Source organism: Hippocampus bargibanti, linkage group LG03 (genome assembly GCF_051943395.1).
Source record: "Hippocampus bargibanti isolate YZ-2025 linkage group LG03, ASM5194339v1, whole genome shotgun sequence".
Taxonomy (NCBI): Eukaryota; Metazoa; Chordata; class Actinopteri; order Syngnathiformes; family Syngnathidae; genus Hippocampus; species Hippocampus bargibanti.
The window spans coordinates 30,469,222-30,530,169 of NC_142736.1; the positions used below are offsets into that span (position 1 = coordinate 30,469,222).

Below are 60,948 nucleotides of genomic sequence, written 5' to 3' on the forward strand. Positions count from 1 at the left end.
AGCAATCACAAGATTTCAATTGTCCTGCATTTTGTGATTTTACTCGTATCCCCATGAGAAAATCATATGCGAAATGTACATTATTTTTGCAGATTAAAAAAGCAAATTTGATCATTTACACCTGATGTTTTAGTAGACAATATCTACAGTAGGTACAGTATGAGAGACCCCAAAAAAATTGTGGTTTCAGTCAATATCCCCAAAAAAACTTAAGTCTGCTTAGTCATCCAGCCAGTTCCTTTAGGCAGCACATTTTTCAAAAATAAAAAAGAGGGTGATGGGGCACACTTGAAAACCTGCGTCTTGAAAAATTAACTGTCAACATTTGACAATTACAGTAAAATGTCAGCGATGCATAAATTTGCACAGCCAGGTTTGTTATTGTCATCCAAAAATACAATGGACAATAAAGAAGATCAATACGACATGATTCAAAACAGGTAAATATGTAGCTTTCCTTAATTACATTTCTTTGGCATCAAGTACAAGCTGATTTCGGTGGAGTCCCCTGCCTTCCACATCGGATTACGTATAAAAAAAAAAAAAACATCATGTGGCATTGTTCACACAGAGCCCAATTTACTCTTTTACATATTATTGTCTTATATTTAGGCCCAAAAGCTGCTTGTGTTCAAATATTTACTGTAACAATGACTTCACAATTACATTAGCATTGGTTAATGATGCGATGGGGCACATTCTGACTTTTCATCTGTTTCAAAAACCCTGCTTTATGATATCAATCGAGAATGAGACACCGGCCGCCGTTCTCTTTGACCGTAAACTTCAACGTGTTGCTGCTTTCTTTCTTCACAGTAAAGAAACCGCAAATAAATCTTAGGAGTCAGGCCAAACCAAAATAACATTAAAAATAACAAATACTAGATAGTTTTCACCGCGGTATTGCCGTCATTTTTTGGCCAGGGACTCAAGGTAGCCGATGAATCGCCTCAAATTGACTCTGACGTTGGCGAGCACGCAGAGCTGTTGCGGGCTGTATTCGTCGTCTCTACTCGCCTTTCGGATCTGATGATCAAAAAAGAAGTAGCATATGTACCTACAACCACAGTGATACCTCGGTTTACGAACCACTTGGCTTACGAACCTTTTGGTTTACGAACGTTAAATTTATGATAATTTTACCTTGGCATACAAACTTTTTTCGGGATACATAAGGAGCAGCCTCAATGAGTGATGTGTCGTTCGCGAACGAGCCCGTTCTTCTAACAACAAAATGGCAGCCGGCTTGTTTTGATCCTCTATTGCCCGCCCCCAGTCTTCGGTTAAAGTCACATGATTGGTCAAGAATGCAGCAGTGAGGGGAGGTGGTGTAAACATTAAAGGACAACCGACGTCACTTTTTTGTTTTTTAACTGACACCAGAAAAACGTTTTATAGCATCCAAAATACCCAAAACACGCAGTATGATATTTTCAGTCAAATGCAAAACACCAATAAGAATGACTTAAAGTGTCCAAAATCTGCAAAAAAATTGAGCTGCGAATTGGGCATTTTCAGAAAGTCCCGCCCCCAGTTCGTGACGTCACGCCAAGACGTCTTGCATTGCTTGTGAATCAAAACAATGGCTTCAGATTCAGAGAATATGCTTTCTTGTTACATATCCAGTTATGAATATGATTCAAATAGTTCTGAAGAGGAAAGCATACATGTTTGCAATCGATTAAAGAATTTATTTGTGCCATTTTGAGGCAACATTGGGGGAAAATCTCTCACCCAAAAAAAGAGGCACAAAATGGCGACCTCCAGTGGCCACCTCCGTTTCCACAGGCTTATAAATTCCTTATATGGCGCTTGGACGACCTCTTCTGGCCTTCTGGCGGATTTTGGGTGCAACACGAGGTCTCCAGACCAAACAAATACAGCAAAATACATTGACGGGATGGGGCGGTCCTTTAGTGACGTCACGTACGGACTCGTCAACTCAAAAGACTTCCTGAATATTCAGCGCGAGTCTTAAAACGTAAAATATAGCTATATGCGGTGGAATCTTTGTAAAATATGCTCAGTAGAAGTCATTTGAAGCCATTTTCTAAATTATGGACACAACTTGTCCGGAAACGTTGGTTGTTCTTTAAAGAGACAGGCAGACGATTGTGAAAGAGTTATAACTTTGATAGTTATAAGGCAGAGTGTAGACTGCAAGGTTAAAATATCCCATCAATCACGCTCAACAAACAACCCGCACAAGCCTTCTGTACACTTGATGCAAAAAGCTATCAACCCAGCTAAACAGAACACAATTGATGAGGAACTAGATAAAATTATCACAGAGAAAGCACCGACAAGGGATCATTCCTCAAGATGGTGAAAGAACAAGGTTACGTTCCTCATCAAGTCTTTAATGCTGAGGAAACCGGCCACTCCATTCCATCAAGCCATCAACGACCATCACAAAGGTAAATAAACCGACTTTATTATAAAGTACAGTTAAATTATAATACCATAGCACATTTATTATACATAAAATAAGGTATATTTTGTGTAGTTTTAAGGCTTAGAAAATTATGTTTTATGGGGACCTGTGAACGGATTATTCTCATTTTAATGGTTTCCTATGGGAAATTTATTTTTGGGATACACACTTTTCGCCTTACACACTCTGTCTGGGAACCAATTAAGTTCGTAAGCCAAGGTATCACTGCACGTCTCATCCCAAATGCAGTGAAAGTATATGCAGAAACAAGAATTGCTACCTTGGCCTTAAAGACAGGCTGAAGAATCTTCAACGCAGGAAGTAACTGGATACTCTTGGCTGCTGTCTCGGCTTCCTTGCCATCGGCAAACACGTCGAAAAGGGCGTCTAAGGCCTCGCCGTTCACTACCAGGTCGGCATCATTGGTTGCGACTTGGAGCAAGCCGTTCCCAATCATCTAAGAAACAAATAGCTTTTAAAACAGAGACAAAAACACAAGCCTATAAAATAACTATAAAATGGGATTTATCATTTTTGTCCATAGATGGAAAACTGCATGCAACCGCTCATTCGGCATCGGTGAAGCTCACAAAACAACAATGAAAAGGACAGATTTTCACTGCGCTACTAAAACTAAAATTAATAACAACCAAAATTAAAAATACAGTGATACCTCGGCTTACGAACTTAGTTGCTCCCAGACAGTGTGTAAGGCGAAAAGTGTGTATCCCAAAAATTAATTTCCCATAGGAAACCATTAAAATGAGAATAATCCGTTCACAAGTCCCCATAAAACATAATTTTATACTTTCTAATTTTCTAAGCCTGAAAACTACACAAACTATACCTTATTTTATGTATAAATAATGTGATATGGTATTATAATTAAAGAAATAAACTGTACTATATAATAAAGTGGTTTTATTTACTTTTGTGATGGTCGATGGCTTGATGGAATGGAGTGGCCGGTTTCATCAGCATTAAACACTTGAGGAACGTCGCCTTCTTCTTTCACCATCTTGAGGAATAATCCCTTGTAGGTTCTCTCTGCGATAATTTTACCTTGTTCCTCATCAATTGTGTTCTGTTTAGCTGGGTTGATAGCTTTTTGCATCAAGTGTACCGATGGCATGTGCGGGTTCTTTGTGGAGCCTGATTGATGGGATATTTTAATCTTGCAGTCTACACTCTGCCTTTGAACTATCAAAGTTGAAACTCTCTCACTGTCGTCTGCCTCTCTCTATAATGTTTAAACCACCTCCCCTCACTGCTGCGTTCTTGACCAATCACATGGCTTTAACCGAAGACTGGGGGCGGGGAATAGATGACCAAAACAAGCCGGCTACCATTTTGTTGTGAGAAGAACGGGCTCGTCCGCGAACGACACATCACTCATTGAGGCAGCTCTGTGTGTATCCCGAAAAAAGTTTGTATGCCAAGGTAAAATTTGTCATAAATTTAATGTTCGTAAACCGAAAAGTTCGTAAGCTAAGGGGTTTGTAAACCGAGATATCACTGTATCCACAAATTATGACTTTTAGAGACGAGGTGGAAGAATGACCTGAAGGGTTTGCGCTGAGTCTTTCTCTTTGGCAAGCGTGCTGCCAGCGATGCCCAGGATGGCGACTGCGTTGACTCTCACGCTGACAATGTCACAGCGGGAAGCAGCTTCACTGAGACTCATTAGCTGCTGCAAGTTTATGGACTAATAGAAACCAAACACAAAATATTACAAAAATAATAATAAAATGTTTTTTCAACCGCCACCGACACCCTAAAAAATGATAATTGTGTTACCAGAGGGATGTTTTTTGAGGTCGTCATCTGCAAAAGAGACCGCATCGCAGTGATGACTGCCTCCAGGAATTCCTCATCTTGGGGAATCTCTATGACAGTAAAAAGACAAAAAAGAAAAAAATGATTTTAGGAAAAAGAAGATGCGAGTGTTTGCAATGCTGATAGTGAACTGGTCAATCTATAAAGATTGCACACAAAATAAGTAGTAATGTGATCAATAATAGACAGAATAGACTTTGATGTGAACAGAACCAGCCATTTAAACTGTCATCCTTGAGTAAGAGATCTAACCCAGGGCATAAGGGAGTATTTGGTACACTCCTGCACAAGAAGATTTATGCGTACCCATGAACATTTCTATTGTAGCTTTCATTAAAAAGCTATTTATTTCAAATTACAACCACACATTATTCAGTTTATGGAAGACCATTCACCAGAATTTCAGCTATTTCTGTCAATTTTTAGTCAATTTATGGCTTTCCCAAGATGTGTTCCAAATGTCCACCATTTCGTTGCAAGCAAACCTGTGATCGTCTGACAAAGTTGTCAATCACCTTTACACACTCCTCTTTTGGGAGGGTGACCCAAAAAGATGCGCCATACAGAGTCCCTCACTGCAGCAATGTTTTCTCCCCAAAAGATGAGTGTGTAAAAGTGATTGACAACTTTGTCAGACGAGTACAGGTTTGCGTGCAACAAAATGGTGGACATTTGGAACACATCTTGGGAAATGTCTGTGTAAGCTCTCAGTCATTTTTTTCGCTGAAGAAGCATCTTGGATAAGAAGCGAAACATCCGACACCTTCAAAAAAGTACAGATGACGACTGAAGAAACCTTTTCATCGACATCTTGGGAAAGGCATAAATTGATCAAAACTTGACAGAAATAGCTGAAACTCTGGTGAATGGTCTTCCATAAACTGAATAATGTGTGGTTGTAATTTGGAATAAATAGCTTTTTAATCAAAGCCACAATTGACATTTTCATGGGTACGCATCTTTTTGGGTCACCCTGTATGAACCAGATCACAAATAATAATAAATAATAATACATTTGATTTATAAGCGCCTTTCAAAACTCTCAAGGTCACTTTACAGTCACCGGATCAGTTTTTCCTGTGGGTTTAGCAGCGGTGGCCACACGTGGCAGCGTTCCCGCAACCCTGAAGTAACTCAAATAGATAGTAAGGTAGCTAGCTAGCAAATAGATAACTAAGAGATAGTTAGCTAGCTAGTTACATAGCTAATAGACAGCAAACAGATAGAAAATAGATAGCTCGGTAGGTAGCCAGCTAGAAAGCTAGTTAGGTAGCCAGTAGCCCGCGGAATTCGCCACTAGCGAACGTATCAGTTCATGCAAAAGACCACTCATTAAAATGTCTACATTCTATTCATTTATGGATATAGGTGCTTGTACCAGGGTACGACTTGGAGGGGGGTCCATGGGACGTCCAAGGGTGCGGTATTCAAATAAATAACAGGGTGTTTTACTAATGTATCACTTGAATTTGCTTGTACACAATCTTCCTGTGTTTAAGACTATGTTCAAGGAACATAGAATCAAACGAACATCTCTGACATAATATCTGGGCACTTTTGACCTACTGTACGTACGTGTCTCTAACCGTCCCAAGTAAATCAATCAATAATCCTGATTAATGGAACAATACCTGGTGCTCCAAAAACCAGCGCGGACAAGTGCTCTGCAGCTTTCTGCAGTGCTTCCGCCCCACCCAGAGACTCGGCGTCCATGCCGAATAGGATGCTGTGGAGGCACATGAGGGCGCGGGATTGGACTCGCTGCATTCTGTCCAAAGGAAAGAAGAACGTCGCTGTAATCCCAATGATTAAAAAAAAAACTCGCGAGGAGTGAGTTTACTTCTTTTGAAGGCCTCTCCAGTTGGAAGCCTGGCGGCAAACGTCCATGGCTTCTTGCTTGGGGAAGAGTGTCTTTTTGAGCACCTTCGATCAAGGCAACAAATATTAGCATAGTATAAATAGAACAAAAATAATACAGTGATACCTCGGTTTACGAACCCCTTGGCTTACAAACTTTTCGGTTTATGAACGTTAAATTGATGAATATTTTACCTTGGCATAGGAACTATTTTTCAGGATACACACGGAGATGCCATAATGAGTGATATGTCGTTCGCATACAAGCCCGTTCTCCTAACAAGAAAATGGCAGTCGACTGTTTTTGTCCTCTTTTCCCCACGCCCAGTCTTCGGTGAAAGCCACGTGATTGGTCAAGTAGTGAGGGGGAGTGGTATAAACATTAAAGAGACAGGCAGACGACAGTGAGAGAGTTTCAACTTTGATAGTTGAAAGGCAGGGTGTATTCTGCAAGGTTAAAATATCCCATCAATCAGGTTCCACAAACAACCCGCACAAGCCATCTGTACACTTGATGCAAAAAGCTATCAACCCAGCTAATCAGAACACAATTGATGAGGAACTAGATACAATTATCGCAGTGAAAGCACCTCCAAGGAATCATTCCTCAAGATGGTGAAAGAAGAAGGTTACGTTCCTCAGCAAGTGTTTAATGGTGATGAAACCGGCCACTCCATTCCATCAAGCCATCAACGACCATCACAAAGGTAAATAAAACCACTTTATTATAAAGTACAGTTTATTTCTTTAGTTATAATACCATAGCACATTTATTATACATAAAATAAGGTATATTTTGTGTAGTTTTAAGGCTTAGAAAATTATATTTTATGGGGACCTGGGAACTGATTATTCTCATTTTAATGGTTTCCTATGGGAAATTATTTTTTGGGATACATACTTTTCGCCTTACACTCTGTCTGGGAACCAATTAAGTTCGTAAGCCAAGGTATGTACATTTGATATGAATGGGCAGGCACGCACATGGTTGGACATTATAACTGTTTGGATTCACCTTCATGACCATATTTACCCTGTCCACTAAGACCGTTTGTTCTTTGCTGGTTGGCCTATATAAATTGTAAAAGTGCAAAAAAATACAAAATATGCAGTTGTTTTTTTTAATCTATGCTCACCCAACGTTTCACACTCACAGCGACTTTCTGATTCAGCCTTGGTAGTGGACTGTTCTCCTTGAACTCTTATTTACATGATATTAAAACATATCGATCCACCTCCTTTAGTGATTTTCCTAATTAGCACTGCAGAGGAGCTAAAGACTATCTTGGCTGACTTTGAGAAAGAGAAATGGGATCCAATCATAGAGACTGAGCCCTGCAGGAAACGTGCAGGTGGGCGTGTGGGCTAAAAAGTGTTTAGAACTGCTGATATTTTAACAACACACGCAAAATACTAATCCCAAAACATTTTGACTCATCACATTACATTAAATATGTGTATGTGGAACTGTCGCGGCTTGGAATTGAAGCCGATTTACGTGGGCTTTGGGTGTGGGCTCCTGTGTGTTTTGGGTATTTTAGATGCTATAAAACGTTTTTCTGATGTCAGTTAGGAAACAAAAAAAAATGGTGTCGGTTGTCCCTTAAAGGACAACCGACGTCACTTTTTTGTTTTTTAACTGACATCAGAAAAACGTTTTATGGCATCTAAAATACCCAAAACACGCAGTATGATATTTTTAGTCAAATGCAAAACACCAATAAAAATGACTTTGTGTCCAAAATCTGCAAAAAATTGAGCTGTGAATTGGGCATTTTCAGAAAGTCCCGCCCCCAGTTGGTGACATCAGCCCAAGACGTCTTGCATTACTTGTGAATCAAGACAATGGCTTCAGATTCGGAGAATCTGCTTTCTTGTTACACATCCAGTTATGAATATGATTCAAATAGTTCTGAAGAGGAAAGCATACATCTTTGCAATCGATTAAATAATTGTATGTGCCATTTTGAGGCAACATTGGGGGAAAATCTCTCACCCAAAAAAAGAGGCATAAAATGGCGACCTCCAGTGGCCACCTCCGCTTCCACAGGCTGATAAATTCCTTATATGGAGCTTGGATGCCCTCTTCTGGCGGCTTTTGGGTGCAATACGGTTCTCAGACCAAACATGTACAGCAAAATCCATTGACGTGATGGAAAGACTGCTACAATGTGTCTTTTTTCGGTCAGGGGGCGGTCCTTTCGTGACGTCACGTACGGACTCGTCACCAACTCAAAAACAAGACTTCCTGAATATTCAGAGCGAGTCTTAAAATGTAAAATATAGCTATATGCGGTGGAATCTTATTAAAATACGCTCAGTAGAAGTCATTTTACAAATTATGGACACAACTTGACCGGAGACGTCGGTTGTCCTTTAAGATTCATTAATTACTCCAACATGCATGATTATGAAATATGAATTTGTACGATATATTTATCAAATTTGCCTTTTCTGGAATGTTGTGGTTGATGAGGGCAGCGTGCACTTCCGCCGACAAACATAGCGGTGACATGAGGCTAGAATATCCATCGGCCATCTCTTCACTTTCATCGTTGCTCAACGATTCCTCCCACTCGTCGTCTGAGGCATCTGAATGGACACACATCACAAGACACTTCGAGAAGGTGTCGCCATTGCATCTTTCGCCAAACGGGATATATGCAGTTCAAAAATAACAACATGGCGGCCATGTCAGAGGGAATCACGTCAGTGTTAGCCTGACCGTCAGAACAGCACATGTTGACGAGAATCTCCAGGGACGTCTGCTGGGCTGTCAGCAAGGCCGCCGCCTCCCTCAATTCTTCCAGCTCCCTCTGGATGCAAACAAGCTGCCTTGTGAGTCAACACACTGGCCAAGATTTTTCAGCTGGTCAAATCACAACATCCGTGTGTGTGTGTGTTTGTATGACTAGTCTTGTGAGGACCACTAACATTTTATACCATACATAGTGAGGACATTTTGGCTGGTCCTCATAAGATTTTAATTGTAAAGGCTTCTAGAGGGTCTATATATGCATCTGTTAAAGTTTCAGAGAGGTCCTCACAAATTCACCCAAAATTATTTTTTGGTGTGCATTTTCATTTCACTTGGATATACACACTTTTTACTCACTGTGTGTGTTTATGTGTGCGTGGTTAATGAGAGTAAAAAGTTCATTCCACAAAAAGTAAAATGATATTTTAACCAAATTCACTACAGGGGTGAGGACTTTGAATGTACCCATTCAGAAACCTCACTCCTGCTGTTATTTCAGTTTCAAGTACACTTTTTATTTCTTTTTTTTAAAGAAGTTGAAGTGGGAAATGGGGTGACAGTTAGTGTTCAAATGTAACACTAGTTCTAAACTCTTCAGCAACGGTGGTCCTCACTTTTTCCCTTATGTCCTTATCTGGAGTTATCCGGACCTCACAAATCCGATGAAACAGAAATGTGTGTGCACGTGTGTGTGTGCGCGTGTTTGAGCCTGAATGGGTGATCTCAGATGGATGTTTGGAGTGGATGCTGCATACCAAACATCCACTTCAATCTCATCACTTTGGAGGTGGCTGAGGTTGACACATCTGTCTAGCCAAGGTCGCGGTACACACCTACTGGCTACCCCTAGACAATAAATACTGGCCCGAACCTGACAGTTGGGTCGTCTGTCAGCATGGTGCCAGTGTCTAACAGAGGCAAGACAAAATATGAACATCCGAGCATATCACATTGTTGAATGTGATACAATATTGATCTTCTTTTCTTTTCGGCTTTTCCCTTCAGGGGTCGCCACAGCGAATCAGTGACGGTATTAGCGGCAGAAAGAAGCACTACTCGGAAAAAAGGCGCGAAATACAACATCTAATTTATAGCATCTCTGTCCGAACATTTTTTGACATACCCGCAAAAATGTTCAAATGTACGCTTGTTCGTAACTTGAATGTTTGGAAGTAGAGGAGCGTCTGCAAAACTTACAGGCAAGAGATCCGAAAAGTCGTCAAGGGAATCTCCATTTTCCACTAGCTGTGCAGCTCCGTCCTCATCCATCTCCTCCGCGGCGAGCTCTCCGCTATCGTGAGCCTCCATCCCTGACGCGGCGGGAGCATCCTTGAAGCGTGCCTCCTCTGCTCTGTAAAATTGAGGGATGAGCTCACCGCCGTCCAAATCCAGACATTGGGACACTGTGGTGAGCACAGCTGTGAGGGTCTGAGCCTGGCGAGCAGCAGGGAGGCTTCCCATCATGTTCCAGAGTGACCCTGCGGCAAAATATGTCATTTAGACTATTACACGGAAATATTGTGCAATCTACCTGTATGCTGCATCCGAGTACAGTGATATCGGTTGGTCAGCTAGCTAGCTAGCTAGCTGGTTCGCTCAATCAGCTCGCTAGGTAGCTAGGTGGTTCGGTCGGTCAGCTAGCTAGGTAGCTAGCTGGTTCGGTCGGTCAGCTAGCTAGGTAGCTAGCTCGTTAATTACTCAGTCGGTCAGTTAGTTAGTTATTTTCATCAAGGAGAAGTATACCCCACCATCATCTTTACACCCGTCAGTGCTACATTTCCAATGTTTTGAATACATGTGACCATAACATTAGAATGTAATTAATCAGAATTATATTTAGTATCAAACAAAGGAATGAAGAAGTGATAAAGAGCACCTGCTGCCAGTATCCTGAGGAGAGTATGCGCCATGCCAGGGTGGTTTGACACGAGTATGCCCTCGAGAGCTCCATGCACATGGCCATTGATGCTACACAGCAGCTCGGGGTTGTCCTCCGACACCGTGTGCAAACAGTGCGCTGTTTACGGGGCAAAATAAAAACGGAAGCTGTAGCTTGAAGGTTTCAAGCAAATCTCTTCATTGAATGTTAATGTTACCAGAAGAGGTGGCTAACTCCACGTTGTGAGGGTGTCTCTCCAGACAATGGACGACCACGTCAAGAAGACCTGATTTGTTGAACAGGAACAGGGCCTGGTTGCTGCTTTCGCTGGAAGGGAACGTGACAAAGAAACATTATAAGCAGTGTTTGAAATAACGTCTGCCCGGAAGCCCGGGGCGTACAAGTTTTATGTCGGGCGTACAACTTTCAAAACGACTCGGCCCGGGTAGCCGACAACTACAGTAAAGTCTCGTTATATCGATATCGGATATATCGATAGTCCCGGTTATATCGATACTATTTCTATGCACGCACGGAGAAAATTACATGTAAACAGGGTCGGATATATCGATAGTCCCGGTTATATCGATATTTTTTCGGACTCCCTTGAATATCGATATAACGAGACTTTACTGTACTTCAAGAAAAAAAAGATGTTTTTTTCAAATCAAGCGTTTGTTTTATTCAATAAAGCAAAAGCTACAAGCAAATTGCTACAAGCCATGTGGACTCCTCTTTCTAAGCGCCTTTGAAAGCTCTCACATACACTTTACAATCACGGTATAGTTCGAAGCACAAAACAGGCTTCTGATTGGCTGCCGTGCCGAGTATGCAAATTTTCAAACAAACGTTCGTTAATTAAAGAAAAAAAAAAATTCCTTTTTTTTTTGCCATTAGATGTGTTATTGTGTTTCAAGTTGTGAAAAATGGGGCAGGCAACTTTATGGCCGGGCAGGCAACTTTATGGGGCAGGCAACTTTTCAGAGTTGTCTGCCCTGATGTCCGCTAACTTTTTGGAGGGTATCCCACATTCAGGATGAATTTAAACATTAGTAAATCCTAGAAAGAACACAAATAGTTCAAAGACAACCGACGTCTCCGGACAAGTTGTGTCCATAATTTGTAAAATGGCTTCAAATGACTTCTACTGAGCGTATTTTAATAAGATTCCACCGCATATAGCTATATTTTACGTTTTAAGACTTGTGCTGAAAATTCCAGAAGACTTGTTTTTGAGTTGGTGACGAGTCCGTACGTGACGTCACTGAAGGAACGCCCCTGACCGATAAAAAAGGACACATTGTAACAGTCCTTCCATCACGTCAATGTATTTTGCTGTATTGTTTGGTCTGAAAACCTTGTGTTGCACCCAAAAGCCGCCAGAAGAGGGTGTCCAAGCTCCATATAAGGAATTTATGAGCTTGTGGAAACGGAGATGGCCACAGGAGGTCACCATTTTGTGCCTCTTTTTTGGTGATAGTTTCTCCCCAATGTTGCCTCAAAATGGCATGGAATAAATTCTTTAATCGATTGCAAACATGTATGCTTTCCTCTTCAGAACTATTTGAATGATATTCATAACTGGAGGTGTCACAAGAAAGCATATTCTCTGAATCTGTCATTGTTTGATTCTCCACCAATGCAAGACGTCTTGGCGTGACGTCACGAACTGGGGGCGGGACTGTCTGAAAATGCCCAATTCGCAGCTCAATTTTTTTGGAGATTTTGGACACTTTAAGTCATTTTTATTGGTGTTTTGCATTTGACTAAAAATATCATACTGCGTGTTTTGGGTATTTTAGATGCTATAAAACGTTTTTCTGATGTCAGTTAGGAGACAAAAAAAAGTGACGTCGGTTGTCCTTTAAACATTTAATAGTGCTGACTACTCGCGTCTGGCACACCATCAGAGCTTTGAGGACATCTGAGGGTTTCCTTGTTAAAATAATCCACCGGATGACCACCGCAGCACAATAACAGCCACTTGTGGCGCCGCCCAAATATTGATGGTCTTGCAGTGCACCGCCGCCTCATCGCCTCCCGAAACACAAACCGCTGATGGATTTTAACGGTGCTCACCAGAGATTCCACAGGAGGTTTACTGCCTCGTTGAGAACGTTCTCAACTCGGTCTTTTGATTCTGCTGCTGCACTGTCAAAAGCTGCGCAACACTGGGAAGGAAACAGAAAGGACCAAATTGCGACGGATAGGTTCCACACAAAATAAATAAAAACAACAGCCAATGGGTGAATATACCAGTAAAAAAAATCACTCGGGATTCACTAGGTATAAGGATTGCACAACTGTCCATGTTTTTATGTACCTGTTGTGTTTATTATTTTGCTTTGTGTTGACTATTATGTGAAGTGCTTTGTTACATCTGCAGCTATTGTGAAAATTCCCCCCGTTATGGCGCCCCTTGTGCGGCTGCCTCTACAGCAGCTCCTAACTCTTTTTAAATCCCTTTCCGTTCTACTATTTTGTTTATTTATTTTATTTCTATTATGCATAGAATACTTTGTTTTTATCTTTTTGACTCCTCGCCCTTTTCAATTTTGCTGCGCTAGATTGTTATTTCGTTTTTTTTGTTTTGTTTTTTAATTCAAGATGGCGCCGCGACAGTGGCTGCTTTTACAGCAGCTCCTGTATTTTATTTTTCTACTTCTTTCTTTCCTTTCCTCTTCCCTTCCTAACTTTGCTGCTGTGAAATGTAAATTTCTCCACTGCGAGACGAATAATGGTACATCCCATCCTATCCAATCCAATCCAAATTTTCCCATTGTGGGACTATTAAGACTTTCTGATTCTGAAATCACTGCTTATGCTAATCCTGGAAATTCAAGGAAATTAGCTAATTCTATTTCTGCCTCCGTTTACTCCAATAAATAATAATAATAATAATAATAATAATACATCGTAATAACAATAATACATCGTAATAACAATAATACATTGTAATAATGATAATACATCGTAATAATAATAATAATAATAATAATAATAATAATAATAATAATAATAGTCTATTTGATTTCAGCAAACTGACTTTGGGGAACACAGAAATGTTATTTTGTCGAATGAACGGGATCAAGTGACTCTGCGCGACTCTCTTCAAATGTTGTTTTTTTTAATAGCTTCAAAATTTGGTGGCTCTCATTTGCATATCAATGTTAAAAATAACTTTAACATCACATTGGAGCAATCAAATTACAGCTCGATCCAAACAACAACAAAAAAATGATGATACCGACGCCTGCCGTCAGCCCGATGCTTTGACAGCTGCTGAGCAAAGAAAAAGAAGCGATGCAGCCAGTAGTGAAAAGTGCTCACGTTTTGGAGAAGTGCTGTCAGAGGAGTCATGATGTCACGCTTCACCATGTCTTCGCACACCTGCGGGCCACCGCACGCACTCAGATTTCTGTCAGTGGACGCACAAACATGCAACGGGTTTGTTTTGTTTGATGGTGAATTGCTGTTTGTGAATTTTCCATTTTAAGTGTTAGTTCTTATTCGTCTATGAAATTGAAAAAAAAATGTGTTATCACAAGACGCCCTCTGTAGGTTAAACCTGAGAAATACAAGCAAAAAAGGGGAGTGGCAACCTTCAAGACCGTGTGAAGTGAATCCTGTGATGTGTTTTTCAAGGCAAAATACATTTTTATTTTTTTTTTTATTCCTGAAATCGCACAAAGACTCAGAACTCAGTACTACTCAAATGTAGTGAAGGAGTGACAAACAAACATCACCATACAATATCACAACATGAACCTCATGATAAGATAATTATCACATTATTGTGACGAGATTGTCGTTAAAAAAAATCATGACATGGACAAAAACGTGCAACAGCACAAATGTAGCATCCAGTGAGCTAGCTAACCTTGCCGTGATAGCCCCTTAAAGGACAACCGACACCTCAGAACAAGTTGTGTCCATAATTTGTAAAATCACTTCAAATGACTTCGACTGAGCGTATTGTACAAAGATTCCACCGCATATAGCTATATTTTACGTTTTAAGACTCTCGCTGAAGATTCAGGAAGTCTTGTTTTCGAGTTGGTGACGTTTCCTGACGTCACGTCAGGAACGCCCCCGACCGAGAAAGCGACACACAATGCATTTTGAGTACTTTGTTTGGTCTGAAAACTTTGTGTCGATGGCGAAATTAGAAGGAAAATACTTAAATAATGTGATGGTGAATTGTTGTGTGTTGCACCAAGACTACTATTTGATACTAGTTGACACAAATTCCCAGCAGACAAATCAGCCCATTTCCAACAGAGCTTGTGCGCCATCTTGTGCATTTTCTGGGACGCTACATTGGAGTCCAGACGGCTTTAATTGATATGGAAGAACTTCTTTAATCAATTGAGAACATTTATGCTTTCTTCTTCAGAACTATTTGAATCATATTCATAACTGGATAGTAGCAAGAAAGCATCTTCTCCGAATCTGAAGCCATTGTTTTGATTCTAGAGCAAGACAAGACGTCCTGCCGTGACGTCACGAACAAGGGGGCGGGACCTTCTGAAACTCGTCATCGCCTAGGTCATTTTGAAGTCGTTTTGGGACACTTTAACTCATTTTTATTTGTGTTTTGCATTTGACTAAAAATATCAGCCTGCGTGTTTTCAGTATTTTAGATGCTACAAAACGTTTTTCTGATGTCAGTTCGGAAACAAAAACATGGTGTTGGTTGTCCTTTAAGGGTGCAAGGAAATAAAAAAATACTTTCACGATACCTCCACGAGGAGCATTCTAACTGTACCTGAGTGCTCCGGCGGCCGTCTCCCTGACGGCTAGGCTGCTGTCCAGCAACATGGGACCAAGCCGCCTCACTGCGTCCCTCTGCAGAAAGCTCGGGATGCTCTGACTCTGCTGGACTACCCGAGAGATGCCGGCACATGCACATTCCCTTACATCCGCGCTGGGGCTCTCCAACTAGGGATGGAAAATTTGAAGGTGGTAATCTCAGTGATTAATTGAGAAGATGTAATATGCTGTGTAGAAGTGCAACGATTAATCAAATGACTGACAACTAATCAACATTTTTTTTTCTATCGGAGATTATTCATTTAGATTTTGTAATTACAATTTTTCAAAATCGTCACATGTTCAGCCTCTCAACAGTAAATATTCCTCGATTTCTGTAGTTTTCCTTGAAAGTATACGTATTTAGTTCGATGATGGGACGTCATAGTCTTGAAACTGTGTTCATTTATCCAAAACAGCGATTGTGAGGTCACACTCAAAGATGACCACTGTTGGACTTTAATCGCATTGCGATTATGCACATTGATAGCTACAGTAGGAAGGCTGGCGAAATTAACGTTGTAGATTTCTCAAATCTTGCGTGAAATAGTCTACGCTTAGTCGTTTCACATAGGGTGGTGATGTCATAAAGTACTTTACATGCAAAAGTAGTTTTTAATATGAACATCGGTTGCTGCTTTTTCCTACTTTCTCTAGCAGTTCCACCGCCGGGCAGTCGTCGCCGTGGTCCGCGAGAACCTCTTCCTCTGGTGACGCTTCCTTCACGGCAGTCACTGGTAGTCCGACAGGATTGAATTGAGGACGTTTGAACTTTGTCGTTTTACTTTTACCCATTCTGAACCCTTTTTTAAGGTACAAGCGTGGATGATTAAAGACTAATTACGCGCAAGTGTCATGAAATAAACCTCAGAAACGACGATGTACGACGAGTAAGCGGCCATGTGCAGCCGTAAAATACGATTTTTTTGCTGTAGTACCGTAAAGCAAGAAAATGTGTCGCAATCATATAAAGAGAGCTGAGCATTGAGAGATCGATAATACGTACTATACAGTATTAATAGACACGTAAAAAGTATTAATGACCTTCATAGTAACCACTCATCGATAATAAAATCATGAATTTTTAATTTGATATAGCAGCTGTATTAGGTGTGCAGTTTTAAAAGTTTAAGTCTTGTTGAGTCAAATGAAAAACAAATTTGACAAGCCTGAAAAAAGTCACGATGAAAGAACAATTACAATAAAAAATAAACATGGTGGTATATACTCACGTTTTTTTTTTTATTACATTTTTCCAACCTATCCCTGTTTCCCTCAATCCTTTCATACCACCCTTTAATAATAATACATTTTATCTATACACGCAATTCAAAGCTCTCAAGGACACTTCATCATTACAAAAGAGAAACATAAATAAAACCTCAGATAAAATTATAAAAAGAACAAGAGATAAAACTATACAGAGAATGTGATTTTAAATAGGTGGGTTTTTAGATGGGATTTAAAGGTGGGAAGAGAATCAATATTACGGATGTTGGGAGCAAGATAGTTCCAGAGTTTGGGGGCAGAGCTGCTGAAAGCCCTGTCCCCCATTGTGCTGAGAGAAGCAGGGGGCACATAGAGGTGGATGGAGGATGAGGATCTGAGGGAACGAGAGGGGAAAATAAATATGAAATTTGACGGTCAGATAGGTATGGGGGGTTAGGTTATGGATGGCTTTAAATGTATAAAGAAGTATTTAAGTCAATTTTAAGTTTGACTTTCACTATCCTTCAAAAAAAAATCAAATTTCCTTGCTTCCTCCAATCACTTCCATCTTTCAATCTGTCCTTTTCTTTCAGATTTTTTTTTTCTTACAATCCATGATTTGCATCTTTTCAATTCATTAATCATGCCTCTTTCTACTTCTATTTCAATCCTCCTTTATGCCAACCTTTCATAGCATGCGTGCTTCCTTCCTCCTGTCTTTTTTTTCCATCTTCCCTTTCAAACTCTTCGATAGAGTCCTTCAGAGATGAATAAAAATAATACATTAATAAGTATTCCAAGACATTTTCATAATACGTATATTTATTGAGTGAACACTTTAAAAAAATAGAAACATTTGGATAAAATACAACATAAACACACAGACGTACTGTTAAGACAAATTGAGCAGCTTCAACATAAGAACAGCTACAAAATGGCTGTATTCATTCTCTTTTTTTGACAAATTGTCATCCCCAAAAGAGGTTCATGTCCCCTCAGATGTTTTCAGATTACCCACAATCGTACACTCACTGGATGTTCGGCCGTGGTTTGAGTATAAGCTTTCCAGTCTGGGAAGAGCCATAAATAATGAACATAATGAGACCCAGAACATGACCCAAAAAACACGTGCTAATAAATGCATATTAACTCACATCATCACAGGACATGTTGTATTCTGCTAAAACTGTCCGGCACCTTGCGGCTATACTGAGGGTGAAAAGGGTCAAAGAAAATGACAACCAAAGAACATGAAATTAGATGAAAGAGAAAAGTCCTGCCTGTTCAGTACTATTCTATTCAGTTCTATTAAATTGTTTTAAATCAATATATGATTGAAGAATAAAAATACAGTAAAAATCAGCATGAAAAAAAGAACAAGTTATAAATTCGTTGTACTAAGTTCATCCTGTCTACTTGATATCTAATTTAAAGCAGATTCTTTACTTAGAGTGTATTATAGGTGTTCAAATGCCTGACATGTTTCGGCATATACTTCGGATGTTGTTGTGACGCGCCATTTTCAGCTGGTGTTGCTATGAGGGTATTTTGAACACCTATAATACACTGTCTGTAACTAAAGAATCTGCTTTAAATAAGTTGTAAATTCTTTATGAACATTTTGTTAGCTGCTAAAACTCTACACTGTTGTATTTATCATTTTAATATTAATTTAAAGTACAACCGACGCCTCCGGACAAGTTGTGTCCATAATTTGTAAAATCACTTCAAATGACTTTTACTGAGCGTATTTTAAAAAGATTCCACAGCATATAGCTATATTTTACGTTTTAAGACTCGCGCTGAATATTCAGGAAGTCTTGTTTTCAAGTTGGTGACGATTCATGACGTGACATCACGTCGGGATCGCCGCTGACCGAGAAAGCAACACACAATGCATTTTGGGTACTTTGTTTGGTCTGAAAACTTTGTGTCGATGGCGAAATTAGAAGGAAAACACTTAACTAATGTGATGGTGAATTGTTGTGTGATGCACCAAGACTACTATTTGATACTAGTTGTACACAAATTCCCAGCAGACAAATCAACCCGTTTCCAACGGAGCTTGGGCGCCATTTTGTGCATTTTCTGGGACGCTACATTGGAGTCCTGATGGCTCGAATTGATAGGCAAATACTTCTTTAATCGATTGCAAACATTTATGCTTTACTCTTCAGGACTATTTGAATCATATTCATAACTGGATGAGTAACAAGAAAGCATATTCTCAGAATCTGAAGCCATTGTTTTGATTCTAGAGCAAGGCAAAGACGCCCTGACGTGATGTCACAGACAAGGGGGCGGGGCCTTCTGAAACTTGGCATCTCCCAGGTCATTTTGAAGTAGTTTTGGGACACTTTAACTCATTTTTATTGATGTTTTGCATTTGACTAAACATTTTGGGTATTTTAGATGTTATAAAACGTTTTCCTGATGTCAGTTAGGAAACAAAAAAATGGTGTCGGTTGTCCTTTAAAACTTTGGTCGGCTAACGGAATTTGTCTCGAGTAGTATCAAATACAGTAAAGTCTCGTTATATCGATATTCTCGGGAGTCGGAAAAAATATCGATATAACCGGACTATCGATATATCCAATCCTCCGGGCATGTTAATTTTCTCCTTGCGTTCATAGAAATAGTATCGTAATAAGCAGTACTATCGATATAACCGATATCGATATAACGAGACTTTACTGTAGTAGTTTTGGTGCAACACACAACAATTCTCCATCGCGTTATTTATGTGTTTTCCTTCTAATTTCGCCATCAAAACCGATCAACACGGAGTTTTCAGACCAAACAAACGTAAAATATAGCTATATGCGGTGGAATCTTTGTACAATACGCTCAGTAGAAGTCATTTGAAGCGATTTTACAAATTATGGACACAACTTGTCCGGAGGCGTCGGTTGTCCTTTAACACGATCTTCTATGGAGGAAAAAAATGCATTGGAAGGAAAATGTATTTCGGTAGTTCCACTGCATATACAAAAAGGATACATCGACGGCGCCACAACTCGTTTGTGTATCCCGGCAAAAAAGAGTGCGATGAGTGTGATGCAGCTGATGGTGAAAAAGGGATGATTCCAGAGTGATGAAAAGAAAGATACCTGCGGGACAAAAGATGCACAGTCTCAAGAGTTACAGACACCATTCTCATTATGCTAACACGGTGAGCTATTGAAATCTTGATCTATTTGATCACAAGCAAATAAAAAGTAATGTTTTTAGCTCTATATGCCCCCATTGAAAGAAGATTTTTAATATACCTTCTGTGTATCCGGGTCGATCAACCAGTTCCAAGCGCCGGTGGCTGTGCAGACTGACACCACAATCAAAATCACTGAGTACAACACCAAACAAACAAAATGTAAGGCCTCATAATAAAAAAATAATTCAGCATTCTATCTATCTTCTGCCTGACTTACTTCTCCACCTGCCTGTTGCTGGTTGTAAACAAGAGACATATTCGGTTAATCTTCTTTCAAAGGCTTTCAGGTCTGGTGGATAAATGAGTCATTGTGATTAATAATGTTGTGAATTCGGAGTCAATCGCATACTTATGTCACGCTGTGTAATACAGTACATTATGTGCACATCTGGATTTTTGGAGCTAACATGTCAGTCACAATGCTACATGCTAACGCCGAATGTAGACGATTCTTAAATTCCAACGCCACGTTCATTTTAATGTCTAACTTATATACTGACATTTAACAGTCGAATTGGTCGCTGAATGAAATCGGTGTATGTTGAATAATAGACCTTTTACAGCGTCTTACCTTCGGCCTGCTCCAATGAGTTCATGTCTAATAGTCCTGGTCACGTGGTGTGTTCCTCAGCAGCCGGCGGTGGGTTGTGCCGTTTGCTGGTCTTTGCGTGAAAGACGGGCCGGAAGAACCAATCAGCACATGAGGATTGATAAATTGCCACTCAATAGGAGGATGTCGATAATTAAGTCCCGCCTTTTTAACGCTCTGGCCCAATCATCAAGTTTGTTGTAGTCCCCGACCTTGAGACGAGATGTCACTGCTCGGAAAGGTTCAAATCAATAAAACAAGATTAAGACAAGAAAACCTTTATTAATCGTACAACGGAGCAAATATCAATTTGCAGCAGCTGGGTTATGAAATGAAGGAGTTAGAAAACCGAAATAAAAGAGCTGCAGTAAAGGCAGTCAATCTCGCGGTGAAATCTTGAAGTCCAAATAACTAAATGATAAGGCACAAGACAGACAGTTATTATTATTGTTTTGCCTTTGTTATGCCGTTCTAATTTTATAAATAATTTAGAACGGTATTGTAAAATGTATATCCATCAACTTAAACAAGAGTTTACAGAAATAAACTGGATTTAGGTTTGATTCATGCGAGAGTGAATCACGCTATCCTACACAGCGTGATGACGCATGCCTTTAAACGGCATGATGTAATGAGTGACGTCAAGAGTGCGGAATCACACACGTATGTGCGTGTGTATATGTGTGTGTATCGACCTTTAAGAAATTTTATGTCACATTTGTGATTTATTTTCCTTTACAGATCTAAACAACTGTCCAACGTCAGCCTTCAGTCATGATATAGACAATGCTAAAGCGAGTAGTGAACTCAGTCACTGCAGGTGAAAATTAATCCAGTTCGCAAGATTCGTTTTAAAGAAATATAATTTTTCTGTGGCTTGTTTTCTAAATTTGCTTCATACATTATAGGTTAACAATCACATTCAAAGGACAACCGACACCATTTTCTTGTTTCCTAACTGACATCAGAAAAATGTTTTATAGCATATAAAATACCCAAAACAGGCAGGCTAATATTTTTAGTCAAATGCTAAACACCAATAAAAATGACTTAAAGTGCCCCAAAACTACTTCAAAACTGCCTCGGAATTGTCGAGTTTCAGAAGGTCGCGGCCCCTTGTTCGTGACGTCTTTTTTTGTTTGACATTAAATACGTTTATTAATAAATGATAAATATGAAATTTAAAAGTGGACCAAAATATGGTTGTTTGCCAACTCATATATTGTGACTTTTTGAAATATAAATTATTCAATGGCATGAACCAAATACTGTATGCTAACTTTACTTCCTGTTGTGTTTTTCTTTTTTTCATTCTTATGTTTTATTCTTGTTTGCCCCAGCCCTTGTGTATTCTGCCAAATTATTGTTTAACATTAAATACGTTTTTGAAAATAAATTATTAATATGAAATATAAAACTGGACCAAACAGATTTGTTGTCTCCACGCCAAAGCGGAAGTCGTCGCGTCGCAAGTACACTTCAGAGAATCTATTTAGCATTCGGGGTAAGACTTTGACAAGACTGCTGCTTCCAAATTTAATATTTGGTCGTGTTGTGTTATTTTCCCCAAACGGTTTTGTAATACTTTAGTTTGGGAGCTACGACATTTTATTTGGTCACACGACGTACTGTAACTTCGACCACGCTGTTGCTAGCTTAAGACGTGCCTTAGCTATACTTGCAATTCTCAGGCGCCCCTACGTAAAATTGCATCACTGCTCATATTTTTTTCGCATATTTTTTACGCCTATTTTTTTGTATGCAATGTGTTTACAACGCCTTGTTAAACATTCTTAAAATAACCTTGCAGGCTTCTCGTGATGGACACTGTACGCGAGGAAACATGCTTGATAACAGGAGGATGTGGATACTTCGGCTATCGGTAACACGACTTTTAAACATGTTTTTGTTACTCGTACTCTTGTCACGAGATGGCAGCACCACATAATTTAAGGGATGAATTAGTTCAAACCAATTCAATGATTGTGCATGTGGATATTAAAGGTTTGAATCTCATGTAAAATTATTCGTGAATAAATTACATTTACATAATGTATGCAAGGGATTATGTAGCTTTATGTTGTTCAGAAAATTAATAAAAGCTTAGTATGACGTAAGTATTGAAATGCTTTATCCATTTTTCAACGCATGGCCCTCATCCCACAGCCTGGCAGCCCACCTGCATAAAAACGGAACCAAAGTCATCCTGTTTGACCTCATCCCTCCGAAAGGTGACGTGCTGGAGGGAATTAAGTTTGTCCAAGGAGATATTCGCAGCTATGAACAAGTGGTGAGTGCTGTTTCGGGCGTCGACTGCGTGTTCCACGTAGCGTCCTACGGCATGTCCGGCAGGGAACAGCTGAAGCGGCTTCGCATCGAAGAGGTGAATGTGGACGGGACCCGGAACGTTGTGGACGCGTGCATTCAGTGTGACGTACCACGGCTTGTCTACACCAGCACTTTTAACGTGGTCTTCGGAGGGCAGGAGATACGTAATGGAGACGAGAACCTCCCGTACCTGCCGCTTCATCTCCACCCGGACCACTATTCCCGGACTAAATCCATAGCGGAGATGGCTGTCCTCAAAGCTAACGGGATGGCGTTGAAGGGCGGTCCGGGAGTGCTGAGGACATGCGCCTTGCGCCCAGCCGGAATCTACGGGCCCGGGGAGCAGAGGCACCTCCCCAGGATTGTGAGGTACATCGAGAAAGGGATCTTCAGGTTCGTCTACGGGAAAGCAAACAGTCTGGTGGAATTTGTCCACGTGGACAATCTGGTGTCGGCGCATGCGCTCGCAGCTGCAGCTCTGACTGACCAGAAGCATCAGCGCGCCGCCGGCCAGGCCTACTTCATTTCCGACAGCCGTCCTATCAACAACTTTGAGTTCTTCAGACCTCTGGTGGAAGGTTTAGGGTACCCTTTCCCAACGCTGCGCCTCCCCCTCACCTTGGTTTACTTTGCCGCCTTTCTCATTGAAACGGTCCATCGCTTGGTGGCACCAGTCTACGATTTCCAGCCACTACTGACCCGAACCGAGGTCTACAAGACGGGTGTGACGCACTACTTCAGTACGGCAAAGGCCCAGTCCCATCTTGGGTTCTCTCCTAAAGAGTATGACCTGGATGAAGTGGTCCAGTGGTTCCGGAGTAGGGGGCATGTGAAGAAATGGCAAAGCTCCAGTGCCAGTCGGCTGCTGGTGAACCTTCTGGTTGTTGCCGCTTTTTTGACCGCGATACTTTCTTTTTTACCAGTTGCCGGCAGTTGATGATGATAAATTATGTCATAGAATTTCAAAGCACATATAATGTGAATTTGGATTGGACTGGATTTGCCTTTATTCGTCTCGCAGTGGAGAAATTTACATTTCCACATTTCATACAGTTCTCAGGTGTTTGGATAATAATTTAGATTTTATTTTTTTTTATACGTCGTAAACCTCCACTGTTAAAGGACGACCGACACCATTTTTTGTTTCCTAACTGACATCAGAAAAAGCATCTAAAATACTCAAAATACGCAGGCTGATATTTTCAGTCAAATGCAAAACACCAATAAAAATGACTTAAAGTGTCCCAAAACTACTTCAAAATGACCTCGAAGATGGCATGTTTCAGAAGGTCCCGCCCCCTTGTTCGTGACGTCTTTTACGTCGGATCCCCTACCTGAGACAACCCTCTTTATTTATCCGGGCTTGGGACCGGCACAAAAAGACACCGGCTTATATCCCCATGTGGCAACTCTATAAACTTAATAAAGATGAAGATGCTCAGTAAAAACACAAAATGTTCATCGGCACAGAATCATTCAAAAAAGCAAAACTATATACTTTAATTACAATACAATAGCACATTTATTATACGTAAAATAAGGTATATTTTGTGTAGTTTTCAGGGTTATTTAGTAGAAAATTATTTTTGGGGACCTGAGGATGGATTATTCTCATTTTAATGGTTTCCTATGGGAAATTAATGTTTGGAAGACACACTTTTCGCCTTACACACACTGGGAACCAATTAAGTTCGTAAGGCAAGGTATCACTTTATGTCAGCGGAGATCATGTAGCAATACGCACTAATCGTAATACTTTTGCGATTAGTTGAGCTAGCGGCTGTTACAATGCGTAGATTGTGACGTCAATCATAGACAGCAAATTGTATTGTACTAAATACCCCAATGAACATTATCTTTTTTCAAACTAAGAACCCCTGAATAAAACTGTCAGTCTTTCACACTGATGCTTCACTCTGTATTTGTGATTAAGCTGTTTATTTGTCTTGATTCTTGATATTTACTCACGCAAAATTCCTAAATGTGGCAAATATTCCAGATTAATTCCCCTTTCATGCTTGCGTTAGTAGCTTCTCCAATATACAGTGAGACCTCAACTTACAAACACCTTAACTTACAAACTTTTCATCTTACAAATGTCAAATTTATGAAAATTAAACCTTACAATAAGCACTATTTTCATAATACACACCCACCATGGCTGGCGGAGTGATTTTCGGCGGAAGCACACGACCGAACAGCACCAGAGGTTAAGTTACCAACAGTCCTTATGGAAGGAGACTCTCCTTCCATAAGCCATAAACGACCATCAAAAAGGTAAATAAAACTTTATTTTACAGCAGTTTATTTCTTTAATTACAGTCCTCATGTGATGCGCCTCTCTTTCCAAACAGCAATTCCCTTTGACCTTTGACCTCCAACGACATTCCATCAAGCTATAAATGACCATCACAAATGTAAATAAAGTGACTTTATGATACAATGCGGTGTATTTCTTTCATTACAATACAATAGCACATTTATTATACATAGAATAAGGTATGTTGTGTGTAGTTTTAAGGCTTATTTAGTTGAAAAGTATATATTATGGAAACCCGGGAACGGATTATTCCCATTTTAATGGTTTCCTATGGGATTTTTTTTTTGAGATACACATTTTCCGCCTTACACACTCTGTCTGGGAACCAATTAAGTTCGTACGTTGAGGTCTCACTGTAAACTATACAACACAGTGACACATGACATTATGGGATGATTTCGAAAACAACACTAGATGGCAGCCGTGCAAACGCCACCATGTTTTCTGCTTTGGCGGCTGCAACGTCTGAGTAGTTTTCGTCTCCATGAATCTTAAGCAATTTCACAACAGTGTTTTAACTTTTTTAAGGCAGTGTGACTACCATGGATGTTAAAAGTTATAGCCAATTAAGGTTTTACGATGAATGCACTTTTAATGTAGCTAATTTAAACTAGAGCATGGAGCTGAGTAATGCCACTAATAAAGAACATTAATGACAGACATGTCAGCCAACTCGTGATATAGCAATGTTTATTTGAAGCCAGCCAAGTGAGTAAAAGTAGTGGAGCAGTTATTATGAATCACATGTAATATTTAGTGGCATAAACATTACTATATGTAACAACATCCATTGTTTTTTTTTCATTGGCAAAACAACCGTGCAACATAATTTCGTGGAATTGTATTCTGTCAATAGGCTGTTGTCTATTTTGCAATTTAACACTCCAAACTGAAAAAAAAAGATCGCTCAATTTTTTTCTCTTGACGGTGTTCCAAAAAAATGCAATATAAAGGATAAAAATATTCCCATTGTTCCCAGTCTTACTGCGACTGTATTTTCATCTATCTATTAACTATCTATTAGCTATCGAGCCAGCTTTAATAATAATAATACATTACATTTTAAGTGCCTTTCAAAGCTCTCAAGGACACTTTACAGCCACAGACAAGCATAGTTACTATAATAAATAAAATATAATCACAAATAGAATACAATAAATAAAATACAATTATAAATAGAAACAAGAGAGAGCTACACAAAAAAATGCAATTTTAAATAGTTGGGTTTTGAGATGGCTTTCTATCTATTTGAGTTATTCCGGGTAGAGTGAACGCTTGCGCTTATGCCTGTCTCTGCTTACCCACAGAAAAACGTATCCTGTGACTGTATTTTTATCTATCTATTAACTATCTATTAGCTATCGAGCCAGCTTTAATAATAATAATAATACATTACATTTGAAGCGCCTTTCAAAACTATCAAGTACACTTTACAGTCACGGTATAGTCCGAAGCATGAAACGTGCTTCTGATTGGCTGCCGTGCCGACTATGCAAATTGCCAAACGAACGTTCCTTTGGCAATTTGCATACTCGGATACTTGAGAGTTTTGAAAGGCGCTTAGAAAGCACATGGCTTTTAGCAGACAACGCAATGTAAACAGTGCATTGTGCACCTGACAACAAACGACAACTGGAAGCAAAATCTTCAGCAAGGGATATTTACCATAAATTAAGCAAGGGAGCATTTGTGGGAGGTACTTCCTTAATTAAAAAAATCCTTTATAGTTCGCAACAATGTTTTTTTTTTTTTTTTTTTTGTCGATTAGCTGTCTTACAGTGTTGCAAGTTGTGAAAAATAGGGCAGGCAACTTTTCAGAGTTGTATGCCCTGGTGTCCGCAAACTTTTTGTCATGAGTTTCAGACACTGTTATTATTAAACAGATTGGTTTTGAAATGCACTGGTGGCCGTTTTAAAAGCTCTCTTGGGCCATATTCGTCCCCGGGGCCTCATGTTGATCACCCCTCTTGTTGTGTCGGAGGGCCGGCCACCTCTCACTGAGTTTGTGGTGATCATTGTTCCTCCGCAGCATTAACCACATTCCACTGGGGCGCAGCGCATCCCGTCTCCATCCCCCGCATTCCTTTGGCGCGAACGAGTCCCCCCCCCCCCAATCTCGCTCTTCGGGGGGGAAAAACTAATTTCGGCTTACACCCTGAAAACTCTTTCGGTAAGGTTTTTTTCCGACTCGTTTCATATTTATTTCGTCTCTAGTCCCTGCTCACTTTGTTGTCCGCGTAGGAAGCAATGCAAGACGGCTAGACACCAACCAGCGAGGTGAAATTCCTCCGCGTAGCGCGCCATTGACTGTAAGGACCTTTCAACTAAAAAAAACTCAAGTTGACAAACCGTTCGCGCGGTAGCGCGGTTCGGGATTTTTTATTTAATTATTTTTTTTATGCCTGCGGTAGGAGCGGAGGAGACGGATATGTGGCTCACGGCGACAGCGGAAAACACCTTGGCACCGGGTCTTTTGGATTATTCGCAGTGTTTTGTTCCTCCCGAACGGACCTCCGCTAGTGGTCCACGCTAACTTGTTTCCGGACTACAAAAACTACAACAACAACAACATGGAGCATTATCAGCACGACGTGGATCTCCGCGCCGGCCAAATGATGGACGAGCTTTCCTTGTACGACGCTTACCGCCGACAGGACCCCGCGGGAAGGGATTTGGACTCGACGTCGATGGCGCTCCGGCAGCAGCATCACACCGTGGAGAACTTCACGTCTGCCAACAAAGTCTACAACGCGGCTCCAGTGCGTCCGGTGCAATGCAGCCGGACCGTCCCTGTGGATTTCTGCACCCCCCAACGGGAGTCGGGCTACACCGAAGAGGGCTGCTGTAAGTCCGAAGTGGCGCTCCCTTGCTACACCGGTGCCTCCGAGAGGCAACGACGTTGCTCGCTCGAAGTGCACCGGTACAGTACCGGCTCCGCGTTCGACGCCCTCCACAAGCCGTTGCCTCTGCCCGGCAACAGGTGCAACAGCGTGTGCATGGACGGCAAGCACCACAGCCCGCGCTCAAGCCTGGCATCCTCATCCGTCTCATCGCAGGAGCAAAGCAAGCATGCCAGCCCCCGGGCGAGCCTGGTGGTGCCGGTACCCAGCCTGGTTCACTGCGAGGGGTCCAGCGTCCTGAGTCCGAGGTCCAGCTACGCGAGTACGGCCAGTGATACCAGCAAGCACTCCAGCCCAAGGACCAGTCTGAACAGCTGCGATTGCTGCAGCAAGCCCAGCAGCAACCGGACCAGCGGCATCAGCATGGGCTATGACCAGAGGCACGCCAGCCCCAGGTCCAGCACGGCCAGCCAGTACTCCTTCACGACCAGCCCCAGGTCCAGCTACTCGGACTCTCGGTACGGACCCCACGTCAGGGATGATTTTGAAGTGGCTGCCCCGCTTGTGGCCAGCCCCAGGTCCAGCATTTGCAGCCAGGATGGAAGCGCCAGAGCTCCCGTATGCGTGCTCAGTCCCCGCTCCAGCATCTCCAGCCACAGCTCAAGAAGCTCACGCAGCTCCAGGGGGTCCATGAGCACCTACCCGGACCTACAGCTTCCCTCACCGAGAGCCTCCATGCTCGGAGGACATGACGACTCGCTCCTGCATGAGCTGGGGGACCCCAACGGGATGCACCCACGTCTTCATGTCCAGGAGCAACCTTTGCCCCTAGAAGTGACCTCCAAAACACCCACTGTGGGCCAGAGGTTCAAGGTGCCTTATCAGGTGACCCCAAACCGGGAGAGCGGGTCTAGTCAGGCTGAGAGGCGACTGGAGGCGCTGACCTTGGAGTTGGAGAAGGAGTTGGAGATGCACATGAAGAAGGAGTACTTTGGTAGGTGCCTGTTTATTCTCTTTCTTGGGTTTTAGGAACTTCGTGGTCACATCGTGGTCTGATAATGTTGAAGTTTGGATTTTGGATTCCATAGTCAAAATTGAGAAAGGATGGCTAGAAACTAAGCAGTCAGTCTGTTGCTTGGAATCCAAAGGGGTTGTCTGACGAAAAAAAATGTGTGATGTGCATTTGGTTCCCTCAAAACATTTTATTTTGAGGTTTACATTAGCATTAATGAAAACCTGAACGAGTTGTCCAGGTGTGTTATTTCTTCCATGAACTAAATTGTTCTCACAAGAAAATGAAAGGTGAATGTGTTTGTAAGCTACAGTAAAGTCTCGTTATATCGATATTCAAGGGAGTCCGAAAAAATATCGATATAACCGGGACTATCGATATATCCGACCCTGTTTGCATGTAATTTTCTCCGTGCGTGCATAGAAATAGTATCGATATAACCGGGACTATCGATATATCCGATATCGATATCACGAGACTTTCCTGTATTTCAGTGCTATATCTTGGATGGAATGTATATTTAAAGGACAACCGACACCATTTTTTTGTTTCCTGACTGACATCAGAATCACGTTATATAGCATCTAAAATACCCAAAACACGCAGGCTGATATTTTTTAGTCAAATGAAAAACACCAATAAAAATGACTTAGTGTCCCAAAACTACTTCAAAATGACCTCAGAAAGTTTCAGTTTCATAAGGTCCCGCCCCCTTGTTCGTGACGTCACGCCAGTACGCCGTGCCTTGCTCTAGAATCAAAACAATGCCTTCAGATTCGGAGAAGATGCTTTCTTGTAACTCATCCAGTTATGAATATGATTGAAATAGTTCTGAAGAGGAAAGCATAAATGTTTGCAATCGATTAAAGAAGTACTTCCGTATCAATTGAGCCGTCAGGACTCTAATGTAGCGTCCCGGAAAATGCACAAGATGGCGCCCAAGCTCTGTTGGAAATGGGCTGATTTGTCTGCTGGGAATTTGTGCCAACTAGTATCAAATAGTAGTCTTGGTGCAACACACAACGATTCACCATCGTGTTATTTATGTGTTTTCCTTCTAATTTCGCCATCAACATGGATCAACACGAAGTTTTCAGACTAAACAAAGTACCCAAAATGCATTGTGTGTTGCTTTCTCGATCAGGGTCGTTCCTTTAGTGACGTCACGTACGGACTCGTCACCAACTCAAAAACAAGACTTCCTGAATATTCAGCGCGAGTCTTAAAACGCTAAAAATAGCTATATGCGGTGGAATCTTTGTAAAATACGCTCAGTAGAAATCTTTTAGAGTGATTTTACAAATTATGGACACAACTTGGAGTCGGTTGTCCTTAAAGGGGAGTCAGAGTGGTTTCGTCCAATCGGATCACCTGCCCTTTTCGAACACTATCAAAGATAATACAGCTCACTTTCGTTTAACCTTGTCAGAGGTATTCATTGAACAATCTGTCCACATAACTTGGAGCTTGTTCCATACTTGAGTGCAAAGGTGCAGGAATGCAGTTTATTTTTACCCCCCCTCCCCCCATCCCACCTTTGGAGTTGAATACTCAACATCCTGTGCTTGCCACACGGAGGCCTTGCAAAATGGGTATACGGGGGAATTTGGCATCCAGTTTTTTTTTTTTTTTTTTAATGTTACTCGCCCGGACATCCTTGCTGTCTTGTTAAACACTAACCGACATGTTTGTCTTTGCGACCTTTGGGTATTTTTACAGTGATTCATATGCAGCAGATCCGGGAATGAATAAAAAAAAAACAGCTTTAGCACAAGTTTAAAACTCTCTAAAAATATGTGGAATTATAAAAAAGGACTGTTCCGACCTGGTTGATGTAATGTAACCCACAGGAAATACAGAGAAAATAACATTTTGATCCTTCAAGGGAAATTTTTGGCATTGCAGCAGCATTATCGGGTATGGCAGATAGATAATGTTCTTAAAAAAGGCCAATAAACACAGTTGGGCCAAGTTAACAGCATCCCTCTCAGAACCTGTGTTCATTCATTTCGAAACTTTGGGTTGAAAACCAAGCATGTGTTAATTTCATATTTATTAATTAAATTTGTACTAGGGCAGTTTGGCCAGTGTCTGTGGCGAACGGATATGATGCCCTGTTGCAACATTTTAGTGACCATTTCCCTTTGAGGGACATTCTGAATGAAATCATAGCAGTCAAGAATCACTGTTTATTTAACAGTGGCGGACCGTCAAGGCCTGCAAAGCGTTCTCTGCTGGCCTAAAAAATATCTGAATCACTGACAGATGTGAATTATATTTTGTCCACCAATTCTTATTAAATAATTCCAAATTTTCTTTCAGCTTCCTTTCATTACTTCACCTCTCTTGTGCTGCTTCCAGATGGGTTTTCGTATTTAAGCTTTTAACCAATGACATTTCAGCCATCATTTGTTACCAGGGTCAGAAATCTACCAGTTCCGCGGGCCCTGTCGCATCAAATGTGTCGTTCAAACTGTTGCTCTAACAAATCAAATTTCAAGTTAGCATCCCAAAAAGGGTTACCAATGCCTTCTTCAAGGCGCCGGTCAAAGTCAGAGTTTTTGCAAACTATAAATTGGCTAGTCACTAGCCAATCATAGTTTGCGAAAACTGCTCTGATCACAAGCCGCGAGAGTGACAAGAGCATACTGGCCAGAGCTAGCACACTGTATGGGTAGCGAGCCGCATAAGCAAATATATTGTGTTGATTTCATAGCAGTTTTGTCAACCCACAATGGCTGAAGGAGGAAAAGAAATGGATTTGGTTGGAGATTTACTGCTAAAGCCATTTTCAAGACGGACTTTTAAAGAAAAAATGGACATCATTAAGAAAGGTCGGTCAGTTATTTCCTGGCTAATAGTACCCTCTAGTGGACTTGTAGTAAATCACACCATACTTCTTTCAGTCTGGATTGATTCAGACGTCGCACTGATATTGAACGATTTTTGAAGTCACTGTAATGACGTGTTTGGCAACATGAAAATGCTTACAATGTCTCTCTTATTTATAAAATACGATTCAGTGATACCTTGGCTTACGAACTTCCCAGACAGAGTGTGTTAGGAGAAAACTGCATCCCAAAAAATAATTTCCCATAGAAAACCATTAAAATGAGAATAATCCGTTCCCGTGTCCCCATAAAACATAATTTTCTCATTTTCTAATCCGTAAAACTACACAAAATATACATTATTTTATGTATAATAAATGTGCTATGGTATTATAATTAAATAAATAAACTACTATATAATAAAGTCGTTTTATTTACCTTTGTGATGGTCCTTGATGGCTTAATGAAATGGAGTGGCCGGTTTCCTCAGGATTAAACACTTGATGAGGAACGTAACCTTCTTCTTTCACCATCTTGAGGAATGATCACTTTTAGGTGCTTTCTCTGTTATAATTTTATCTAGTTCCTCATCAGTTGTGTTCTGTTTAGCTGGGTTGATAACTTTTTGCATCAAGTGTACAGGTGGCTTTTGCGGGTAGTTTGTGGAGCCTGATTGATGGGATATTTTAACCTTGCAGTCTACACTCTGCCTTTGAAGTATCAAAGTTGAAACTCTCTTACTGTCATCTGCCTGTCTCTTTAATGATTAAAACACCTCCCCTCACTGCTGCGTTCTTGACCAATCACGTGGCTTTAACCGAAGACTGGGGGCGGGGGAATAGAGGATAAAAACAGTTGGCTGCCATTTTGTTGTTAGAAGAACGGGCTCGGTCGCGAATGACACATCACTCCGTGTGTATCCCAACAAATGTTTGTATGCCAAGGTAAAATTTTCATAAATTTAACGTTCGTAAACGGAAAGGTTCGTAAGCCAAAGGGTTCGTAAACCGAGGTATTGCTGTAATTTGAAATTTATATTTTAGCAAGCATCATGAAATTTGCCATGCTTGATTTGCTTTCGCGGGCAACATAAACTGATGTGGCGGGCCAGATTTGGCCCACGGGCCTTGACTTTTATACCTGTGAAATAAACAAATAGTATCAAAATGTGTCGTCAGACGCAAAAACTACTGGGGTAATTTTAGATCAGTTGCCTCTTCCCTCTGAGAACATATTCTTTGAAGCTTCACAATTTCGAGACGAAACGGAGATCAGTTAATAGGTTTTGTCTCCAAGAATATTTTTTACGATCTAAAGTGAGATACACAGACAGGCCTTGTATTTCCTTTAATGAAGATTTACGTTAATTGCTATCCTACAGCGTTTGTTTAACACCATCAGCCATAATGAGCGTTTTCACCTTACAAGCAGCTCGATTTTCACGCCGCTGGGGGCAAGCGTGATGATCTCATAATCGTCAGATTACGCGAGTGAAGAATTTCGCCCAATCCCGCGAAGTTTTTCAATCCTTCTGTTGATTCAATCGACCTCATTTGTTTTAAATGGGCCGGGAGGTGATTGACTGATTCAACGTACGTTAAGGCTTTTTTTTTGGGGGGGGGGGGGGGGGGGGGTACTTTTAAGCGTTTGGTCTGTTTTGAACTAGAGAGCAGCAAATTCTGAAATCGACACCATGGATTGGATTAGATTGGATTTACCTTTATTAGTCTCACAATGGGAGACATTTACATTTCACAGCAACAAAGTTATGAATGGAAGAGTAAAGGAAAAAAAGAAGTAGAAAACATAAATACTGGAGCTGCTGTAAAGGCAGCCACTCTCGCGGCGCCATCTTGAAGTCAAACAACAAAAAAGTAAATAACAAATAATGTGACAACATAAAAAACACAGAGAGTCATTCATTCTAAAGCACTTTCTGAACCCTCTTTGTTTCGTAAAGAAAATTATAGATGAAAGAGGAGAGGACGAAAGCGTCCTTTTCACCAGTGGATGAAGGACGTCATGATGGAATGTTCACGTCTACTACAAACTAAATGTTGAAAGCAAACACAAAGCTGAAGCATCCATTTTCAAAAAGAGATTGTCTCACATTTCCTGTCCCACGTAAATCCGCTTCAATTCCAGGCCGCGACAGTTCCGTATACGCTCTGCGCTGACGCTCCTTTCTTCTTATCGCGGGCATGTTAGGTCTGAAATAAAAAACAAAACAAAACATGCAAGTTAGATTGATTAAAGACTCTAAATCACAAATCCAATGCTAATCATGACTGTAAAAATGTAACAAGAGAGCCACTTTTGTTCTTCCTTGGAGAGTTTCAAGCCACCATCTTTGCTCTTGTACAGTATTTCGGTGATGATTTGCTTATATATATTGTGGTTTTTATTTATTGATTTATATTTGAACGGGGAGCCAAACGAGCTCACGTTATGTCGACACCGCGACCCTGGACTGAACTCAACCAGGCTTTGACCCCACGTTCCCTGAGGAATGTGACCTCAGGCTAAGTTGTCCTGTGGATCTCCTGCTGCCTCAATATACTTTTGTTTTAATTACAAGGTCAATGTGCTCTGTAGTTATTGGTAGTCTTCTTTTCCTGTACTGACCTGTCTATATCGACTAAACCGGTTGATCAAGAAACTAGGTCTGATGTGCCGTATGTAGAATTGGTCAAATGCTTGAAATAAGATTACCGTATTTTCTGCACTATAAGGCGCACCTAAAAGAAAAGGTTTTTTTCAAACGCTGACTATGCGCCTCATAATCCGGTGCACCTTATCTATGGAAAACATTTTAAAATACAGTGATACCTCAGCTCACGAACTTAATTGGTTCCCAGAAGGGCGTGTAAAGCAAAAAATTAGTCTGCCAAACATTTATTTCCCATAAGAAACCATTAAAATGAGAATAATGTGTTCCCAGGTTCCCATAAAAACACAATTTTCTACTTAATAAGCCTCAAAACTACACAAAATATACGTTATTTTATGTATAATAAATGTGCTATTGCATTGTAATAAAAGAAATAAACTATACTGTATAATAAAGTCGTTTTATTTACCTTTATGATGGTCGTTGATGTAGTTGCCTCTTGGTGATGTCCGAATGAACTTGCCGTCCTTTCTCGGCAATACCCTCACTCACACTGTCCCCTGCTAGCTTATTTTCGTTAATCCAAATCAACCGAAGTTTTTCAACAAATCACATCCGCACTCCTAGAAAGGGGGTGATGAAAACTAGTCCGCCAGCCACCGTGGCGCTGTGCGACCGTGTGGTTTGGTGTTCATCCGCCGAAAACTAATCCGCCAGCCACCGTGGCGCCGTGTGGTTTAGTTCGTCCACCAAAAATTAGTTCGTCAGCTAAGACTATATGCTCGCAAATTTAATGTTTGTGAGGCGAAAAGTTCGTGAGCTGAAGCGTTTGTTAGTGGAGGTATCACTGTATGTCATTCTTATATGCGGTGCACCTTATGTCTGGAAAAGGGTTTTAAAAAAAATGTCATTCGTTGAAAGTGCGCCTTATATTCCAGAAAATACAGGATTTATTTTGCCGATAACAATTTAAAATTGTTTTTAAAAATCTTTTGGGGTCTTCAATACAAATTGCAGTTCACCGCACAGCCTTGATGTATATTTTTACCAGCCTCACTTGTGCATACTTGTTATCAAATCAACCTGTCTGTGTTTCTTTTCTACAGGTATCTGCATAAAATGCGGCAAAGGCGTGTACGGAGCCAGCCAAGCCTGCCAGGCGATGGGAAATCTTTATCATACCAACTGCTTCACCTGCTGCTCATGTGGTGAGTAGGAAAAAAAAATATTCAACAATCATCAGAATAAAGTGCGGTGCAAAGTATAAAATTGACCCGCTGCAATGGTGATCAAACACATCTACATCTGCGGTTGCCATAGTAACAGATGGATCATGTTTCAATGCGTTCGTCCTAATATATATTTCAAATGCCGGTGTGAGTGGTATTCATGTTCATACTTGGGGGAAGAGCAAAATCGTTGCTCAGGATACTTTTGCAGAACCTTGGAATATCATTTTTGTGGACATATACATATACAGTGATACCTCAGCTTACGAACGCTTTAGCTCACGGACTTTTCGCCTTACGAATATTAAATTTGCGAAAATATAATCTTGGCATACAAACTAGTTTTCGGCGGATGAACCAAACCACATAGCGCCACGGTGGCTGGCGGACTAGTTTTCCACACCAACTTTCTTTGAGTGCAGACATTGTTTGTTATCGAGTGGAGTATTTTTGCTATTATGGGACCGAAAAAGACCCCATCACAGGCTAGTGTTCAGCCAAAGAGGACACAAAAGAAAATTACGGTCGAGCAGAAGAAGGAGATCATCGAAAAACACGAACGAGGTGTGCGTTTGTGAGACTTGGTGTCCCTGTACCAGTACGCTAAGTCGACCATTGCTACATGTGGCTAAGGGTGTTTCTGTCTTGTCTAAGCAACGGTCTCAGGCAATAGAAGAGGTTGAAAAACTTCTGTTGATTTGAATTAACGAAAAACAGCTAACAGGGTACAATGTGAGTGAGGGTATTATCGCTGAGAAAGCACGGCAACTTAATTCGGATATCACCAAGAGGCAACGACATCAATGACCATCACAAAGGTAAATAAAACGACTTTATTATACTGTACAGTTTCCTGCTTTAATACAATACAATAGCACATTTAGTATACGTAAAATAAGGTATATTTTGTGTAGTTTTAAGGCTTATTTAGTAGAAAATTATGTTTTATGGGGACCTGGGAACGGATTATTGACATTTTAATGGTTTCTTATGGGAAATAAATTTTTGGCAAACAAACTTTTCGCCTTACACACACTTTCTGGGCACCAATTAAATTTTTTCACTTCCCCAAAATCTCCCTTTCCGAATCATGGTTGCGTTTGGAAATACGCTGTGAGTGTGCAGTCCTTGATTCCCACTGTTCAGAAAGTCGGAGCTGGTGGTCACTGTATTTCAATATGCAGCATTGACAGATGTGTGGTTAAAAAAATGAATGGAAATAGTCAGAATCAGCAGCAGAATCATCTTTATTTGCCAAGAATGTAGAACACACAAGGAATTTGTCTCCGGTAGAACACGCTGCACTAGTATCATCATAAAAATGACATGACAAAGGCTAATCGAATCTAATCTAATGTAATCTAATCAAATCTAATCCAAGTCATTAATGTAAGTGGTACCTCCCAGGATCAACTGTGAGACAATGTTAAAAATATCAAGCAGAAAGTGGTTCAAGCTCTCAATAATAATAATAATACATTTCATCTCAAGTGGTTCAGAGCTAGCGCTACAATGATTACAGACACTCCCCTACTTACGAACATTTGAATTACGAACAACAGTACATATGAACATTTTTGTAGTAACATATGTAGTATTCTCTCCAGTTGTACATGTACATATATTTATAGAGCATGTATGTTTATTTAATACTTATTTTTCTGTACAAACCAATACAGGTTACTTATACAAGCCGTAAAGATACTTATATAAACCTTAAACATATATAAGCCTTAAAGGACAACCGACGTCTCCGGACAAGTTGTGTCCATAATTTGTAAAATGGCTTCAAATGACTTCTACTGAGCGTATTTTACAAAGATTCCACCGCATATAGCTATTTTTTGCGTTTTAAGACTCGCGCTGAACATTCAGGAAGTCTTGTTTTTGAGTTGGTGACGAGTCCGTACGTGACGTCACTAAAGGAACGCCCTTGACCGATAAAAAGACACATTGTAGCAGTCCTTCCATCACGTCAATGTATTTTGCTGTACTTGTTTGTTCTGAAAACGTTGTGTTGCACCAAAACAAGCCAGAAGAGGGTGACCAAGCTCCATATAAGGAATTTATCAGCCTGTGGAAACAGGCTGACTGGAGGTTGGTCGCCATTTTCTGCCTCTATTTTGGTGATACATTTTCCCCCCAATGTTGCCTCAAAATGGCACGGAATAAATTCTTTAATCGATTGCAAACATGTATGCTTTCCTCTTCAGAACTATTTGAATCATATTCATAACTGGATGTGTAACAAGAAAGCATATTCTCCGAATCTGAAGCCATTGTTTTGATTCTCCAGCAATGCAAGACGTCTTGGTGTGACGTCACAAGATTTTGGACACTTTAAGTCACATGTGTCAAAGTCAAGGCCCGCGGGCCAAATCCGGCCCGCCACATCATTTTTTTCGGCCCGCGAAAGCAAATCAAACTTGTTAAATTCCATGATGATTGCTAAAATCTGAGCCAAAATTTCATATTTTTGGATGTCAACCACAATAAAAGTCATTATTCTTGACTTCATCTTTGAAAACGAGTTATTCATAAATTTGCTGTGTGCTCTATATGTAATATTTGAAGGGATTTGAACATTCTAATGGGTTCCCCAAATTCATAACGGCCCTCGAGAGGAAACCATAACTACAATGTGGCCCGCGGCAAAAAATGACTTTGACACCCCTGCTTTAAGTCATTTTTATTGGTATTTTACATTTGTATAAAAATATCATACTGCGTGTTTTGGGTATTTTAGATGCTATAAAACGTTTTTTCTGATGTCAGTTAGGAAACAAAAATGTGATGTCGGTTGTCCTTTAAACATACTTATATAAGCCTTGAACATACAGTCCGTACACAATATAGCACTGAAGCAATTTACAGATGAATTCACCTTACGAACGAGATGCTGTTCCACAGGGTTGTGCAAAATTACAGAAGCACTATATTGCCTGCCTGAGGGGATTGCTGTAGCTGGAATAGGTGGTGAGCAGGGTGAGGAGGGTGCAAAGCCAAATACCTCAATTTTAGTTCCTCACTAAAATCCGCTGACGTTTTCGACATATGATGACTCAGTGACCCGCGGATGATTAAAATCAACTTGTCAATTATATGAACATCTGCTAGTAGCTTGTCATTCATTTTCAAAGCAACTTGGAAAATGCCAACTCACTCTTTGTTCCCGCCCCTAAAAATTCATTAGCATTAGCCTCCGGCTGACCGCTTTAGAAATTCCTCCGGTTTCTAAAATTCCGCTGACATTATTTGTCTTTGAGGGCCTGTAATTAAATCCTCAATTCACTTCAAGTACAGTGTGTTGAGTGTGTGTTTGTACCATATAGAGGTTCCCGTCACCCGACTCCAGCACCCCTCTTTCAACCTTCTCGTTTCCAAGGGAAACCAGGGGAAGATGTCAGGGGGGAAAAAGCCTTTTAGCCAGGTTGCTCCCATTCATATGTATGCCGCACATGGATACCGATCCGCCTCTAGAAGCGCGGCGCTATAAATTTACACGAAACCAAAGCTGCATACCTTCCTGTTTATTGTGTGAGGAAGAGTGTCCGGTTGCTGGGATTGTGGGATTTCTTTTTTTTTTTTTTTGGGAAGCATGTAGCATCCGACATGAGAAATATGGTTGCATCTATCGGGGGGGTGGAATCACATCTCCCATTAGCAAATGCTGGTTGTTTGAAGCTTTGCAGGCCGCCCTTTTCTCCCCACAGATGGTTTATGGCTCATGTAAACTCTTCTGATGTATCATTTGACCTCAAGTTCAATGGGAATGTTTTCTTTTAAGCAGCAATCTTGTCATAACACACTTTAGCGATAAATCAGGAGTTGCGTCCGTGTGACTGTATTTTTTTTCCTAACTTTTATTTTTTTGCAGGGGGGGACTTTCTTTTTTATTTTTGTTGTTGCCCAGACAGCTTGGGCTTTGTTTAACCATGCATAATTGAACCCTCCTCTTGGCTCACTCCCATGGTTGCACCCTTTTTTTTTAATGAAATGGCCAAGAATGCGAAAAAAAATCGCCTCCTCCACTGGAGCCAACCTTTCCCGGAGGACCTCAATCAGACGATCAGGTCTGGCATGTGCTCTTACAGGCAAAAAAACAGGGGATAAGGGGGGTGTTAAATTTGTCACAATCTGAATAGAAAAGCTGTTGTAGTGTTGAGCAAAATGCAAGTAGTGTTTACGTCAGAGCATTTCTCCACCGTTTTTGTAAGTGTATGCAGATTTTCTTTTTTAATGAGATACTACAGTGATACCTTGGCTTACGAACTTAATTGGTTCCCAGACAGAGTGTTTAAGGCGAAAAGTGTGTATCCCAAAAAATAATTTCCCATAGGAAACCATTAAAATGAGAATAATCCGTTCCCGGGTCCCCATGAAACATAATTTTCTACTTTCTAATTTTCCAAACCTTAAAACTACACAAAATATGCCTTATTTGATGTATAAGAAATGTGCTATGGTATTATCATTAAAGAAATAAACTGTACTGTACAATAAAGTCATTTTATTTACCTTTGTGATGGTTGTTGATGTGTCTCAAGGAGCTCTGGGTTGTACAACTTGGAAGTTGTGATATTGCAACAGCAACAGATGCAAGCAGACACACTAGAAACATCATTAATAGCTGGTTTCCTTGCTTGTCTTTTCATTTCAAATTGAACTAATGGCTAGTGCGGGTTATTTGTGGAGCCTGATTGATGGGAATTTTAACCTTGCAGTCTACACTCTGCCTTTGAACTATCAAAGTTGAAACGAGTCCAAATTTCACTGTTTTCTATCCATTTTGTCACTCTCTCTCTGTCGTCTGCCTGTCTCTTTAATGTTTAAACCACCCCCCCTCACTGCTGCGTTCTTGACCAATCACGTGGCTTTAACCGAAGACTGAGGGTGGGGAATAGAGGACAAAAACAGTCGGTTGCCATTTTGTTGTTAGAAGAACGGGCTCGTTCGCGAATGACACATCACTCATTGTGGCAGCTCCTTGTGTATCCCGAAAAATAGTTCGTATGCCAAGGTCAAATTTTCATACATTGAACGTTCGTAAACCGAAAAGTTCGTAAGCCAAGGGGTTCGTAAACCGAGGTATCACTGTATATTAAAACAATCGCTGTTCACATGGATACCCAAAAAGATGGCTGAAGAGGAACAAGGTAAAATTGTCGCAGAGAAAGCACCTACAAGGGATCATTCCTCAAGATGGTGAAAGAAGAAGGATATGTTCCTCATCAAGTGTTTAATGCTGATGAAACCGGTCACTCCATTCCATCAAGTCATCAACGACCATCACAAAGGTAAATAAAATGACTTTATTATATAGTACAGTTTATTTCTTGAATTATAATACCATAACACATTTATTATACATAAAATAAGGTATGTTTTGTGTAGTTTAAGGCTTAGAAAATTAGAAAGTAGAAAATTACGTTTTATGGGGACCTGGGAACGGATTATTCTCATTTTAATGGTTTCCTATGGGAAATTAATTTTTGGGATACACACTTTTCGCCTTACACGCCGGATTTACCAGCACAAATTCAGTTCGCTAACAAAGCTCTCAGGATGAGGAACGAAACGTCCGTCACCTTCAAAGAAGTACAGATGACGGCTGAAGAAACCTTTTCATCAATGGAATTTTAATACAGTTTAATGGCGAAAGTGGATTTGACATACAAATAATTAAAATAATGAGCTACTCCAACCAAATTAAATTCCTGAATCCAGCTGCCACTCAATCAGGTTGGAATTTGGCTATCATTAGGTGTGTGTTGCTCCGGGGAGCAGCTTAGGTACAGAATCTGTAAAATCATGAAAATAGCCAACGGTGACTACTTAACTTTTTTTCTGTCATATATATAATGAACCCTCTTCTTCTTCTTGTCCTTTCGGCTTTTCCCTTTAAGGGGTCGCCACAGCGAATCAATGTACTCCATCTTCAGAGGTCTGATTCGCATGTTTGTTTTGGACAAGCTTTTACGTCGGATGCCCTTCCTGACCAAATGAACCAACCGTTATTTCTTCAAGGTCAAATTCTTGTCCATACTTTATATTTGGCCTTCTTTACTCTGACCAAGCAAGTGTTAAACGTAACACATTCGATGATTCGTATTTTTCACGGGACTTCTCCCTACTGCAGGGCGAACACACCGTCAATCACTCATACCGTGACTCATTGTTAATTACAATCAACAAAGCGGCCTCAGAAAAAGTTGAAGAAAGCCCAACAGTCATACCTGCCAGACGGCGGCAAAACAGGAAACCCGGAAAGAAGGACACATTCCGTTTTCTGCATGCTTTTGTTCCTGCCGTCGTTGTGTATATCATTAACTCATTTACTGCCAGATGTGCAAATATATGTCTGTTCCAGTGCCAGGGTTTTTGTCATTTTAACATGAATTCCAGGACCCACAGAATATTGAGTTGTCGGACTACATAGACATTCAGTACAGCGTTAGAAACCTTAGACCACAGGTGTCCAAGTCAAGGCCCGCGGGCCAAATCCGGCCCGCCACATCATTTTTTTCGGCCCGCGAAAGCAAATCAAACTTGTTAAATTCCATGATGATTGCTAAAATCTGAGCCAAAATTTCATATTTTAGTTAAATGCAAAACACCAAGAAAAATGCCACAAAATGAGCTCAGAAATGGCAAGATTCAGAAAGTCCCGCCCCCTTGTTCGTGACGTCACGCCAGGAGACACCATCACAAACTGCACTGATCGATAATCAAAACAATGGCTTCAGATTCGGAGAAGATGCTTTCTTGCTACTCATCCAGTTATGAATATGATTCAAATAGTTCTGAAGAGGAAAGCATAAATGTTTGCAATCGATTAAAGAAGTCGTTCCGTATCAATTCGAGCCGTCTGGACTCCAATGTAGCGTCCCAGAAAATGCACAAGATGGCGCCCAAGCTCCGTTGGAAATGGGCTGATTTGTCTGCTCTGGAATTTGTGTCAACTAGTATCAAATAGTAGTCTTCGTGCAACACACAACGATTCACCATCGCATTATTTATGTAGTTTTCCTTCTAATTTCACGATCAACACAGTGTTTTCAGATGAAAAAAAAGTGCCAACCTCCTGTCAGCCCGTTTCCACAGGCTGATAAATTCCTTATATGGAGCTTGGTCGCCCTCTTCTGGCTCGTTTTGGTGCAACACAATGTTTTCAGACCAAACAAGCACAGCAAAATACATTGACGTGATGGAAGGACTGCTACAATGTGTCCCTTTGTCAGTCAGGGGCGTTCCTAATGTGACATCACGTCAGGATCGTCATCAACTCGAAAACAAGACTTCCTGAATATTCAGTGCGAGTCTTAAAACGTAAAATTAGCTACATGCAGTGGAATCTTTGTAAAATGCGCTCAGTAGAAGTCATTTGAAGTGATTTTACAAATTATTGACGCAACTTGTGCGGAGGTGTCAGTTGTCCTTTAAAAGTCGAAAGAACGCAATCAAGTGTGTGATATATGCCGATCTGCTCTTTACGTATGCCACATCGTTTAATCAAATCAGCATTTGCACAGACTTGTGTCATATTTTGTAAACGACATCCAATTCCTTAAGATTATTATTTTTTAGAGTAGGCTTGTTCAAATCTGTTCAGTATTTCATCTTTTCCTCCCGTGTAAGAACCTGCTCAACTCTTTGCGAGTTTATAAAAGCAGCCTGCTTGTCCCAGATGAGCTCCGTGCGCTACGTTTGGATGAAAAAGCAGTCCAACGACATTCCAATTCACCGTTTATATGACAAAATGATTACGTCGGATTGTTTTACCAAAACAATTTTTTTCCTCCCCCTGTTAGTCAGATTAAATTCCATTCAATCGACATCTTTATTTGACATGAGGTGTTGATATGGGATTTTTTTTATTTTTAACTGATACTCATCTGAACGCTTCATATAAACCACCTCCTGCCTGCCGGGAAATAGATAAGGTTGGGAATGCTGATAACGCCGTATCATCATTTTGGGTCATTTCTAAAGCCGACCCTCACATTCTTCACGCAATTTAAATGATCATCCAGTGCTTGAAGAACCCCCCGCCTCTGGCAGTCAGGAGGGGTGAAATAAAACTTCGCCTGTCACCACATGTTCATAATGATTCAATTGTCCAGAAGCTCTACTCTAGTCTTTGCCCCCTCGCCACAAGAAATTTATCAGTTTCAGCTCGCTTATCGCTTGATTGGAACATCGGATAAGATGTGGTTGGAATGTTGTTTAGTTTTGATATTTCCCCCGAAGGGCGTGGTGACAGTTGATGGTCTGGGAGGACAACCGACACCATTTTTTTGTTTCCTAACTGACATCAAAAAAACGTTTTATCGCATCTAAAATACCAAAAACACGCAGGCTGATATTTTTAGTCAAATGCAAAACACCAAGAAAAATGACGTAAAGTGTTCCAAAACTACTTCAAAATGACATCGGAGTTGGCGAGTTTCTGAAGGTCCCGCCCCCTTATTCGTGACGTCACGGCAGGACGTCTTGCCTTGCTCTAGAATCAAAACAATGGCTTCAGATTCGGAGAAGATGCTTTCTTGTTACTCATCCAGTTATGAATATGATTCAAATAGTACTGAAGAGGAAAGCATAAATGTTTGCAATCGATTAAAGAAGTCCTTCCGTATCAATTTGAGCCGTCAGGACTCCAAAGTAGCGTCCCAGAAAATGCACAGGATGGCGCCCAAGCTCCGTTGGAAATGGGCTTATTTGTCTGCTGAGAATTTGTGTCAACTAGTACCAAATAGTAGTCTTGGTGCAACACACAACGATTCACCATCCTGTTATTCATGTGTTTTTCTTCTAATTTCGCCATCAACACGAAGTTTTCAGACCAAAGTACCCAAAATGCATTGTGTGTCGCTTTCTCGGTCATGGGCGTTCCTGACGTGATGTCACGTCAGGAATCGTCTCCAACTCGAAAACAAGACTTCCTGAATATTCAACACAAGTCTTAAAACATAAAATATTGCTATATGCGGTGGAATCTTTAGAAAATACGCTCAGTAGAAGTCATTTGAAGTGATTCTACAAATTATGGACACAACTTGTCCGGAGCCGTCGGTTGTCCTTTAAGGGCGTCACCAGGGGTGTCAAGTACAGTCTTCCAAGGAAGTTAAACATGTTACTGGATGACTTTTCCATCAAAATGACTCACACATGCCAACGTATCAATGTTCACATGAACAACGAAACACAATCTGACAATTCCAGCCTATACTGTAGCACCTGATAATGTGGTGTGCCTTATATTTGGAAATCTTTTCTGTATGTATACATTACATTTGGAAAACTTTGTTCATTTATTGAAGGTGTGCCTTATAGTCCGGTACATCTTATACAGTAAAGTCTCGTTATATCGATATTCTCGGGAGTCGGGAAAAATATCGATATAACCAGACTATCGATATATCCGATCCTGCGGCATGTAAATTTTCTCCTTGCGTTCATAGAAATAGTATCGTAATAAGCAGTACTATCGATATAACCGATATCGATATAACAACACTTTACTGTATATGGAATCTTTTTGAAAATACACCATTCAATGGGGTTGCGCCTCATACTCCGGTATGCCTTATACACTGCAAAATAAGATACTCTTCCGTTCTGATAGCAGCGATTGAATGTGCACACAAGTCAAAATATAAGTCTACTATCATTAACTGGCACTAGCGCAGAAGTGAGGCCACGTAAATACTTGTATACAGAACGCGTCTAGGTCATAAATACGTACTGTAACTAGCTAGTTGAAAAACATGTAGAAACAAGTGCAGCGGTAATTTAGCATGACTTTTTGTGCTGACATCTTCTTACAAACGACTTCACTCTTGTTCACTGGCTGACATCCAGTTCTCCGTACTTTATATCTTAAAAACAGGGGATTGGCGGTTTGTATGGACCCAATGGTGATACCTGGTGTCTGTCCTTCACCCCCTACTGATTTCATTGTCTTTGAAAGCATTGGGCAGCTATAATGCACCCAATACCCCCAATGTCCAATCCTGAAAATGCTCATCAAAATGTTTATGCTATGTTCACCCCAACCCACATTAGATAATGAAGTCAAAAATGCTCCCCAAGCCTCACTTTGCACCCCCCCCCCCCCCCCCACACACACACTTTATTCAACACGTTGGCTATCCCAAAACTGCCGATTGCAGAAAATACAGCTGGTTCTTTGCGCCTCTGTCGGGTTTGTCTCCTGAAAAAAGGCCAGAGGAGACCAAGTGGGCATGGAGGGGCACCCCCCCCCCCCCTTCACCTCTCAATCCTCATACCACCTTCCCCCACCCTCGTTCGGGGGCGGGTTTGAATGGCACCAGCTAGTGACCTCAGGCAGAAGGAATGTCCCCGTTTGCTCAGTCGGCCCGCGTCAACGCCGGGGCCCTTTTGTGTCCACCTCCCAGACTCCCAGAAACCTTGCAACACCACCCCATACCCCCCTCACACCCCCCCTTCCCTATAATCTCACTCTTCCTGCAAGGTTAGGCCTTTTGAGGACGCGAGGGTGGCTTCCTCCCTCTGCGCTGGCTAGAAATGCTAATTGCACCTCAGTCTGCCTCGTCTTAAAAGTCTCACCTATTGTATGTGAAGCATTCCTTGGCTCCTCGGCCCATTTGTGTGGGTGTTAACGTATGACCGTCACCCAGCGTTTGCGTTGACGTTTGAAATATAGCCATTGCATAAATTTCAATGTTCAACGAGAGGACCTTTTTAGCCATTAAATCAACGGTGGCCAGGGACAACAATTAAATCGCGACTAACGCTGTAGATTTATGATCCTCGACATTGCCCCCCCCCCAACCCCTAAACCCATACCCTCTCACCAGCCTCGAGTGAAGTCATCACGCTGCCGCAGTGATGAGGCGCAGTGTTAAATGAATTTGAATGGGGAGTGCCCTGAAAGATGCAGGAGGGATGGGGTGGGCGCAAGAAGTCTGTTACAGATTTTTCCCTTTAGATCGGACTCAGGAGTCATTAATTTAAAACTTGGTCGTGGGAATTTAGCTCAATGTCGGGGTACAACAGGAAGTTTAAAGGACAACCGACGTCACTTTTTTTGTTTCTTGACTGACATCAGAAAAACGTTTTATAGCATCTAAAATACCCCAAACACGCAGTATGATATTTTTATTCAAATGCAAAACACCAATAAAAATGACTTAAAACAATGGCTTCAGATTCGGAGAAGATGCTTTCTTGTTACTCATCCAGTTATGAATATGATTCAAATAGTTCTGAAGAGGAAAGCATACATGTTTGCAAATTAAAGAAGTTATTCGTTGTACTAAGTTCATCCTGTCTACTTGATATCTAATTTTAAGCAGATTCTTTACTTACAGACAGTGTAGGTGTTCAAATAGCTGACATGTTTCGGCGACTACTTCTGCCTTTGCCTTCCGCCTATTTGAACACCTACACTGTCTGTAAGTAAAGAATCTGCTTAAAATTAAAGAAGTTCTTCCCTGTCATTTTGAGGCAACATTGAGGGGAAATTTCTCACCAAAAAAAGAGGCACAAAATGGCGACCTCCTGTGGCCACCTCCGTTTCCACAGGCTGATAAATTCCTTCCAAACATTACAGCAAAATACATTGACGTGATGGAAGGACCGCTACAATGCGTCTTTTTTTTTTCGTTCCTTTAGTGACGTCACGTACGGACTCGTCACCAACTCAAAAACAAGACTTCCTGAATATTCAGCGCGAGTCTTAAAACGTAAAATATATATATGCAGTGGAATCTTATTAAAATATGCTCAGTAGAAGTCATTTGAAGCCATTTTACAAATTATGGACACAACTTGTCCGGAGACGTCGGTTGCGCTTTAATCATTAAATCATATTTATGACCAGTGATAAAATAATACAGTTTTACTAAATGGTTGCCCTCGGTCAAGGCTCCCCAACATTTTTTCAATGCCCAAAATCTACTTTTGAATCAGCCAAACTCCAGAGATTGATTAACTTTTTAACCTTCTCCAAATTTCCTTTTTTGTGCTGTTGCCATCAACAAATCAGCTTTGAATAAGAAAATAACTTAATCTCTATAAGAGAGTTCTCAAAATAAGAACTCTAAAATTCGCACAAAATGGCTGCTTCAAATCAAAATGTCCAACTTCCAGCTCATAGTCAGAATTGGTCCTTTCGACTTTTTTTATGCACTTCGTCAACATTGGCATCCAACCCAAATTTCACATTGATATGCGTAGCTGGTCACGGGGACTGATTTATTTTCTTCCATTGGCCTTCATAGGCGCCATTTTGAATAGTCATCAAATGTTGACACCCATATTTGATGGTCTCAGCGAAAAACCATCACAATTTAGTTTAGCTCACCTACATCCCTGCTTACGACCAGGACTTCTATGGTCAAATTTCCTTGTAAGAATTTGTCAAAATAGGAGTCCCTTTAAATCTGCTGAAATAGCTTCCTCAAACCAAAATGGCCGCTGCTCAACAGTAAACAGCCCACAAAAACCAAGATAGAAACCCAGCGCCTTTTGCAACTGTAACGTTGCCATGCCGCCACCAAAAACACATTTAAAGCACAAATGCTCATGATATAAACAACTTTTCGAGTGTCACGCAAAACTTCTGAAATGTCCTAAAAGCCTTTCAACATCCTTCATGTGTCTATGATTTACTTCCTGTCTCCATTTGGCTATTCTCAGCGCATTGTGTGAGCGGCTCACACAATGCACGGAAGAGCAGGCGGAGAGGGTGTGTTTTGGGGCGGCTGGCGCAACAGTGGGGGTCAGGGGTTGGGGGGTGGGGTTTCGAGCAGTCTGCTGTATTGATCGTGAATGGATTCCTATTGAGATCAACGGTCAGAGTAATTAAGTTGTGGCACAATGTAGCCTACTTTGGGCCGGGCCATCTGCTCTGCGCTAGACCTGCTGCTGTCTTCTTGAGCCGATTTAAGTCCAATGTTCAAAATAAATCCATTTGAGGGGAAAATTGTCAGAAAAAAAGCAAAAATATACCTACAGTTCATCCTTTATTGGTCACTTCCTAAAAGTTTCACATTCACGTTGTTCATGTATTGTATTTTCTTTCCCACCTTAGGGCGAAGGTTGCGAGGAAAAGCCTTCTACAATGTTAACGGGAAGGTTTACTGCGAGGAAGACTTTTTGGTAAGTCGTTTGTACAAAGGCAACCTGGTAATGTTAAATATCCAGATGCGCACGAAAAAACATAAACCACTTTGCACTGTCTTTAAAATCTGGCATATCACTGTCTGTTTATTTTCATAGTTTTATAATTCAAAAAAGAAATAAGCAAATGTTCTTTATCCCCCCCACTCCCCCCTCTGGGGCACTCAAACCCAGATATGGACACTGCAATTAGAATTTGGGAACACCCATCCAATTCACGCTGCTTTTCCTGAAATTAACCTCCCTCGAGGGGGTTAATTAGCTTGCCAGATGGTCAATCCAGAGTGTGGAGATGCACACGCTTCTTCGATTAAATGTTTTACAAAGGTTGCGAACATCTTTATCACAGTATTGTGGTACATAGGGCAAATGGGATTCTTGCCCATGATGTGAAAAATAAAAACAATGATACTAAATATTGCCTCTGCTTTCTTACTGCAGTACTCAGGTTTCCAGCAGACGGCCGAGAAGTGCTTTGTGTGTGGCCACCTCATCATGGAGATGGTAAGCTAACTAACGTTAGCGATGACGCCGCTACACTTAAATGAGGACGAAACAATTATAGTGATACCGCAGTTTACGAAGCCTTTGGCTTACGAACTTTTCGGTTTACGAACATTAAATTTATGAAAATTTTACCTTGGCATACGAACTATTTTTCGGGATACACACGGAGCTGCCACAATGAGTGATGTGTCGTTCGCGAACAAGCCCATTCTCCTAACATGAAAATGGCAGCCGGCTTGTTTTGGTCCTCTATTCCCCGCCCTCAGTCGTTGGTTAAAGCCATGTGATTGGTCAAGAACACAGCACTGACGGGAGGTGGTTTAAACATTAAAGAGACAGGCAAACGACAGTGAGAGAGTTTCAACTTTGATACTTCAAAGGCAGAGTGTATTCTGCAAGGTTAAAATATCCCATCAATCAGGCTCCACAAACAACACGCACAAGCCATCTGTACACTTGATGGAAAAAGCTATCAACCCAGCTAAACAGAACACAATTGATGAGGAACTAGATCAGGGGTGTCCAAAGTCGGTCTTCGAGGGCCGCTGTCCTGCCTGTTTTCCAGCTCTCCCAGGAGCACCTGATTCTAATGATCAGCTCATCAGCCCGCTCTGAAGCAGCATCAAAATGGTCCTGATGATTTCAATCAGGTGCGTTGCTCCTGGGAGAGCTGGAAAACAGGCAGGACGGCGGCCCTCGAGTACCGACTTTGGACAACCCTGAACTAGATAAAATTATCGCAGAGAATGCACCTAAAAGGGATCATTCCTCAAGATGGTGAAAGAAGGTTATGTTCCTCATCAAGTGTTTAATGCTGATGAAACCGGATATTCCATTCCATCAAGCCATCAATGACCATCACAAAGGTAAATAAAACCACTTTATTATATAGTACAGTTTATTTCTTTAATTATAATACCATAGGACATTTATTGTACATAAAATAAGGTGTACTTTGTGTAGTTTTAAGGCTTAGAAAATTAGAAAGTAGAAAATTATGTTTTATGGGGACCTGGGAATGGATTATTCTCATTTTAATGGTTTCCTATGGGAAATTATTTTTTGGGATACACACTTTTCGCCTTACACACTCTCTTTGGGAACCAATTCAGTTCATAAGCCAATGTATCACTGTATACGGTTTGCTGATGACCCGTGATTAGATTTTTTTTGGTTTAGCCTGAAGTTTTATCGGAAATACATCGATTCCACACATTCAACTCTGCTTCTTATGCGTTTTCCTATGTGGTGATGAAGATTCTCCAGGCGCTCGGCAAGTCTTACCATCCGGGCTGCTTCCGCTGTGTGGTGTGTAAAGAAGGCCTGGATGGGGTGCCCTTCACTGTAGATGTGGAGAACAATATCTACTGTGTCAAAGACTACCACACGTAAGACGCTGTCGACTGACGCTGCCTGGGAAAAAATGGCATTTTTTTTTTTCTCTTTTCGCCATGATTTCTCGAAATATTTCAATATATGGGCCTTTTGTAATTTGAAATTTTGTTCGTAACAACAGGCAATGTTTTCCTGTCAAGGTATTTCTTAACTCATTCACTGACATTCCCGAATTTATTCGGGAATTGAAAATATGACGTAGAGCTCCGGGTTTTGTTTTTTCATGCGTGAGTGCCGATAAAGCGCTGGCCATTACCTCTGTCTTTGTTTTTTTTTTTTTTTTCGCTTCTATAAGGGGGCAGCATTTCTCTTGTTTCCATGTTAGCGCTTTGTTCCAGCTTCAACTGTTGTTAAAGCGCTGATTAAACCAATATGTATATATTGCATTGTATTTTGAACAGCCACCATCATTTCAAGCTCATATAACTCCAGACCCAAATCATTTAAGAATTAACTGTTTTCTGATGAAAAAAGAGACTCTAAGGTTTCTTATGCTGCATTGAAATTTTATCTTATTATTATTATGTAGTCCTAAAACTCAATATTCTGTGGGTCCTGGAATTTGAGTGACAATGACAAAAACCCTGGCACTGGAGTGGACACATTTTTGCAGGTCTGGCAGTGAATGAGTTAACTTGACAATTTTGTCTGAAGAAATGTTCATAAGTTGAGGTACCACTGCGCATAGAGTGCTTGTCAAGTGCAAGATGTTAAAAAATAAAACAAACAAAAAGTCATTTAGTATGATCTAATAAAGTGAAAAATTAATAAAAAAGGACAGGCCCCTTTTTATTTGTAATCAATGTAAGGTCTACTGTGAATTTATTATTATTAAGCATTTTCAATGTACAGTGATACCTCAGTTTACAAACCCCTTGGCTTACAAACTTTTCGGTTCACGAACATTAAATTAAATAAGATATTAAATTAAATAAGAAAATTAGAAAGTAGAAAATTATGTTTTATGGGGCGTGGGAACGGATTATTCTCATTTTAATGGTTTCCTATGGGAAATTAATTTTTGGGATACACACTTTTTGCCTTACACACTCTGTCTGGGAACCAATCGAATTTGAATGCCAATGTATCTTTGTACTTTATTTTGGCAACCCAAATATTTTTTTCAATTTTGTTTTTTTTCATTCAATTTTGTTAACCGTCATCGCTGGACAATGTTGCTTAGTGCTTTTCCATTGCAGGGTTTTCGCTCCAAAGTGTTCTTCCTGCAACCAGCCCATTCTCCCAGCTCAGGTACCCCCAATTTAAACCAGCTTTCCATTTGCAACATTTTAGTCATTTTAACATTTAAAACCTACTGTGTCCCCCCTATTAGGGCTCAGAGGAGACCATTCGGGTGGTTTCGATGGACAAGGACTACCACGTGGAATGTTACCACTGTGAGGTGAGATCTCTCTCTCGTATTTTGATTGTTGTTTTATTGACCATGCGAACAAATCGTCATCTATTGTTGGGAGATGTTTATTTTTTGTTCAGTCAACGAGGTGCATTGTAGCTACCGTAATTTCTGGTGTATAAGACGCACCCCAATAAATGGTGTATTTTCAAACCTTTTCCATATATAAGGCGCACCGGACTATAAGGCGCACCTTCAATGAATGAAAACAAAATTTTGAAATATAATATGTAAATATATATTTTTTTCCCAAATACAGTAAAGTCTCGTTATATCGATATTGAAGGGAGTCCGAAAAAATATCGATATAACCGGGACTATCGATATATCCGACCCTGTTTGCATGTAATTTTCTCCGTGCGTGCATAGAAATAGTATCGATATAACCGGGACTATCGATATATCCGATATCGATATAACCAGACTTTACTGTATTAGGCACACCGCATTATAATGTGCTACAGTAGAGGATGGGGTTACGCACTACTTCATCTACGGGGGAAATGGAGTCGTGGAAGTTGACAGTAGTTGCGAGACCTGTTGTGTCTCAATATTATTTCACATACAGGTAACATCTGACTTACGACCAACTCGAGTTACAACCACCCGTACTTACAACCATGACCCCCACACCCTATTTTTTAAAATTTTAATCGTACACCCATTGCAACGCGCTGGGGGGTGACGCTCCGAGTCTCTATTCAACATTTTGAATGGATTTCGACTTACGACCGTTTGGTCGGAATGGAACTTGGTCGTAAGTCGGATGTTACCTGTATAAGGCACGCCTTCAATGAATGAAAACAAATATATATAAATATATATTATTATTTTTCTATATATTTCTAAATATATGTAAATATATGAATATTTTTCCAAATATTAGGCACACCGCATTATAAGGTGCTACAGTGGATGGTGGGGTTGCGCACTACTTCTTCTACAGGGGGAAATGGAGTCGTGGAAGTTGACAGTAGTTGCGAGACCTGTTGTGTTTCAATATTATTTCACATGTAAACCACAGGGTCATCTTTTGAAGAAAATGAAGGCTTTTGGGTGCGCCTTATACACCGGAAAATAAGTTTTTTTGGGGTTATTAGAGGCAAGGCCACAATGTAGGGAGAAAAATTGCAAATGGAAGGTAATACAGACGCTCCTCACCTTACGAACAAGATACGTTCCGAGCGGTCGTTCGTAAGGTGAATTTGTTCGTAAGTTGCTTCAGTGCGATACTTTGTATGGAATGTGTGTTTACGTCTAACACTGAACGGGGAAGACGCTCTAACAGTCGTAAAATAAATTCACCAATACTGTAGAACGACGGCTGGCACGTCATTACTGAATGACGTGCCAGCAGTCATTACTTTTTGTCATGCATCGCATCCTCCTGGAGCATCAACTGGGAAGTGGGATTTCCTCCCCACCCACATACTCTACGCAGCCAATCGCTAGCGAGCTCGGCCGGAAAAAGGTGTGAAATAGGAGGAAAGGAAAGGAGCGTCAGCGCAGGGCGCCGATGCATATGTGAAATTGTCGCGGCTTGGAATTGAAGCGGATTTATCTGGGACAGGAGATGTGAGACAATCTCATTTCGTCAATAGATGCTGCAGCTGTATGTTTTCTTTCAACATTTAGCTTGTAGTTGACGTGCACATTCCACCATGATGTCCCTGATACACTGGTGAAGAGATGCTTTGATCCTCTCCTCTTTCATCTGGAACTGCTTCGTGTAACAAAGAGGGTACAGAAAATGCTTAAGACTGAATGACTATCTGTGTCTTTGTTTTGTCATCTTATTTGTTATTTAATTTTTTGGTTCTTTTGACATCAAGACGACGCTGCAAGAGTGGCTGCCTTTCCAGCAGCTGCTGCATTTTGTTTTTCGACTTTCATTCCTTGCACCACTTTGCTGCTGTGAAATGTAAATTTCTCCACTTAGAGACTAAGAAAGGCAAATCCTATCCAATCCAACACAAAATCTAATTTACAGCATCTCTGTCCCAACATTTTTCGACATACTGTACCCGCAAAATGTACCGTTATTCGTAACTTGAATGTTCGTAATTGGGGAACGTCTGTATTGCCCTTGTGGCCTCATTCCTTTCTTGATCTAAAACTGCTTGTTTGTTATTTCCACCAGGATTGCGGCCTCCAGCTCAACGACGAAGAGGGTCATCGCTGTTACCCTCTGGACAGCCACCTGCTCTGCCACAGCTGCCACATCCGTCGACTGCAGTCTGAGGTTCCGGGGCACCCGCCTCCCAGCTACCCGCTTCATGTCACCGAGCTGTGAGGGTAAGGCGGAATAAAAAAGGGGGTGCTGCAAACCCTCCCGTCTGCACCCTCACGTGGGTCGAGATGCCAACCTGCCTCACCCATGCTGGACACCCAAGTTGGGGTGTCCTTGCGTAGTGCCCGAGTTATGGATTCGCTAACGCTGGCTGGACCAGTCAGCCATGATGAGGCCATGTCGTGCCTGTCTCCCAGTGACCTGCTTTGACCTTGGGAAGGGGAGTAACCAACCCCAAGGTGGGCGAGGATGCTAACCTGTACCAACTTTTCAACATCTTTTTCTGCCTTTAATGACCCACTCTTACGACTCCCCTCTTGGCTAGACCGTTAAGATTCTCTCGGATATCACCCGTCACCTTAGTATGAGATGGAGACACCCCAACCTTACCCACCTACTGGATCAAGCTTCTATGGGACGTCTGCATGATGGATTTACTATGCTGCTCCCATCCACCAATGAGATTACAGACCCCCTCAACCCATCCTCTCCCCATTTCATGGTGTCCCCCCCCCCCAACACTTCATACAAATAAATAACTATCGCCCAGAGGGGGCCATCGCTGGCCGGAAGGGAATACCCCAATGTGGCTATACGTCTGTTTAAGCTCTCAGTCGTACAGGAGTGGTCCATCGATGAAACTAAAATATTTTGCTGGTAGATTGGTCTTATATTACAGACTCTGCTATGATTGGTCCGTGCTCTCAGGTTGGGGTGGGGTGGGGGGAGCAGAGGACTACTCCCTGCGGCTACACTGATTACTTCTATTGTCCTGACTGATTACTTCTATTGTCTTGACTGATCACTTCTATTGTCCTGCCTGAGTATGGGGTCTACGACCGACCTGATTGCCCCATTTGCTCTGGTATCACCTCGTCAGCATAACTAAGCCTATGTTGCCTAAGAAGTCTGTTGTAGGAACAATCCAAATTGAACCTCACCCCACCATGGCGATTTAGTACACACCCAACCTGAGAGCAGGGAACAATCATAGCAGAGTCTGGCACCGCCACGTCTTGACTGTAGGGATATATATATCGGACCAAAACTACCAGCAAAAATTTAGGTTCGCTGACGAAGCCTCTTGGATAAGAAGCGAAACGTCCGACACCTTCAAAGAAGTACAGATGACGGCTGAAGAAACCTTCTCACCAATGTGGCTATGTTTTGCCTTCAGAGAGGGTTCTCCATGTGGCTGCTAATACCGAACGGGTGCCCACCATCAAGCCTCACCCTGTAGCAACCCTTTCCGTTAACACTGACGTTCCCGCCTAGACATCTTTAAACAAGATCTGTAGAGATTCACTCGTTTAATGAGGAAAATGCTGGACACATATCGATTGCCATACATACACACACACATACACACACTCAGCTACGGTGTAAAGCACAGGTGTCAAAGTCAAGGCCCGCGGGCCAAACCGGCCCGCCACATCATTTTTTTCGGCCCGCGAAAGCAAATCAAACTTGTTAAATTCCATGATGATTGCTAAAATCTGAGCCAAAATTTCATATTTTTGGATGTCAACCACAATAAAAGTCATTATTCTTGACTTCAGATTTGAAAACGAGTTATTCATTAATTTGCTGTGTGCTCTATATGTAATATTTGAAGGGATTTAAACATTCTAATGGGTTCCCCAAATTCATAACGGCCCTCGAGAGGAAACCATAACTACAATGTGGCCCGCGGCAAAAAATGACTTTGACACCCCTGGTGTAAAGTGTTGCTGTCCTCATGCCATTTCAGCGCAATACTGAACGGCAGGGTTTTGTCAATGTCTTTGGAAACCCGGTGTTGCTGGTCCCACCCGAATTTTTTTTTTCCAAAGGCGTCATTGGCTGGCGCTAATGAGTGTCAAAATGTCTTTTTTTTATTGGCACTTTTACCCAACCTAGCTGTTTTTTTTTTTTGTTTTTTTTTGGCCAAGTTGGTGCACCGGTGGCAGGACCACCTTGATCTGCGCCAGGCTGGGATCCCGCCAATATCTGTTTTGCTTCACCAAGACCTCTGCCAAGGCTTAAAATGGACTTGGAACAAAAAATTGTGACATTTGACCAGAATGTTGAATTCACATTACAGGCAGACATCATCAAAAAAGAAGCAACACAATACAATACAATACAATACGAAAGTCTTTAATAGTCCCACAATAGGTACATTTGCAAATTAAGTACAGTACAGTACAGTAACGTACAGTACAGTAACGTACAGTAACGTACAGTGCAATACAATACAATACAATACATATTGATTGATATAGCGCTTTAACAACAACTGAAACTGCAACAAAGCGCAATAAGCAAATCAGATTTTACAATTAGATACCCACTGATTTAACATCCTTTGGATCTGAACTTCTAAACGCATCAAATAAAATCGCCATGTAAATATTCAGTTGTAAAATTCAATCTGGATTTAACTTCCATTTTTATTTTGACAGTTCAAGTTGATGCTTTGATTTAATTTGGCCTATTATGAATAGTAAATGTGGTCAATCCGATCATGATTATGTTGGTCAAATTTTTGAAATCCAGTTTTATTTGGCTAAATACACTCGAGCTGGAAGAATTATGATTATTATTTTTAATTTTGTAATTAACATTTTTTTTCCATCTGAGTAAGAAAAAATTCTAATACAGTGATACCTCGGTTTACGAACCCCTCGGCCTACGAACGTTTTGGTTTACGAATGTTAAATTTATGACAATTTTACCTTGGCATACGTACTATTTTTCGGGATACACACGGAGCTGCCACAATGAGTGATGTGTCGTTCGCGAATGAGCCCGTTCTCCCAAAAAGAAAATGGCAGCCAACATTTTTTTGTCCTCTATTCCCTGCCCCCAGTCTTTGGTTAAAGCCACATGATTGGTCAAGAACGCAGCAGTGAGGGGAGGTGGTTTAAACATTAAGACACAGGCAGACGACAGAGAGAGAGTGAGTAAATGGATAGAAAACAGTGAAATTTGGACTTGTTTCAAATGTGATAGTTCAAAGGCAGAGTGTAGACTGCAAGGTTAAAATTCCTTTCAATCAGGCTCCACAAATAACCCGCACAAGCCATATGTACACTTGATGCAAAAAGCTATCAACCCAGCTAAACAGAACACAATTGATGAGGAACAAGGTAAAATTATTGCAGAGAAAGCACCTACAAGGGATCATTCCTCAAGATGAGGAAAGAAGAAGGCTACGTTTAATAAACGTAAGTGTTTAATGCTGATGAAACCGGCCACTCCATTCCATCAAGCCATCAACGACCATCACAAAGGTAAATAAAACGACTCTATTGTACAGGATAGTTTATTTATTTAATTATAATACCATAGCACATTTATTATACATAAAATAAGGTATATTTTGTGTAGTTTTAAGGCTTAGAAAATTAGAAAGTAGAAAATTATGTTTTATGGGGACCTGGGAACGGATTATTCTCATTTTAATTGTTTCCTATGGGAAATTAATTTTTGGCATACACACTTTTCGCCTTACACACTCTGTGAACCAATTAAGTTCGTAAACCAAAGTATCACTGTTTCTCAAATTCACTTCGACTTCAAATATAGGCTTATTTGTTTGTGTTTTTTTCCTCCACAATTATTAAAAATAGATCTATAAAAAAATATTAAAGACAGGACTTCCTTGGCGGAGTCAACTGATATCAAAATCCACGTCATTTGGCACTGTTGACTTAAACCCACACAAAATGGAGACATTCTGTACTGTACATACCTGTTCGAGAGTTCCTTGGCTCTGATTGGCCAAAGTTCACCTCGGCTCCGCCTCTCAGGTGCAAGATGGTGGCGACGGACGCCATCTTGTTCCCGCTCAATACTACTGACTTAGAACATGTCCATGAACGACACACTGACCACAAACAACTAACTTATCATGACGCGAATGTAACGCAAATGATTGTTTCGACACGACATTCCCACCATCGCCTTATGTTCGTTCAGTTACCTTTATTATTTGTTATTATCATAGTTATTATTCTTATAATGATTATTTTTATGTTTCCAAACAAAATACTAGCACGCGTTTAGCATCCCTTGTACATAAAGAGTCTAGTTTTGTACTTTTTGTTTTTATCGGAAAGAGAGGAGAGGACGGTCGACTCCTCCGACTGGTTAGTTGCCACAAAGCACATGTCACATGATTTTTTTTTAAATGATGATTATTACCTAGATGGTTGATAAGAAAAAAAAGACTAGAGCTATTTATCTAAACATGGAGAAAAAAAAAAACAAATTATTTAATGTATTAAAAAGAAGCCAGGATGTATCGTTTTAACTGTAGAGGACATAATCTGCTATTCAATAAAGTGGTTTTGTAGCTAATTTCAACGTTCTGATTCTTTAGTTGAAATCCGTCGTGTTTCCAAAGAACAAGCAGAAAGTTTTGTGTACGTGGACATACTTTCAACATCAGCACAACAACACATCCCTTTCGTCTCGCTCTCTCGTTTCAGCTCCACGAGGTGCGCATCACACACACATTTTGTGTGTGTGTGTTTGTATGACTAGTCTTGTGAGGACCACTGATATTTCATACCATACGTAGTGACGACATTTTTGACAAGTGAGGACCTTTTGGGCGGTCCTCACACGTTTTTCATTCTAAAGGCTTCTACAGGGTCTATATATGCATTTGTTAAAGTTTCAGAAAGGTCCTCACAAATTCACCCAAAATGATTTTTTGGTGTGTATTTTCATTTCACTCGGATACACACACTTTTTACTCACTGCGTGTGTTTATGTCTGTGTGTGTGTGTGTGAGGTTAATGAGAGGAAAAAGTTCATACCACAAAAAGTCAAACGATATTTTAACCAAATTCACTACAGGGGTGAGGACTTTGAATGTACCCATTCAGAAACCTCACTCCTGGTGGTATTTCAGTTTCAAGTCCACTTTTATTTCTTTGATTTTAAAGAAGTTGAAGTGGGAAATGGCGTGACGTTTAGTGTTCAAATGTAACACTGGTTCTTCTTTAAACTTATCAATAACGGTGGTCCTCACTCCTTATCTGGAATGATCCGGACCTCACAAAACCATTGAAACAGGAGTGTGTGTGTGTGCGTGTGCGTGTGTGTGTGTGTGTGTGTGTGTGTGTGTTCATGTTTTTTTGAGCCAGTATAGTGTGTTGCAGTGTGCCCTCTCCTTGGGCCCAACATTTGGATAGCGCACTAGTGTTGGTTGACAGTTAGGCTGTTTATGGCACAAAGCATCCTTTATGTGTGTGTGTGTGTGTGTGTGTGTGTGTGTGTGTGTGTGTGTGTGTGTGTGTGTGTGTGTGTGTGTGTGTGTGTGTGTGTGTGTGTGTGTGTGTGTGTGTGTGTGCGCGTGCGTGCGTGTGTGTGTGTGTGTGTGTGTGCGTGTGTGTGTGTGTGTGAGGTGAGGTGAGCTCTGTCACAATGTACAAAAGACTACCTTGCTCTCTTTCTCTCTCTCACACTGCCAGCAAGTGAAAAATAAATAGCGAAACCAAATATGCGTACTGTAATTGGAGAAATGAAGAAAAAAACTACAAAATAAATAGATGGATGAATAGATAGCTAGATGTCTAGATAGCTAGATTGCTATATAGATAGATCACTAGCTAGATAGCTCGCTAGCTAGATGGCTAGCTAGATAGTCAATGTCAGCTTTATTGTCAAATATGCTAATATGCATGACATACAGCTCAGATGAAATTACTGTCCTCTCGGACCCAGCGTGCAAGGCACTTAATATGTGGCTTAAAAAAACTGACAATTGACAATACATGTAAATTATAAATGTAAAGTGAGGTAGTTTCATATGTAAAGTAATGTAGTGTAGTAATACAGTAATAGATTGCTAGCTAGATCGCTAGCTAGAGCGCGAGCTAGATCACCAGTTAGATAGATAGGTAGGTCGGTAGATAGGTAGATAGGTAGATAAAGAGCAAGATAGATAGATGGGCAGGTCGATTGGTAGGTAGGTAGGTCGGTTGGTAGATAGGTAGATAGATAGGTAGATCAAGGGATAGATAGATAGATAGATAGATAGATAGATAGATAGATAGATAGATAGATAGATAGATAGATAGATAGATAGATAGATAGATAGATAGATAGATAGATAGATAGATAGATAGATAGGTCGGTCGGTCAGTAGATAGATAGATAGATAGATAGATAGATAGATAGATAGATAGATAGATAGATAGATAGATAGATAGATAGATAGATAGATAGATAGATAGATAGATAGATAGATAGATAAAGAGCAAGATAGATAGGTAGGTCTATCGGTTGGTAAGTAGTTCGGTCGGTAGATAGGTGGATAAATAAGTAGATAAAGAGATGGATGGATAGATAGATAGATAGATAGATAGATAGATAGATAGATAGATAGATAGATAGATAGATAGATAGATAGATAGATAGATAGA

At 40.8% G+C, this 60,948-nt stretch overlaps 4 protein-coding genes across 6 annotated transcripts in view; 2 read left to right on the forward strand and 2 right to left on the reverse strand.

The window, feature by feature from the left end:
• Positions 1-16,497, reverse strand: part of heatr3 (HEAT repeat containing 3) — a 16,545-nt gene extending 48 nt beyond the window's left edge. The window contains exons 1-15 of the mRNA XM_088993031.1: positions 16,225-16,497; positions 15,533-15,705; positions 14,095-14,182; positions 12,844-12,935; positions 10,982-11,091; positions 10,762-10,902; positions 10,083-10,363; positions 8,853-8,943; positions 8,577-8,719; positions 6,111-6,193; positions 5,902-6,038; positions 4,232-4,320; positions 3,996-4,139; positions 2,715-2,891; positions 1-1,026 (exon numbers count right to left, since the gene is read on the reverse strand). The exon at positions 1-1,026 is cut by the window's left edge and continues 48 nt beyond it. Of these exons, the coding sequence (XP_088849157.1) occupies positions 910-1,026; positions 2,715-2,891; positions 3,996-4,139; positions 4,232-4,320; positions 5,902-6,038; positions 6,111-6,193; positions 8,577-8,719; positions 8,853-8,943; positions 10,083-10,363; positions 10,762-10,902; positions 10,982-11,091; positions 12,844-12,935; positions 14,095-14,182; positions 15,533-15,705; positions 16,225-16,371 (2,013 nt within the window). The 5' untranslated portion in view covers positions 16,372-16,497 and the 3' untranslated portion in view covers positions 1-909. The remainder of the gene's footprint in view (positions 1,027-2,714; positions 2,892-3,995; positions 4,140-4,231; positions 4,321-5,901; positions 6,039-6,110; positions 6,194-8,576; positions 8,720-8,852; positions 8,944-10,082; positions 10,364-10,761; positions 10,903-10,981; positions 11,092-12,843; positions 12,936-14,094; positions 14,183-15,532; positions 15,706-16,224) is intronic.
• A 1,098-nt stretch (positions 16,498-17,595) lies between these two features.
• On the reverse strand, positions 17,596-20,651 carry cnep1r1 (CTD nuclear envelope phosphatase 1 regulatory subunit 1). The gene is made up of 6 exons (XM_088991344.1): positions 20,568-20,651; positions 20,214-20,285; positions 20,055-20,128; positions 19,786-19,895; positions 17,940-17,994; positions 17,596-17,855 (listed from the first exon to the last, which is right to left on the reverse strand). Exons 1-6 carry the CDS (start codon positions 20,590-20,592, stop codon positions 17,814-17,816), a joined length of 378 nt encoding a protein of 125 aa, XP_088847470.1. The 5' UTR covers positions 20,593-20,651; the 3' UTR covers positions 17,596-17,813.
• Positions 20,652-21,930: 1,279 nt separating this feature from the next.
• sdr42e1 (short chain dehydrogenase/reductase family 42E, member 1) lies at positions 21,931-24,816 on the forward strand. Of its 2 annotated transcripts, XM_088991347.1 has the most exons (3): positions 21,931-22,089; positions 22,396-22,467; positions 22,752-24,816. In XM_088991347.1, exons 2-3 carry the CDS (start codon positions 22,406-22,408, stop codon positions 23,848-23,850), a joined length of 1,161 nt encoding a protein of 386 aa, XP_088847473.1. In that variant the 5' UTR covers positions 21,931-22,089; positions 22,396-22,405; the 3' UTR covers positions 23,851-24,816. The 2 variants fall into 2 exon arrangements, with proteins under 2 accessions (XP_088847473.1, XP_088847472.1); XM_088991346.1 differs by lacking the exon at positions 21,931-22,089 and having other exon boundaries at positions 22,098-22,467.
• Positions 24,817-27,284: 2,468 nt separating this feature from the next.
• On the forward strand, positions 27,285-58,873 carry wtip (WT1 interacting protein). 2 transcript variants are annotated; one of them, XM_088993034.1, is made up of 10 exons: positions 27,285-27,403; positions 27,475-27,542; positions 27,645-29,067; positions 35,634-35,735; positions 48,835-48,902; positions 49,365-49,427; positions 50,688-50,818; positions 52,025-52,076; positions 52,159-52,227; positions 54,380-58,873. In XM_088993034.1, exons 3-10 carry the CDS (start codon positions 27,804-27,806, stop codon positions 54,530-54,532), a joined length of 1,902 nt encoding a protein of 633 aa, XP_088849160.1. In that variant the 5' UTR covers positions 27,285-27,403; positions 27,475-27,542; positions 27,645-27,803; the 3' UTR covers positions 54,533-58,873. The 2 variants fall into 2 exon arrangements, with proteins under 2 accessions (XP_088849160.1, XP_088849159.1); XM_088993033.1 differs by having other exon boundaries at positions 27,317-27,403; positions 27,479-27,542.
• Positions 58,874-60,948: the final 2,075 nt, after the last annotated feature.

What these genes read in the sequence shown, in the direction of transcription:
- cnep1r1 (XM_088991344.1), bottom strand. Translation starts at nt 20,592, where the DNA reads ATGAACTCATTGGAGCAGGCCGAAG. An exon ending in CTCATTGGAGCAGGCCGAAG is followed by an intron (nt 20,286 to 20,567) that starts GTAAGACGCTGT and finishes TTTATCCACCAG; the next exon opens with ACCTGAAAGCCTTTGAAAGA. An exon ending in AGCAACAGGCAGGTGGAGAA is followed by an intron (nt 20,129 to 20,213) that starts GTAAGTCAGGCA and finishes TGTTGTACTCAG; the next exon opens with TGATTTTGATTGTGGTGTCA.
- sdr42e1 (XM_088991347.1), top strand. Translation starts at nt 22,406, where the DNA reads ATGGACACTGTACGCGAGGAAACATGCTTGATAACAGGAGGATGTGGA. An exon ending in TGTGGATACTTCGGCTATCG is followed by an intron (nt 22,468 to 22,751) that starts GTAACACGACTT and finishes CTCATCCCACAG; the next exon opens with CCTGGCAGCCCACCTGCATA.
- wtip (XM_088993034.1), top strand. Translation starts at nt 27,804, where the DNA reads ATGGAGCATTATCAGCACGACGTGGATCTCCGCGCCGGCCAAATGATG. An exon ending in GCCACCTCATCATGGAGATG is followed by an intron (nt 49,428 to 50,687) that starts GTAAGCTAACTA and finishes GTGGTGATGAAG; the next exon opens with ATTCTCCAGGCGCTCGGCAA. An exon ending in TGTGTCAAAGACTACCACAC is followed by an intron (nt 50,819 to 52,024) that starts GTAAGACGCTGT and finishes TTTCCATTGCAG; the next exon opens with GGTTTTCGCTCCAAAGTGTT.